Genomic DNA, 72089 nt, shown 5'->3' with positions numbered 1-72089 from the left:
TTGCATAGTTATACTACTCAAAGACCAAATTGAATAAGATGTCCCAACTGTCTCCCCTCTCTGCGATAAATGCCACCTCCAAGAAGGTACCCTAACCCATTCTTTTGTATCCTGTATGAAAATACAAAATTTCTGGATGGGAATATTCAATACCATATCTAAAACACTCGAAACTCAATTGGAGTCAGATTCAAAATTAATAATATTAGGAATGTCAGAGGGCTGCCCTAAGTTAATGCTATTCCAAAGACGCTTCCTTGACTACTGTTTAATAACTGCAAAAAAATATATACTTAAATTCTGGAAAAAGATAACAGTTCCCACAGTGAAGATGTGGATCACAGAAATGACCGAAACACTACATTTGGAAAAAATAAGGCTTGTTTTGTCTGACAAATCAGATCAATTTTCCAAAATATGGTCTCCTTTCATTGAATTTCTTCAACAACAGAATGGTTGAACACAAATTCAAAACCGATGTTAGGGTTGGGTGAGCGGGTGTAGGGAAGGGCAGTGGGATAAATCTCCGCTTTTTTTTTAATCACTTCTTTGTTAGTTCAGGGGTTTTTCTTCTTTTTTTTTTCGTATCTTTTTCAAAATTCTTTATTTTCTTTTTCCTTTCGTCTTCCTTTCCCTTCTCTCCTTTTTTCTTTTTTCCGATTCACTTATTAGTTTATAAAATGTTAAAACTGAAGCTGTACGAAAATTGTATAATTGTTATGTCGATTACTTTTTCCTGGCACAATTGCTTCTAATAAAATTAATATTTTTTTAAAAACTATGTTTCAAGCTAACTCTTCATCTATACTACATGACAATAACAATTTCACCCCATTTAGCCACTTAATTCACTATAGTTGTCTTCTGATTTAGTATGATGTAAAGGACAGCCACTGCCCTAAGTATTAACTGATTCCTTTGATGACAGTGTTGTAGAACTTGTGGGAAAAATATCTTGCCTTTTAATTTCTGAACAGTATTTAAAAGAGACTTAAATCTTCCAATGCTCAAAGTATCTGCCTTTTTATTTAAACTTACACCAAACTATCAGAAAAAAATAAAAATAAAAAATAAATTTCCCAAATATACAACAAAAGAGGAGAAAGGTGAATCTAATTTTTTTGGCTATTGTCAATTCAATCTTGAGAAAAGTGGACAGCAGACTTATTTCAGCTGTAATCACTGACTTCAAAATAAGCCCGACAGTTACTTGGTAGTCAGTTCAACCTTTAGATTTTGACCATTGGGAGATGGCTTATATTTTATTTACTATGCTTGACTGCTTTCCTATTAAGAAAAATGCCATGTTACCAGTCAAACAAACTGAAGTGATTTAATTCTAGGGGCTGGTGGATCAAAGGATTTTTCTTTGGTGTATATATTCCTGCATTTCAAGGATTTGAGTGTTAATTCACAACAAATCATCTCCAGTGACAGGATTAGGATAACGGGGCCCCACTAAGATGGGGCACTCTTCTCATCCCTATACAACATATCATAGCCCAATGAACCTCCCGAAACCCATGATCAAAAGTACTGAAGAAATCCCCGTGGCATTACCCTAGGTTTATACAACACATACAGATAAAAATCATAGTGTACAGATTCAGTAAAAAGGAATGCTCAATGGAAATCTTCATTTGAACAGAATTTTGACACATTTTCACAACAAATGGGTGGCACGGTAGCGCAGCAGTAGGGTTGCTGCCTGACAGTGCCAGGGTCCTGTGTTCAATCCTGACTATGGGTGCTGTCTGTATGGAGTTTGTACATTCTCCCTGTGACCTGCATGGGTTTTTTTTCTGGGCCTCAAGTTTCCTCCCACACTCCAAAGACATACAGGTTAGTAAATTAATTGGTCAGTCTGAAGAAGGGTTTCGGCCCGAAACGTTGCCTATTTCCTTCGCTCCATAGATGCTGCTGCTGAGTTTCTCCACCACTTTTGTCTACCTTTGATTTTCCAGCATCTGCAACTCCTTCTTAAACATAGTAAATTAATTGGTTCAGTTTAATTGTAAATTGTCCCCAGTGTAATAATGTTAGTGTGCGGGGATCGCTGGTCGGCACGGACTGGGTGGGCCAAACGGCCCATTTCTGCGTTGTATCTCTAAACTAAATTTTAATTATTAGTGCAAAAGAAGGGCCTATATAAATTGAAAAGGCATAGGTATCTTGTGTTCTACAGAAAATTCTACCTACTTAGTAATACAATTGTAATTTGCCCTGTAATTTGCTTCTCTGAAAAATATAAGACTACAACTGATTGGTGCTGACGTTAGGATCATCTCTAATCCTAAGGACATTCTAACAGCTATTGTTGTCGGTCCATTGTGTTAAATTTAGACATTTCAGCAACTGCTACTGCACTTAGTGAATGGAGAATTCAATCAGAATAGACAATGGTCTCAAGTAACTGTTTCAGTATCTCATTCAGAAAAAAAAACAAAAGACGTGCTCCGAAAATAGCTATATGTTGCACATTAAGCAGTTATTGTCATTCAGCAACCAAGAATCTATTTCAAGAAATCGCAAAGAAGTTGATGGTTCAGATTTAGAATACAGCTCATTGATTTGACTCAGTGAACTTCCTGAAACATATAATTGTTGCCAAGTCTTCAGCTGTCTCCAATTACAGGTAGTGCTTTCTTTGTAAATGTTGATCCAGCTCAGGCAGTTCCTCCTGCTTCTATTTTAATTTACTCTCATGCATCATTTGCAACTCAGTCAGCTGCTTAACAGTGAAATATTGTTCTGGCAAACTAGACTGCATCATGAAAAATAAATATACTCTGCGATTTTTGTTTGTTGAGGATTTATTTATACACCTTCATTACTTTCTTGCTGCCTTTTTTTACCCTGACAAAACTTTCTTTGCCAATTTCCTGCTCTTCCCAAGGTGCTCATTCATCGGCAGGGACAGTTCAATTGTTATAATGGTTCCTCATTCAACTTGACATTGTTCGTGTGGAATTATTGATATGAAGCGCCAGTGAACTATTTAATCATAGCAAGTTTAACAACTGATCTTTCAGCTTGTTCATTCAACACAATTCCAAACAGTACAACTAGATGCTAAGCAGAGGTAAATATGTACGTGTTTCCTTCTAAACCTATAAGAGTTCTTGCCAACACGGTTGTAGCAGCTCATTAAAACAAAATCATGCCCAGACCAGCAATCATATAATAAACTATCCTTATCTCTATTCCATCAATGCACATAGCCAGTCACAAAATAAGTTTCTTCCTGAAATCAGTTAGATATTACAAATGGCATAATTGCCTCTGAATGTGGAGAGAAAAAGCCATGTAATATTTTGGCAGAATCACAAAAATGTAATTCAATGATATTCATTGAAGGAAATGCATCTTCCTCACTTTACTGCTTTCTTTAGAGCTTCTGGCATATGAACTGCCAACTTTGATTTCTATTACTGTCAAGTGTGTGTATAATTGAGGAATTTGCCTTCACACATGATATCACCCGACCGGCCCTTTGAATGAACATGTCCCCATTCACGTGAGAAAGAACATGCATGGAGATTGGATGAGGACAGGTGCGGTGTCCCTCTACCCCAATTGGAAATAATGTGCTCTGAATAGTTACAGTTAGCCAATAAACAAGAAATGGAAATGGTAAGGAAAGCAATTATCTCACTGAGGTATGAAAAGGCTGGTTGGGGACAAACAAATCCTGTTTTACTCGTTATATCTGCAGGGACCTCCTGTACTGTATCTATTGGCCTCAGAAGGGAAAGTTCTTCACAGATTATAGTCAGACTGATAGATTCACACAGCATGACATCTGGCCCTTCAGCCCAAGTCATCCATGCTGACTGTCACACCATCTAAGCCAGTCCCATTTGCCTGTATTTGACCAATAGACAATAGGTGCAGGAGTAGGCCATGTAGGCCATGGAGGTGGCTGATCTAGCACTCTGGTGCCAGGAGAACAGCCTACTCTTGAACATCAAAAAAACGAAGGAGCTGATCATGGACTTTAGGAGGGCACATCATCCGAGGACGTACACTCCATTGAGTATAAATGGGGATCCTGTGGATAGGGTGAACTGTTTTAAATATCTGGGAGTCCACATCTCTGAGGATATGACATGGTCATCACACGCCTCAGCACTGGTGAGTAAGGCAAGGCAGCGCCTTTACCACCTCAGGCAATTGAGGAAATTCAGAGTGTCTCCGAGGATCCTACAGTGCTTCTACGCAGCGGCGGTGGAAAGCATCTTGTCCGGGAACATTACCATCTGGTTCGGGAATTGCTCTGCCAAGGACAAGAAGGCTCTGCAGAGAGTAGTGCGTTCGGCCGAACGCACTATGGGAACTTCACTCACCCCCCTGCAGGAACTATACAACAGGAGGTGCAACTCCAGAGCAAACAAAATCATGAGAGACCTCTTCCACCCCTGCAACGGACTGTTCCAGCCGCTACGGTCAGGCAAACGCCTCCGTTGCCATGCAGTGAGAACGGAGAGGTTGAGAAGGAGTTTCTTCCCAGAGGCAATTCGGACTGTAAACGCCTTTCTCACCAGGGACTAACTCTACAGAACGTTTTTCCTTCTATTATTTATTATGTAAAAGAATATATGTGTTATGATTGTGTTTATAATTTGTTTGGTTGTTTTGTTGTTTGTCTTTTGCACAAAAGTCCGCGAGCATTGCCACTTTCATTTCACTGCACATCTCGTATGTGTATGTGACAAATAAACTTGACTTGACTTGACTTGACTTGACTTGTAATGGATATATTTAATGGATATATGTTCCTGGTAAATTCATTAACCTTAATAAACTGAAGGACTTCAGCACCTCCTCAACTATAATATGGACTGTCCACAAGACAGTCTCCTTCAACTTACCAAAATTCCCCAATCTTCATGTAGAAACAAGAAACTTCAGAAGAAAGGTGCAGATCCGAAAGCAGAAACCTCCAGAGATGTTCCCTATCATGCTGAGTTACTCCAGCACTTGTGTTATTTCTATCCCTAGTCTTCATGTCTTTATCAGTGGTAAAACAGGAGAAATATTAATTGAGGGCCTTGTCCGTTTCGTTGATTGGCCTCTCCAGCCTCCAGACCTGCGTCAGTGAAGCTTGGAAACAGCTTCCTTTTGAGCATGAGGAGTATGAATCCACAATTCCCCTTTCTGCTTCAGACTGACATCTCATTGATCTGTAAAACCCTGCAGACAGCAATGAAAAATTGTGCAAAATGGTCAAGTATCGAATGAATAAGTCTTCCACTCAATTTTTAATTACCCTCAAATCTGTTTCATCGATGTTGTGCTAAGTTCAACCTCTTGATGAAACAAGACTTGCTTTGCTTCACAAGTAACAGACACTACACCAGTTGTCATCGGATTTGCTCGTGTTCATGGTTTAACTTGTCATCACCTCACAATACAAAATAATTACTATGTGATGCTTCCCCACATCACTAACATGTCTTGCGATATCTTTGTTACAAACAAAATAACCCCGACTCCTGACACTGCATATTTAGCAGAGTCGCAACCCACAAGGTCACCTATTTCTTCACTCCAGAGATGCTACCTGTCCTTCTGAGTTACTCCAGCATTTTGTGTCTACTGCATCTTTAGTCCAGCCCATGTCACTTCACCTGCCTTTGTTGTCTCGGCCACAAAATGTAAAGCGGCAACAAGAGATCAGAGAGTGACGCACTCCCTAACTCCCCAAACCCATTTCACAATCTGCAAAGCAAAATAATATTTGCCCCGATAACAGTAAAGCCCCTGTCCCACTTAGGAGACCTAAACAGCAACCTCTGGTGACCTTGCCCGCCACCCAAGGTTTCCATAAGGTCACCGGGGGTTTTGGTCACTCTTCCTAATGGTAGAAAGTGGTTTCCGCGTGGTCGAGGCTTCATCTAGGTTGCTGCTATTTTTTCATCATGTTTAAAACCGGCCTCGACTAAAAATAGGTTGTCGTTTTAAAAATCAATAACATTTTAGTCGCAGGTGTAGTTGAAGCCGGTTTTCTTCATGAGGAAGGTTTTCAACATATGCGTGGGAGGTGGTAGGAGGTTGCAGGTCACCTCGACTTTGATTTTTTTTTTGGGTGGTGGGCAAGGTCACCAGAGGTTGCTGTTTAAGTCTCCGAAGTGGGACAGGGGCTTAACTCACTGTAAACAGTTAGTAACAGTAAAACAGCACTCAGGAAGCTTGACCTAATTTAGGATAAAGCAGCTGTTTGATTAGCACTCAATCTTCCTAAAGATTCTCTCTTGAACCATGGAACATCTTTGCTTTAGTGTTTGCAGTCTGCACAATGCTCAGCTGAACCGAACATGGCATCTTTGACAGCACCTTCCGAACTTGCAACCTCTGCTGCCTAAAAGAACAAGGGGAGGAGGTAGACAACTAAATGTTTCCCATCAATCTCAATTCAGTGAGAGGGATCTGAAGAGTTGATGGATCGCATAGTCTGCAGAAGGGTTGTCCTTTGTTCAAAGGCCGCAGGAATCCACTTCAATCTAGGATTGTCATCTTTATTTCATAACCCTGAATAATGTTTACTGCATTTATATTTTGGCTTCATTTTTATGTGGATTTTCTACATAATGTTTTCCTTCACTACTTACTGGTAAGTAGAATGTTGGTGAGGCCACAGTTGGAGTATTGTGTTCAATTTTGATCATCCTGCTATAGGAAAGATCTTGTTAAACTGGAAAGAATCAGAGAAGATTTACAGGGATGTTTCCCAGACCTGAGGGTCTGATGAACAGGGAGAGGTGGGGCAGGCTAGGAAGTTATACCTTGGAGCGCAGGAGGAAGAGGGATGATTCTATTGAGGTATACAAGATCATGAGGGGAATTGATAGGGTAGATGTCACTGGGTCTTTTATCCAGAGTATGGGAAATCAAGAACCAGAGGATATAGGTTGAAGGCAAGGTGGGAAAAGATTTAACAAGAACCTGCGGGACAGTTTTTTCGACACAGAGTGTGGTAGGTATATGGAATGAGTTGCCAGAGAAGGTAGTTGTGGCAGTACCCGGACGTGACTCCGTCGGACGAGAAGCCAAAGCAAAGGTGTCTACGACAAAGAACCGAATGGAAACGAGGCAGAAATGCCAAATAACAGAAAGAGTACGAAGACGAAATGCCAACTAACCGAAAGGATGGGATGCCTAAATGCAAACTAACCGAAAGGGCGGGACACCTAAGAGCCAACTAACCGAAAAGCTGTGTCACCTAAAAGCAAACTCACAGAATGGCTGCTCTGTCGAAACGCCACCTACCCGAAAGGCATTTCAGGTAGGTGGCAGGTACTATAACAACTTTTCAAAGACATTGGACAGTACATGGATGGGAACGGTTTAGAGGGCTAGTGGGCCAAACACAGGCAGGTGGGACTAATATACAGTGGCTTGCAAAAGTATTCATACCCCTTGAACTTTTCCACATTTTGTCACGTTACAATCACAAACGTAAATGTATTTTATTGGGATTTTATGTGATAGACCAACACAAAGTGGCATATAATTGTGAAGTGGAAGGATTTTACAAATAAAAAACTGAAAAGTGTGGCGTGCAAAAGTATTTAGCCCCCTTTACTCTGATACCCCTAAATAAAATCCAGTGCAACCAATTGCCTTCAGAAGTCACCTAATTAGTAAATAGAGTCCACGTGTGTGTAATCTAATCTCAGTATAAATACAGCTGTTCTGTGAAGACCTCAGAGGTTTGTTAGAGAACATTAGTGAACAAACAGCATCATGAAGCCCAAGGAACACACCAGACAGGTCAGGGATAAAGTTGTGGAGAAGTTTAAAGCAGGGTTAGGTTATAAAAAAATATCCCAAGCTTTGAACATCTCACGGAGCACTGTTCAATCCATCATCCGAAAATGGAAAGAGTATGGCACAACTGCAAACCTACCAAGACATGGCCATCCACCTAAACTGACAGGCCGGGCAAGGAGAGCATTGATCAGAGAAGCAGCCAAGAGGCCCATGGTAACTTCTCCAGCTGCAGAGATCCACAGCTCAGGTGGGAGAATTTGTCCACAGGACAACTATTAGTTGTGCACTACACAAATCAGGCCTTTATGGAAGAGTGGCAAGAGGAAAGCCATTGTTGAAAAAAAGCCATAAGAAGTCCCGTTTGCAGTTTGCCACAAGCCATGTGGGGGACACAGCAAACATGTGGAGGAAGGTGCTCTGGTCAGATGAGACCAAAATTGAAGTTTTTGGCCTAAATGCAAATCGCTATGTGTGGAGGAAAACTAACACTGCACATCACCCTGAACACACCATCCCCACTGTGAAACATGGTGGTGGCAGCATCATGCTGTGGGGATGCTTTTCTTCAGCAGGGACAGGGAAGCAGGTCAGAGTTGATGGGAAGATGGATGGAGCCAAATACAGGGCAATCTGGGAAGAAAACCTGTTAGAGTCTGCAAAAGACTTGAGACTGGGGTGGAGGTTCACCTTCCAGCAGGACAACGACCCTAAACATACAGCCAGAGCTACAATGGAATGGTTTAGATCAAAGCATATTCATGTGTTAGAATGGCCCATTCAAAGTCCAGACCTAAATCCAATTGAGAATCTCTGGCAAGACTTGAAAATTGCTGTTCACAGACGCTCTCCATCCAATCTGACTGAGCTTGAGCTATTTTGCAAAGAAGAATGGGCAAAAATTTCAGTCTCTAGATGTGCAACGCTAGTAGAGACATACCCCAAAAGACTTGCAGCTGTAATTGCAGAGAAAGGTGGTTCTACAAAGTATTGACTCAGGGGGGCTGAATACCTTTGCACGCCACACTTTTCGGTTTTTTATTTGTAAAAAAATTTGAAAACCATGTATCATTTTCCTTCCACTTCACAATTATGCATCACTTTGTGTTGGTCTATCGCATAAAATCCCAATAAATTACATTTACGTTTGTGGTTGTAACGTGACAAAATGTGGAAAAGTTCAAGGGGTATTAAAACTTTTGCAAGCCACTGTAGATGGGGCCGAACTTGGGCTGAAGTTGTCAATGAAAAACCAGGTCTTGTAAATATAATGCAGAATGCAAAATATTGGCAGTCATCATGATTCAAAATAATATTTAAAAGTCTGTGCCCTGAGAACCCCTCAAGCGATCCGGAAGCATTCCGTGTCAAGGGATGATACTGCTAATGAATTAGAAATTATATAATCAAAATTCAGTAGGAGTTGCCAAATCGCCACAAAATGTGTTATGCCTTGCTCTGCCACGTAATCTTTAAAAGTTGACATGTTGTTACTCTGCAAATAGGATTGGAGGCAATGGTTATAAAATTCTTGCAGGTATTTTTAACCTATTGGCAATTTTACAATCATTCAGTGTGCCACAATGATGTATTAGAAAAACCTTCCAACAATATAACAACATCTCCACGTAGTCTGATTTGGAGGAGACAAACTGTTAAAATTGAGGAAGGATTTATTTACTCCTCTGCGTTCATGACTGGATCACCAGTAATTTATCACTTTCGGCAGCAAATCTCTCATATTCCCTTTCTCCTGACTAGTCTGAAGAAGGGTTTCGACCCGAAATTTCACCCATTCCTTCTCTCCAGACATGCTGCCTGTCCTGCTGAGTTACTCCAACGTTTTGTGTCTATCTTCGGTAATCTCAGCCAGACTGCTGGCACAGTGGATAAGAACGGCAACTTCAGGAAACCTTCTGCACAGAGGGCTGGAACTGATTAGTATGGACATGACTGATCCTCAGACACCAGAAGGGACAGCGTGTGTGTAACAGCTGTCTGGCATAATATAATTGCACCTTAACCCAAATTCACTCATTGGTACAGGTGTGTTTACCTGTAAAATCTGGATTTATAACCCTGGAGGCTCATTTTCAAGCATTCTCAGGTTCAATATGATTGTCTCTGTTTGCTTCTGAGATTTCACCACCAGTAAATCTGGTTCCACTTAATTTTCAGACAAAGGTTATTAAAAATCTCACTGATTAATTTTAGATGCCACGCTACTGCTAGTTTCATTTAGGCCTATTAATCCATGCGTTCCAGTGTCGGGCAAACATGAAAATATGGACTGGATGTTAGTTACTGACTCAAATTCATCTGAAAAGACAAGAACTCATTGTATGTTTTAACACAAAATCCAATACATTTTGCATTATCCAAACCAATTGCTCATCCAAATTCACTATTGGAACTGGCAGAGCAGGACAGGTTTGACTCCTGTAACAGACCAGATTATCAGGAATTGCTTTGTAAACCGCTCTTCTTTCAACAAAGGGACTGTATGGCATGAAGGGGGTCACCTCTTTTGTTTAGCTTAGTTTAGAGATTGAGCGAGGAAACAGGCCCTTTGGCCCACCGAGTCATCACCGACCAGCGATCCCTGCACATTAACATTATCCTACACATACTGGAGATAATTTACAACTACACCAAGCCGATTAACCTACAAACCTGTACGTCTTTGGAGTGTGGGAGGAAACTGAATAAAACCCACACGGTCATAGGGAGATTGTACAAACTCCGTCCAGACAATACCCAGAGACACAATCGAACCCGGGTCTCTGGCGCTGTATGTAGCATCTATACTGCTGCGCTATCGTGCCGCCCATGTTAGGTTTTGATTTACTTGTCAAGTTTTGTGGCAAAGGCATACAGGCATGTTACCAAGGGAATGATATTGATGCAAGTGTTATCTAAAACACAGATGGCTTTAAAAACAAAGAACAAAAAGAAAATGGTAAAGGAACCCAGGTCATGGAGATTTGGAAGATAAGAGTCTGTTATCACAAAGGGTCGGTGTCATAAAGGAGTATGAGGATTAGAGTGCAGAAAATTACGCTTTCAATGAAAAGGAGCACATTTTTTAAAAAAGGGGAGTGATGATTTTTGTGGTCCTATGAGATCTATTGCATCATCTTTAGTGCTACTGAACCATCCTACCAACAGAGTGATCTTGAGCTACTATCTTCCTCATTTAGAACCCTCAGACTATCTTTAATTCGACTTTACCTTGCACTGAACATTATTCCCTTTACCATGCATTTGTAAACTGTGGACGGCTTGATTATAATCATGTATATATAGCCTTTTAGCTGACTGTTAGCATACACCAAAAAGCTTTTCACTGTACCTCATACACATGATAATAAACTAAACCAAACTAAACTACTTTCAGACATCCAGACATAAGCAACATGATTGACAAATGACCAAACTTGTACATTTTGTTCAGTCCAGGAGCAATACCAAGAAGAGATTACACTCATGATTCTTCCACATACACATTCGCAGCTCAATGCATTCAAGGCATGCTGCACTTTCAAATGATTCAAAAAAGGAAATGTTGATGAACACTGCTTCTAGGAACAATTGGTGAAAATGTCGAGCAATAGTATTTTACAATAAGCAGAGCAGGGTATTTCTCCTCGTCACGAAGTTGGCTCGTCATTGTTGGTGGCTTGCTTTGCATTTAAAATTGAGATGCTACAGCTAAGTCCATTAGCTAAGTGCCAGACCATCGGATGTGATGCCAGGAGATGAGGTGCTAGTGAGGAGTGAGAGTCCAAGCAAAATGGATACCACCCTTCTTCCCACAACCAAACACAGTGGTGTCCAGACAAGGGATTACAGTGATGGTCCAATTACCTGAAGGAGTAAAATATGATAGAAACACATTGTATATGAAAAAGTAGCACCGTTGCGATAGTCCAGAGACACTGCAAACTGAAGTTGAGACTGTGGAGGATTCAAGACTATCAAATTGAGGAACCAAGAATGCCGAGTCTGAGGAGGAGACTATGCAAAACAATAATTGAGATGATGAACTGGTGGAACAGGACATGGCAAAATCAGAATCCAGTACTGATACAGACAGCAACAGTGGTTAGACCAAATTGTCAGAGAAGACCACCCAAGAGTTACGAGGACTATGAGATGTATTGACATGTAGGACTGATGTGTTATCAATATAACAGATACCATATCCTAAATGGTTTCGGAATGTTCAGTTTACGATGTGATGATGCGGATATCCTTTTTACTTTGACAACTTGGGGATGCCATGGTAACCAACATCATATTTAAACATATTACATGTTACTATGAGTCAGCAAGGTCCGAGGTTACATGTTGCCAGGATGTAAAGGAATGGCAGACAAATAAACCAAAGTGTTTATGTTCAGTGTCCTTGAACTGTGTTTATTACACTCGGATCCAGGCAAGGATCTGACACCAGTGTTTTGCATGTGCCGATTAACGTTACGTTGTGAAACATCTGGTTCCCTAATAAAATACATGACCTAGTATTGTGCATGGACCAATTGACGTCACTTTGTGTAATATCTGTTTCCACACATAATGCTATTTATTAAAGCACAGTGCCTACATCATTGTTCTTTTCCGAGCTCGGAACACATAGGTTGTGGCCTTCTTTCATAGTTGAAAGGAATACAGCTGACAATGAACATTGGACCAGGTAACTTCAGAACAAACCAGTCTGCTGAAGCACCTTCTACACTGCTACAACTGAGTGTTTTCACCAGTATTCAATGCTCATCCAATGAATACCTTACTTGTGACTGCACAGACAACACCTCCATTGCCCTATTCCTGCATGTCACTATATACATTTTGTGCCATGAGATTTGACCTCTAGAGGGGTGGAGCGGAATTGGGCAAGTGCACACTCAGTGCATCAGTATTACTGGAAGAAACACACAAAAAACTGGAGTAACTCTGTGGGTCAGACAGCATCTCTGTAGTAAAGGAATAGGTGACATTTAGGGACGAGACCCTTCTTCAGAAACAACTGGAATCATCTCCTGCCAGGGATTTCCTAGGGCGACCCAGTCTTACCACTGGCATCCTTGGCACACTGACCTCACCCATGACATCTCATTAATGTGCTTTCATGCTATCAATGAAGCTGGTAACCTCCCATCTCCACGGCAACCATCTTTTATTTTTCTCGACAGCTGCAATGTGTGACATTGATTCCCAGGTCAACCTGCTCTAAGTACAATAATGAACAAATCCTTGTTATGTAGCAAATTGGCTCCATACATCATTTCCTATCATGACACTCAATCTCAGCCTTGCCTGTAGTTTCATTTTGCATTCTGTTTGTCTTCCTTTAGCATTTTAACCTTGCAGTCATGAACCTTGGTGAACTAATTATCTGCTGCAGGCTGCTTGCTAACAGCCCATGTCCACTCTACAGATGAGAAATTGGAATATTGACGGCAATTTCTACATTGTGGATGAATGCAGGGCATTTATAACAACTGTGGGAAACTCAGCTACGTAAGAAAGTTAAAAGTGATCTTAATGCTCTCATGAAAGTGATTCCAGATTAGCAAGTGCTTACTGTCACATTTAAATGGTTTTCTGCACTCTGAACTCAGGCCAAGAACACCTTCCAAGCCATGTTTACCACACATTGTAGTTCATTATGTGTATTAATGGTAATAAAAATGAACAGAATTCATCAACATGAATAATAAATATACTTTATCTATTTTAACAAAATGCCGAGTGAGTCCGTTCAAAAAGATGCCACAAGATTGGGAATCTGACTTTAACTAATTTCAAAATGTTCAATTCAAGTTAATTTAGATCAGGCCCAAACTAGCTTTAAAACTATTTGTAAGCCATTTACACACTGCACAAATGCAAATTCATAATAAGATCAAAGTCATAGGGGAAGGATTAAGTCATTCAGCCCAGAGTTTTCTCTGCCATTCAATTGTGGCATATCAAAGTCATATCAAACTATCCTTCCATCTCAACCTCATTGCTATGCCTTCTCCCCATACCATTTGACACCCTTACTAATCAAGTACATATCAATCTCTGTTTTAAAAATACCCACAGACTTGGCCTACACAGCCGTCTGAATTCCACAGATTCATCACCCTCTGGCTAAAGAAATTCCTCCTTATCTCCATTGTAAGACTGTGCTCCCTTGTCCTAGACTCTCCCATTACTGGGAAACATTCTTTCCACATCCACTATATCTAAGCATTTAATTAATCAGTAGGTTTCAATGAAATCCAGCCTCACCATTCTAAACAGAAGGTGCATACATAGAAACATAGAAACATAGAAAATAGGTGCAGGAGTAGGCCATTCGGCCCTTCGAGCCTGCACCGCCATTCGATATGATCATGGCTGATCATCCAACTAAGTATCCCATCCCTACCTTCTCTCCATACCCCCCTGATCCCTTTAGCCATAAGGGCCACATCTAACTCCCTCTTAAATATAGTCAATGAACTGGCCTCAACTACATTCTGTGGCAGAGAATTCCAGAGATTCACCAGTCTCTGTGTGAAAAATGATTTTCTCATCTCGGTCCTAAAAGACTTCCCTCTTATCCTTAAACTGTGACCCCTAGTTCTGGACTTCCCCAACATCGGGAATAATCTTCCTGCATCTAGCCTGCCCAACCCCTTAAGAATTTTGTAAGTTTCTATAAGATCCCCCATCAATCTTCTGAATTCTAGCGTGTACAAGCAGAGTCTATCCAGTCTTTCTTCATATGATAATCCTGCCATCCCAAGAATCAGTCTGGTGAACCTTCTCTGTACTCCCTCTATGGCAAGAATGTCTTTCCTCAGATTAGGAGACCAAAACTGTACGCAATACTCCAGTTGTGGTCTCACCAAGACCCTGTACAACTGCAGTAGAACCTCCCTGCTCTTATACTCAAATCCTTTTGCTATGAATACTAACATACCATTTGCTTTCTTCACTGCCTGCTGCACCTGCATTCCAACTTTCAATGACTGGTGTACCATGACACCCAGGTCTCGTTGCATCTCTCCTTTTCCTAATCGGTCACCATTCAGATAATAGTCTTATCCTTTCCTGTTTTTGCCACCAAAGTGGATAACCTCACATTTATCCACATTATACTGCATCTGCCATGCATTTTCCCACTCACCCAACCTATCCAAGTCACCTTGCAGCCTCCAAGCATCCTCCTCACAGCTAACACTGCCCCCCAGCTTCGTGTCATCCGCAAATTTGGAGATGTTGAATTCAATTCCCTCATCCAGATCATTAATATATATTGTAAATAGCTGGGGTCCCAGCACTGAGCCTTGCAGTACCCCACTAGTCACTGCCTGCCATTCTGAAAAGGACCCGTTTACTCCTACTCTTTGCTTCCTGTCTGCCAGCCAGTTCGCTATCCACATCAGTACTGATACCATGTGCTTTAAGTTTGTATACTAATCTCTTATGTGGGACCTTGTCAAAAGCCTTCTGAAAGCCCAGATATAACACATCCACTGGTTCTCCCCGAACCATCAAATACAGTCCCAGGGCCATCAAATGCTCCTCATACGTTTACCCAATCATCCCGGAACATTCTCGTAAACCTCCTCAGGACCTTCACCAATGCCTGCCCAAAACTGCTCACAATATTCCAAATATGCCTCAGCATTACATATTCCAGAACTCTTGAAATGAATGCCAACATTGCATTTGCCTTCCAAACTAATGACAACTGCAAATTAACCTTCTGGGAATCATGCAACAGCACTTAAGTCCCTTTGCACCTCTGATTTCTGAATCCTCTCCCCATTTAGAAAATAGACTATGCCTTTATTCCTTCGACTAAAGTGCATGACTGTACACTTTGCAATGGTGTATTGCATTTGCCACTTCTTTGCCCACTCTCCCAACCTGTCCAAGTCCATCTGCAGACTCCTTGCATCCTCCTCACTGCCTGCCCCTCTACCTTTATTCATATCATCCACAAACAACCAGAAAACCATCAATTCCTTCAAGTTAGCCATCTCTCAGGCTTGGGAAGAGAGGGGAGGTCAATTAAATACACACAGATTATTATTATTTTTTAATTAGTTCCCGAATGTGTGCATGGACAGTATTTCATGACATACATTGGGGGATTTGACTAACTTTATTGACCATAAAATTAGTCAAATCCCCTAATTTTAAGTTATTTTTACTGTCAGTTAACTAATGATTAGTTAGTTAGGTTGGGAAGCATTGAATCTTAATTTGTGAAAAGTGATGAATAAGCAAATTGTTTCTCTCTCCCACCTGACAGAGTATAGTTAACAATGGGAATTTTCAAACTGCAATGTCAATTTCACAGCCAATTTCTAAAATTCATTCCTCAGAACAAATATCTTATCAGAGCAGCAAATACCAAATATTCTGGCAATGAAGTGCAAAGGTTCATAGAAACTACTTGGCCGCCAGTCCTGGCTGCTGTGGCATAATAAAAGTTTCTCACTCATTGTCCTTCTTGCAAGATGGGAACTAATGATAGGTATAGACAATGAAAGCAATGTGCTGAAAGAATGAACAGTTTGGATCAATATAACTTTTGGCTCCTGTTCCCAGAAAATAGTGCCAAAGTGCAATTAGTTTACAACATCACTTCACATTTGACTATTTTATTGCTTTCTGGAATAGGTTGATGTGAAATTGCCAGAACAGCTCATGACACTTGGGTTTGACCCCAGAACTATACCATTAGAATAAAATAAAATGGTGGCAGTATAACAGAGACAGTAGCCCAAGCAGAGTGGCTGGACAAAGATACGTACAGCAGCCAGCTTTTAATGCAGAACAAAGAGCTTTTACATCCAACAAGGCATGGTCAAGTGGCAGCTCAACAGCAAGGCATCACTCCAAGTTGAGCTCAACACATTCTACAATAGGAAATTGTACACATTCCACACTCTTCAATAGGAAGAACACTGGTGTGTCCTTTTGGGCCCCCAGAGCCCTCCTGAGGGTATTGTAATCTCAGTCACAGAGGCTGACACCAGGAGGATGAACTCTCAGAAACTGTCTAGACCCAAAAATGTACCTGGTTGCATTATTAAAACCTGCACGAACAACTGGCTGGAGATTTTGTGGACATCTTCAACGTCTCATTACTGAGGACCTGGGTGAAATCTGGACCCACTACAATTTGCCTATGGCCACAATAGATCAACTGGAGATGTGATCATGCTGGGTCTTCACTGGACCACTTGGACAATAAACACATGTCAGGGTATTGTGCACAGCTCACTATCATTCCCTCAAAATCTTGTTATCCAAGCTCAAAGAACTGGGTCTCTATGCATCCCTTTGCAACTGGATCTGAACTTCCTCATCAACAGAACACAAACGGTATGAATTTGCAACAATGCTTCCTCCTTGAAAATCCTCAGCACTGAAGCATCTTAGGACTGTGTGCTCAGCCTCCTACTCTACTTACTCTACACGTGACTGTGTAGCCAGACACAGTGTGTTGAAGGAACTGCAGATGCTGGTTTAGACCGAAGATAGACACAAAATGCGAAAGTAACTCAGCGGGACAGGCAGCATCTCTGGAGAGTAGGAATGGGTGACAATTCGGGTTGAGACCTGATCGTGATCTGAAGAAGGGTCACAACCCAAAATATTACCCATTCATTCTCTTCAGAGATGCAGCCTGACCCGTTGAGTTACTCCAGCATTTTGCGTCTAGGCTATTGAACACTATGGACTCCAGCTAAACTCTGAAGTTTTCCTTCTGCACTTTATTGCATTTTAAGATTTTATTGAACTCCTTTTCTTGTATCTATTGAGTACTGTGTTTATAAAGCTGTTGTACTACTGCTGCAAGAATTTCATTTTTCCAGTACGGGACATATGACAATAAAACGCTCTTAACTAATGCCATTATACAGTTTCTGCTGGGATTTTGAATGGATAAATAACAGGTCTAATTACAAAAAACGAAAAGTTGGAAGTGTCCAACAATTGCACTAAGGAGTCTTTGAAACATTGTTTTTGTTTCTGTATTGTATAAGACAACTAATGTGGATGTTTTAATGCCTTCTGAACACAATTTTGGTTTGATTTTAACCTGTTGATATACCCACTTTCAGCTCCCTCCCTGTTTCTCCAAATCAAGGTTAAAGTTATTCCTCTCCTTTCCTACCTCCCACAGTGGGAGACCATCAGTTATATCTGTAAAGAGAAAGATTGTGTCAACACAAAATAATTCAGAACACCTTGTGTATTGGCTCCTGGTTGACCATAAAACAGAAGTGTAATATGTCGTGCAATGCACATTCTTGGCTCAGAGAAAACTGAAATAATACTTGGACTTTTTAGCCTCGTATACGTTGTAGTGAGAATAATTCAATATTCTCAGTATTGAATTGTTCTGAACTAGTATGAAGAAGGGTCTCGACCCGAAACATCACCCATTCCTTTTCTCCAGAGATGCTGCCTGTCCCACTAAGTTACTCCAGCTTTTTGTGTCCATCTTCTTCAATATTTTAGCTTGCATAAGTGCCAAGTTTGTTATCTTGGTCATAGGAAGTCCTATTAAAGTTTAATTAGAAATTTTAAATGGGACAATATATTTTTAGTGTATATTTACAGACTCTAGCACCAATAAAAAAAAATGGCTGAATATTGCACTGCAATTGGCAATAGAATATTTAGAAGTTGCCACTTTTCATTCCAGCATGGTGATGGGGAATGTTATTGTATATTAATGCGGATCTGTGAAATGCTGGAGGTTGCAAATGCATTTCCCTCCTCTCTTTTATCAAACACCTCAGCTCACTGACAGACTGGAGCAACCTCTCCAAAGCATCTTCAGACAGACTCATTCACGCTGCTGCTTGGTGACCTTTCACTAATCTGCAGAAAGATGGGTTTGTGAAATTATCTCTCAAATAAGGGTTTTGAAGAATGGACGTGATGAATACAATTTTTTCCCCCCTCATAATGATGGATGGGTATGGCAAAGAAAAACAAATAAACCAATGTATTTTCACATACTCAGAACATCTATGTGTCATTTCCAATTCTCACCCCATTTATCCTCATTATGCGGGAAACTGACCAGTTTCCAGTGTTCCGTAATGGAGAAATGATCATTCAATGAACATTTTGATTGCAATTCAAGGTAACACAATTGAAGATGATTTGTCCGAGGCTAGTGCAGATTGCTCATTTACTTCCAATTACTGCCACATCCTGGAGGCTCTCCTTTGCCGACGCAAGTCTGCTAAGAGCTGAAGGAATATCTTCCAAGCTCATCTACAATACCACTGAGCTGCCAAATAATGTTGAGATTTCCCCATCTGCTACAAATAGATCTAATTCAACTGCCAGAGGTGAAAGCATATTCCAAATCAATGCTCCACTTGATATCTCTTACAAGCACTGCAAAGTTTCCAGCTATTGGCATTTCTCCCTCTTCATCACAAGTCAAGTATTTTCAAGCATCAAATGGAGCAGACAGGTTGGGAGGCCTGGACTGAGGTGGTCTTTCAATGTGTGGGCTAAGGAAAGAATGTTTGATGAAAATACAATGTTTTGAGCATTATAAATTTGAGTACAGACACAAATAAAATTAAATGAATTTCAAAAAGCATTCTCAACATTTTATTTGTCAAACAAAATGCAAAACCTGGTCCATCATGGGTACCGACCTCCCCACCACTGAAGGAATCCTGCAAAAGGCATCAAGAACCCACACCATACTGGGCATGCTCTCATTTCACCCCAGCCATCGGGAAGAAGGTATAAGAGTCTGAAAACCATGAACACCAGGTTCATGAACAGCTCCTTCCCAACACCAATCAGGCTATTGAACACAACAAAAGCACTGAGTCCATAGTGCAACCAAGACAATTGGTTGTCAGCGGTTTAGTTGGGGTTTGTAGTGTTCAATAGCCTGAATAGTTTTGCAGCAATATTGCTTTATTAATTAATTTATTGAACAACTTAAGTGTGTTTGTTTTATTATGTTATATCTCTGTTTCATCTCTGAATGGTCTCCAATCCAAGAATTGAGAACAATATTCTCCAGAAGTTGCTTCATTCTAGCCCTTCCATAATGCATTATTGTGTGGTTTATCCTATACCTGCAACTTATTTCAATTTGTGTACAAAGTAGCCACACATGTCTCCTCAAGTATGACAATCTGTAACCTCTCTTCAATAAAAACACCATTTTGTATTCTTCCATCAAGTTAGAGAACCTGACATTTTCAATTATCGGCAAATATTTGCCACACACTTAACTGATCCAGATCTCTTTGTAAGATCTTACCCAGGATTTATTTTCCACCTGTTTTTCATTCATTTTAATTGTAGCTGGAGTTAGCACAGTCAAATAAATAACAAAATAAATCAGACTAAAATATACCAAAATTCATGAACTTTAACTTGCAATTGTTGGTTGGATGGTTCACATCCTTTCGCTTCATTAAAACATTGCCTATACAAATTCCTGTGAGTTTGTCCTTTCCTTCGAAACCTGTCCACTGGGAAGAGCATTTGAGCTTCAATGTACATACACAATGGCAACTGAGTGCAGTAACATGAGTGCCATGAAATTGACATAAATGAGACATGGCAGAGTGAAGAACTCTTGTGTGGCCTTGTTAATATTGACTAAATTAGAATTATTCTAAAATGGAGGATCATTGCATTTGCAGGGCCTGCATGACCTCTGTCTGGGAAAAGCTACAGACTGTGGGTTGGCACCAGCTAGTCTGAACCCTAGATTGATATGCAGGATGGGGAAAGATCCATATATCCTCTCTATTTTTAAATTGTATGAGGACTTTGCAGAAGTGCTCAAAGATGTTGCAGATGCATGATCAGGATTGGCCCACTGCAGAAGGGTTGTAAATACTTTTAACATGTTGCAAGGTGTTTGTGTAACTGTTTGATGATTGGCTGAAGTGTGAAGCCTTGTTTGAATTGTTTATACTCCCTGGCAGAATGTTGCATTACTTGATTAATTGACTTCTTTCCATTAGCTTCTGTAGAAACATTGTAATGGGGTGCTTTGTAATTAGGTTAGGGAACTGTCAATAACACTTTGATGTAATTGATATCTGTAATTGGTTTGTTGGGGCTACCACCTCCTTGTAGTTCTGCCCCGCAGGGTCCGATGACCTATAAAAGGTGACTCCCCACTATGATCGTTGTTGATCTTCTGGAGGGGGCGCTTGGGACTGTGTAACCGTTTGGAGGTATCTGCTTGCACGAAGCTGAAGGGCTTGGACAAGCAGAGACAAGGATCGATCCCGCTGTGGTTAGGTATTATATAGGGAGTTTGTTATTGTTTCATAAAATAAAGTTAATGGTCCAGTGCTTGATAGTGTTTTACTGAACTAGACTAAAGGGGGTAAGCTCTAGGAGCATAATTACAGCTTTGGCCACAGACTCACCCCTTCCTGTGCCTCCACACATTAATTTTACTTCGGAGTCACGTGAGTGATTCCGTGAAAAACCCGCCCAGTGCGCTGTTGCGGCCATTATCGCACAGCTGTGCACACGCGGCCAGCGGGAATTGGGCGCTCCCGCAAACCAAGGAACGTGAGGTAAGTACCTACCTTAATCGGGCCTTGTGGTTTTTTGCTCCAGGGGGAGCAAAGCAGCAGAGGAAGCGGCCCCCGTTCGACTCCAGCGAAGGAGCCGACAGTGGAGGGGGATAGGTGCAAACGGGACCGCACACGCTGCGGACCGCTGACAGGGAGCTGCGCTGATGCCGGTCCGCTGAACAGCTGTTTGGTTAACAGCAGCGGACCGGAGGGAAATTTAAAAAACCCGACCGGCAGCCCTGCAGACTCCTGACAAGGAGAATCGCCGCCCGGGAACCGCTACAATGCCGCCTGAAAAACGGCAGGCAGCCTCTAACTACAGGTAAGACAAAACCTTACCAAAAATTTAGGTTCTACAGGAACCAACTTCCTCCAATACTGGAACAGGCTGGAGACAGCAAAAACAAGTATGTCTGTCTCCCCAAGCCAGAGGAGGTCATGGAGTTACAAAACCTCCAGGAAAACGAGGGGTCACTGGCTGAATGCCAAGGGAGCTGACACTCCTACCCCAGTGCTATTGCACTAGCCATCTCCCTTGTCGAGGGATTGATGCAACAACGGAGTTTGAGCTATGCCTCCTCCAATTTATAGCACACCCTTTTGCTCCCTCTTTTGAGGCTAGCTAAGGAGGCCAGGGCTGGGCTGGCTTAAACGCTGGGCAGGCGGACGAGAACAGGAGTATGCCAGGGGAGCAGGATCAGGAAGAGCTGCTGGGTGTCGTGGGCCACTACATGGCTCCTCCACGCGACCATCTTCCCAAACAAAGCCCTGCAGAAGTAGGCCTTTCTAGAGGCAATCTGCAGGCAGCTGGGTCAGCAGACTCGCAGACAAGAGCTAAAAGCAGCGAATTCTGAAGCTCCTAACAGAAGGGTCGAGATGTCACCGCCTTTGCTCGTTTTTTCCACGGATCATACTCACCTGGAAGGCGAGACGCCATGATCACCAAGGTGGTTCTCCCAGGATGAGACTATCCCGTTGCACTACGAGTGTGCTGACGCCTAAGATGTTCCCAAATTTGGGATACTCGACTGACATTTGTGCATATAAGACCTGCCCTCAACCCCAAATATACGGGGCTATGCAAACCGCTGCTGCGGGAAGAGAGGCAGCTAAACCTGTGCTCCTCATGAGGGCAGGCCATGGAACGAGCAGGACATCGCATCCAACACCCAGCTGGCAGCACCCCTCGGCATCCACCAGCAAATATCGAACAAGGACTGGTGAAAGCCTGGCGACCGCCTCACATTACCCCCAAGCATAACAGCATACCAGAATATAGAAGGCATGAATATAGAAGGCATGAATACAGAACAGATCAGTGTGTCCATATACCATTCCCTGCTCGACTCTAGGAAACTGGACTATGTACATCCCACAAGCTCATTTTCTTTGCTGCCTTTGATAATTTCAGTTGTCCAATCAATGTGTGTTGTATTGTATATCTTTATTGTCATTTTCCTGAGTATTCACATACCCAGAGGAAACAAAAAAACGTTGCTCAACCAGTGTCCATTCAGTGTGCATTAAAAATAAATAGAAATAAAAATACATATATCATGAACAAATTAACACTCTACTAAACATCAACAGGCGTTCCGATCGGCATGAATCCTAAAGTTACTAATAATTGGTTATCACAGTAGTTTTAAAATCCCCCTTAAATTTACAAATTATGTTGGCTTATGGTATAACTATTGCCAAGTGACAACTTCCCTGGCTTCTTCTTCTTGCATTTGAGGCAGCAGAAGTCTGCAGCAGGGTGATGCCATCCGTAGGTGCCCACCCTACAAAGGGCGCATGCTCCGGGTTGGCGCCAAGCTGTGGCGCTGCTGCAGTCTCTGTTTGTTGTCGTTGGCCTGACTGAGGTCAGAATAGCAGGGCTCACCATGGGGAGATCGACAACATGAACCCCTGGCTATTTGCTTTCATCACCTCAATGGAATTGCACACATTCATATCCCAAGCCAAAGTAATTTCTTACAACCCCACTACCTGGCACCTTTTATTGACATTTTCCGCCTCTTGCTTTTCTGCCCATCATTTCATATTACTTTCGGGTGGCACAGTAGCACAGCGGTAGAGTTCCTGCCTTACAAGCACCAGTGACCCAGGTTCGATCCTAACTATGGGTGCTAGTCTATACATAGTTTGTACGTTCTCTCGTTGAACTCCGGTTTCCTCCCACACTTCAAAGATGTACAGGTTTGTGAGTTAATTAGCTTCAGTAAAAAATGGTAAAATGTCCCCAGTGTGTTGGATAATACTAGAGTAATGGGTGATTGCTGGTCAGCTCAGACTTGGTGGGCCAAAGGGCCTGTGTCTTCGTGGTATCACTAAGCTAAACTATGCCAAAACATTCTATTCCCATTCTTGATCAGTTCACGCATTTCTATAAAGCCTATTAGAAATTATTCACATTAATTTGTGTAATCAATTCCGTTATCAAGTTACAAGTATTTGTCAATTCTTCTGATCCACTTTGCAGTGTACTCTAATGCTTCACACTTATTTTCTGAACAATGTGATTCTTGGCCAGAAACAAACTCCATGTACAGGCATAAAATCATTGCATTAAACAGAGCACCATCTATCTGTGCTGAGTCTTTCCATCACCCTTGATTCACATCAACCTGGGCCCAGAGCACATGTTGTAATTCATATCAATCTCCAGGAGTTAATGCTCTCATCACAAATAACCTCTTCCTTGAAGCAGATTTCAATCAACATTGATTCTCAAAGTGGTTTGGAGTCAACCATCTCAATTGATTTGTGGACTGGATCAATTTCAACGCTAATTTGTGAACTAACTTTTCTATCAATTCTCTGTTAGAATTAATACGATGCTGGAGTATCTTAGACACAGGCTGACGCTGCTTATGCAATTATTTCACGTCAAAGGAATCAGTTAATTCCAGGGACTTGGTTTTAATACTTATTTATTAAGAATAGTTTGGTCATGCACCCAAAATGTTGCATTTGACATGCTTAGCTCAAGGACTTCATGGAATTGCCAAGAACATATGTAGCTTGTTTACAAATGTCGATCGCTTAGTTTCCAATGTCAAGAAAATCGTCCTCAAAGCACCATAAGGTGTGCAGTTGTTCAAGGAAATGGTACCCGAGATTTCGCTACCTCATCAGCCCGTTTTGACTAGGTGGGGTACATGGCTCTCTGCTGTACTCCACTATGATGCAAATTTTGAAAAGATAAAATAAATCATCAACTGTTTTGAAGAAGAAGAATCTGCTCCAGTCAGGATCGTCAGTGAAATCATGCATAAAAAGTCCCTCCACCGCAATCTTGTGTTTATTGCTTCCAATTTTGCAAACTTCCCTCAAGCTATCACTTCCCTTGAGAAACGTGGCGAAACATTAGTGAATAACTTGCAGGTTTTTCAACAAAGTAACTGATGACGTTCATAAAATTCCTGGCGATGTAGGTAAATGTGGGAGAGTGATTTTATCTAACAAAGATCATAAATAAATACAAAACATAGCTAAAGTCCTCAAAGGTAGTTGTAATGCACAAGATATAGTCTGTAGCTTGTTTCGGGTATGCACCAGCTGAGGTAGAAATACGTTTTTCACAACTGAAGCATATTCTGTCTGACAGACGGCATAGTTTAACACCAGATAATTTGAAAAAAATGCTAGTAACTATGTGCAACCAGGCAACTTTGGTCATTTAATGTAGTATACCTTATATATTATCATTTTTAACCATATTTTGGTGGTGGATATACTTGCCATTGTTTGCATTTTTGCCTGCCGATTTCAGAGTTTTTCAGTGCACAAATATCCTGGCGCTATTGGTTAGTAAGGGTGTTAGGGATTACGGGGAGAAGGCAGGAGAATGGGGTTAAGAGGAAAAGATAGATCAGACATGATTGAATGGCGGAGTTGACTTTATGGGCCGAATGGCTAATTCTGCTCCTAGAGCGTAAGAACTTCATGGAAGTATATGCATATAACGCAGAGTGCCCTTCCATTATTACAACAGGCTCATTATCAGCCTTCCTTTACCTCTGGTAGGAGCTGCAACAATGAGATAAGCAACAGGGCAATATCCCTTTGTAGAGAGTGTCCAACATTTATTTGCACAGAGAATATTTCAATAGTGATGCGCGCAGAGCAAAAGATGTTTGAATATCCTAGACATTCATTTGTGTAGGAATGAACTGCAGATGCTGGTTTAAAGATTAAAGATCAGCAGCATCTCTGGAGAGAAGGAATGGGTCGAGACCCTTCTTCAGTCTGAAGAACTACCTGTCCTGCTGAGTTACTCCAGCATTTTGTATCTATCTGAGACATTCAGTTACTCCTTTCACCGCTTGCTGCCTGGGACTTGGCTGCTTCAGTACCCACCAGGAAGACAATTCCTTCTCCACACATACCAATCATTCTGCTCCTCCCTCCTCTTTGGGAAGATAACCGTGAATTCCATGTTCTTCAAGGCAAAGAGGATAATTAATCACTTACATTGATCTCTGTTGGCTTCTTCTCTTCTTCTTCTTCTTCTTCTTCTGTGGTGTGCACAGCCTAAAGTTGTAGGCCAACTTGTTCTATTTGATCTTATTTGATTGTGCACACCGGGTTGATTGCATTCGTCGAAACAGGGCGGACCACCTGAAGGTTGCAATCTCCCACCCCCTCTGTTGGCTGTAAGGTTGATAAAGCTCTGATTAGATATCTGGCAATACACACAGGGGAGTAGGGAGAACAAACATTCAGAGTGTGGCAGCTAATAATGGCACCTCGCATTAGGAATTGTAAACATTGGACCTCTTACCTTCACCCATCTTGCGAGCTCATAACAACTGATGTTGCACCATTGCTACTGGTCTCTGTGAACCCTGCAATCTCCTTTATCTCTGAAACATCCTAGGTTTTGTCCTCCTCTAAACATAACCACTCCAACCTTGATTGACTTTAGTTCTCCGGTCTTTGGAGGGTGGTGGAGCCATAAGCATGTGAAGCAATGGTTAATTTACTGGATTCATAATTCCAAATCACTCCCTGATTCCTCAGCAAAAATATCTCTCTTCTGCTGTGGATTTTCTCCACCAGGATGCCAAAGTCTTTGTCCATGAAGTGAGGATCTCACTCCCTTCCACTCACCCTTCTAACTTTTTAATTTAGTTTCGTTTGGAGATACAGTGTGGAGACAGGCCCTTTGGCCCACTGAGTCCATGCTGACCACCGATCCCCATGCACTAATACTATCCGACACACTAGGGACAATTTACAAATTTTACCAAAGCCAATCTAGCTACAGACCTGTAGGTCTTTGGAGAGTGGTAGGAAACTGGAGCACCCGGAGTACCCGGAGCACCCGGGGATAACTCATGCGGTCACGGGGAACATACAAACTCCGTACAGACGGCACCTGTAGTCATGATGAAACACTGATTTCTGGGGCTGTAAGACTGCCACTCTACTGCTGCGCCACCATGCCAGCCCCTCTCTCAGCCGTTTAGTCTATATCACCACTTCAGGCAGCAGCTTGCATGTTATGTAGATCCCTTTAAGGGCCGAGTCCAAACATTCCAACTGTGTGGTTAATTTCCAGCAGTGGAAAAAAAATTATATTCAATCTTTCATCAGATAATTTATTTGCCATAAGAGACATCACTTGAAAGCAGCACATGGCAAGGCTGAACATTTTTAATGCCCTTGTTTGTGAGCAAAATATTTTCCAGTTGACTTCTTAAAGCGCCCTTGTTTTCCACTGTATCCATCAAATGTTTCTTGGAAAAGTACAGAACAGTTTGCTAAAACATTTTTCAACGAGCATTATATTTATCTATTTAAGAGCCTTGTTTGGTGAGTTTCAATTTATTTTACAGTGCTTCAGAACATTTTATTGTACTACCCTAAGGTAATAAGACGCAATTATGAAATTCAGAGTACTCATTTAAACCCTGAAATAAAATATTAGATCTCAGAAAATAATGATAGTTCAGTGGCTGGGGGGCATACTGGTGAAATGTAAAACTGGAAGATGAGGAGAGCAGGGACCCATCCATTCATCCTTCTTAGCTCACGTCCCTTGCAGCTGAGTAATAAAATATGGAGGAGCTTTCCTCTCACCTGTAACTGGCCATATTGCTGGCTCTGACCAGCAGTAAATTATGCAGTGTGGGACTTAAATTGGGAAAAGTTGGGAAAAGGGAAGTACAACGGGATCTGGGGATCCTTGTTCATCAGTCACTGAAAGTAAGCATGCAGGTACAGCAGGCATTGAAGAAAGCTAATGGCATGTTGGCCATCATACCAAGAGGAGTTGAGTATATGAGCAAAGAGGTTCTTCTGCAGTTGTACAGGGCCCTAGTGAGATCACACCTGGAGTATTGTGTGCAGTTTTGATCTCCAAATTTTAGGAAGGACATTCTTGCTATTGAGGGAGTGCAGCGTAGGTTCACAAGATTAATTCCTGGGATGGAGGGACTGTCATAAGTTGATAGAATGGAGTGGCTTGGCTTGTATACTCTGGAATTTAGAAGGATGAGAGGATATCTTATTGAAACATATAAGATTATTAACGGATTGGACATGCTATAGGCAGGAAACATGTTCCCAATGTTGGGGGAATCCAGAACCAGGGCTAAAGATTAAAAATTCGGGGTAGGCCATTTAGAACAGAGATGAGGAAAAACGTTTTTAACCAGAGTGTTATGAATCTGTGGAATTCTCTGCCAGTGGAGGCTAATTCTCTGGATGCTTTCAAGAGAGATTTAAATAGAGCTCTTAAAGATAGCGGAGTCAGGGGATATGGCGAGAAGGCAGGAATGGGGTACTGATTGTGGATGATCAGCCATGATCACATTGAATGGCGCTGCTGGCTTGAAGGGCTGAATGGCCTACTCCTGCACCTATTGTCTATTAAATAGTTTTTCCTTCTCTTTTTCTTTACTTCCTCATTTTACCCCAGAGTAAATCCTGCACATGTCCACAGCATCAGGAAGGCACAGAGGCAAATTTGGTAAAGCTGCTTTCTCACGGCACCAGATATCCAGGTTTGATTCTGATCTCGGGGGTTGTCTGTGTGGAAGTTGCACGTTCTGCATGTGGTGGGTTTCCTCCGGGTGCCACGATTTCCTCCCACATCCTAAAGATGTGCATTAGTAAATTGCAGTGGAATAGTAAGTTATTAAGCGATAGTAAGTGAATTGCCCTTCTTGTGTAGGAATTGGATGCAAAAGTGGACATAGAACCAATGTGAACGAGTGATCTATGGTTGGTGTGGATTCGATAGGCTGAAGGGTCAGTTTCCATGCTGTATGTTGCAATCAATTTAATTAATCAATCTTTGTCCACTAGTGGAGTGAAGCAATCAAGCTTCTTGTGCCCAGACCAGAAACACCATGATTTTATAGATCTCATTTGTGTCTTCAAATCACTCCCTAGACCTCGAGACCACGAGACTCGTGATCCCTACAAACTCCTCAATCGCTGAAACATTCAAGGTTTTGTCTTCCTCTAACGTTAACCACTCCACCATTGATTGACTTCAGTTCTCTGCTCTTTGGAGGGTAGAGGAGCCTAAAGCAGGGACAACATGGTGAAGTGATGGTTAATTTACTGGACTCTTAATTCCAAAGCCTGGACTCGCAATCCAGGGTTCAAACTCCATGACAGAAGCTATGTAATTTAACTTAAATCAAATATCTGAAATTTGAAGAAACAACTATTAATATCACCAGTGAAGACTACAAGAATTAGCAGATTGTTATTAAAATAAACATTTGGTTCACTATTACCCTTAAGGTGAGAGGGGAAAGATTTAATAGGAACCTGAGGAGCAACTTCTTTGCTCAGAGGGTGGTTAGTTTTTGGAACGAGCTGCTAGATGAGGTAGTTGATGCAGATACTATAATAACATTTAAAAGACACTTGCAGAGATACATCAATAGGAAACATTTATAGAGGTATATAGGCCAAATGTGGGCAATTGAAATTAATTAGATGGAGCATCTTGGTCAGCATCAGCAAGTTGAGCTGAAGGGTCTGTTCCTATGCTGCATGCCTCTGACTGACTGCAATACTTTTCCAGGGGATCACATCTGTTACCATTACCCAGTCTGACCTACTTGTGGTTTCTGATCCATCCACGTTGGTCACTATTCAATGCCCTCTGAAATGGTTAATCAGCAAACTTGAATGTACCATTATTGATATACTCAAATAGAGAAAATATTAAACTGAACAGAGCATCCAGTGATGAACTAGTCAGCAAACCTTGACACAGCAATATGGATCTCAGCCAGACAACCATGCAAGTCCTCCTCACAAACATCTGGAACCAGTGTCTCAATTATCAAAAACTGTCAAACGGACAATTCAAGCAAGAATTTGACATAGTTGTACATTCAGAAACATATCTACAGGGAGTGATTAGTACAGGTATCAGAGGTTATGGGGAGAAGGCAGGAGAATGGGGTGAAGAGGGAGAGATGGATCAGCCATGATTGAATGGCGGAGTAGACTTGATGGGCCGAATGGCCTAATTCTACCCCTATCACATGACTTATGCGTGCAATCCTACCAGAAGAAATGGTGTAGTCAATGTTGTTCTAACTTTATAGTTGCATGTACCTCGATACAGTGAAATATTTTGTTTTGCATGCAATCTGTTAAAATCATACTATACATAAGCACAATCATACCTAAGTAAAAGAGTCCAATGATTCAGTGGACTTCTTCTGAGGCAGTATTCAGAGAGCTTCTTGTGCCCGGACCAGAAGCACCAGAAGCCACATTTCCCATGCCAACATAGCTGTCCAGTATGAAGATCATAAAAATATCAAGGAAGGAGGAAGTTGTCCTTGGAACACTTAATATTGATTTCATACCCTATGAAGTCCCATAGCATCTGACAACATCCTTGTTATAAAGGGGCTGTCCCACTGCGGCGACCTAATAGGCAAGTTTAGAAGATTTTAGGATAGTTTTGAAAAATGTTATATTAATGACCTCCTTCGACTATGCAGAAGACCTCCTTCAATCTCCTTCGACTATGTTGAAGACTAGCTTTAACTAGCTTCGGGAAAATTGGACACCAAATAGTGGAGAGTGAAGACGACCTCCTTCGATCTCCTTCGACCTCCCTTTGACTATGTTGAAGACTAACTACCTTTGATTACCTTAATCTACCCTCGATTACCTACGAATAACATGCCGACCTACTACGACCTACTTCAACTAAATCTACGAGTAAAAATAACATTGATTTTTTTTCCATGGTGACCTTTTTTTACTCGCGGGCACTTTTAAGCATGTTGAAAAATACGCCACGACCTAGCTGAGGCCTCGAGTACACGGGGACTAGCCTCGAGCATGAAGGAGAGTTACAAAGACCTCCTAGGACCTCGTGTCGACCATGCTGCGAGTATGAGTCGAGGGCAAACTCTTCTAAACTCGACAATTAGGTCGCTGCGGTGGGACAGCCCCTTAACTTACTATCTTTCCACAGCTAATGAATGATGGCTCTTCCATTTTGAAAAACACTTGGAAGAAATACTGAAAGTATCAATAGCACAGAATGTAGTCTGGTTGGAGGACTTGAATGTGCATCATTCAGAACAGTTTCTTAACAACACTGCAGTCCGAGCACAGTGAGTTCTGAAAGACATGGCTGCCATACTGGGTCCATGGCAGGTATTTAACCAGCATGAAGGATATTAGACTTCAACCTAACTACACCAGGTTCATTTGTCGAAAATAGTATTGGTAAAAGTAACTATCATATAGCTCTTGCAAAATCCCATCTTCATACCAAGGATATCTTCCATCATGTTGCGTCCACATTTAAGGAATCATTGTCACTTTCTTGTGCCTATGCGCTTGGAGTCAATGTTTTATTGAAGATGCTCCAGTATCCTTGCAGTCAATATTTTATTGAAGATGCGCCTGTATAATACCAAGAGGTGTTCCCATATTATGGGTTAATAAACATGGAAGTTATGGCTTATGGTCCTCCCTGTTGACTCAGATTGGGCATTTTAGAACAAAAGACCGTATCTCTCTCAGAAAATGCAGCAAAACAACAAAGCAATATATCTGGACTATGTAAACATTTGAAAATCAGGACTGCTATAGCTTCAACCTTGTGGTGGGAAGCTAGCACCATCACTGGGGCTCATGTTGCCGACCACCCCGTGGTGAGCCCTGTCAACTGACCTCAGTCGTGCGAACAACAACAAACAGAGACAGCAGCAGCGCAACAGCGTGGCTCCAACACAGAGCATGCGCCCTTTTTAGGGCGGGTACCTACGGATGTCGAACTGGTTGGCTTCAACCTGCTGCAGATTTCTACTGCCTCAAACGCATGAAGAAGAAGCACCATCACAGCTGCCTCAAATGTTCTTATAACAAATGGATAGGCACCAAGCTGAAAACAATGTAGAAGGAGCAACAAATTTCTAACCCAATTTAATCACAACTTGCTCCTTACTAATACTCAATTCTTATGAGAAATAGGTATTTGCTGGCCATGAGATTTTATTAGGTTTTATCTTTCAGTGACCCACATCCCCGTTAATTTGTTTTTAATTTCAAATCCTTGGTATCCTTTGAATTTCTCTTTTTTTTCCCCATTTAAATATAAAAAGTTTAAAAACACATTTCATGAGTGATGCTCTTGATTACATCATTGTTTCATAGCTGTTCTTCATTTTAATTTGGAGACAATTCAACTCTCCACTTTATTGTGGATTTGGGAATAATGACAGTGCTCTGTTTTATCTTTGCCAGCAGCAAATATCCCTCTTCTCTTTTTAATTTTATCACACTGTACTGACTCAGCCACACTGATATATTGGGATGTTTTTTTTCTTCCTTTCCTTATGCGGTAAAATAAAAGCATGCACTATTTTATGTTTAGTTGAAACCTTATGCAAATCATCTGTCACAAAAAATCAATTTGGGACATATTCCATCATTTTGGGCTAGCTTTCATCTGAGTAGTTTTGTACATCTCCCTGCAATCTCCTTTTGGAAATCGCCTCATAGCCTTTCATTAGTTTGAAGGCAATCTTCAGAATTACCATCTGGTTAACCTATTCTGGGTACAGAACAGTGTTTGCAGTATGTATATAGGTCATCAAGCAGCTGCTTAGCATTTAAATGTGCTCACATTTTTACAAAATTCTTGCTGCTTAATAATGGGGAAAACAGATCAGGAGAAGCCAAAGGTAAAAATATATCTGAAGCTATTCTGTTCACTGACAGTCTGAATCAACAGTACTATCATTAGGGAAGTATAGGTGGGGCAACACAATTAACAACATGAAGGATACTAATAGTTTTCCATATTAACAGGCAAATGCTATTAAATAAGAATTAGACAGCTTTTAACTGAAAAATTGAAAGTAGTTAGAAACAAGAACAAAGAATTATGCTTAAACTTAGACTATGGTGTTGGGCCTACCCCCCAGCAGCAGGCCTGCTCCACTCAAATGCAGAGCTGGAAAGCCCGTCCTTGAGGGAGGGAAGCCGTCAAACCTGTCTCTGTTTGTCCCTGAGAACTAGAGAACCAGAGAGGAGGGGGAGAGAGTCAAGATAGCGGGAGCAGGGGCAGCAAACGCAAAGAATAAAGAACAGAAGCCAGGAAACAGGAACCAGGGTCTTACCTTCCATGCCCTCAAGGTGGGCAGTGGGAAGCGTCCCCGAGGCACAAAGGCTGAAAGGTGGCCAGGCGAGGAGAGGTACGATGGTTCGCTGGCCGATGTGAGGATCCCGACCAAGGCGACGGATGGAGGCCCTGCAGCAGCCTGGAGTTCGACTGGATTAGGGTGTACTCCAAGAGGCCGAGCCCGCAGACCGGACGCAGCCTGCAATGGCACAGAGTGGAGCGGTGGAGGATGCCTGCAATTTCGCTTGGCCAGGCCAACCCTGCATTATGGCCAGCTGCACTTAAAACAACTTGAACTTTGAAAATAGCACCTAAAACCTGGCGAGTCTTGTATACTTCCTCAGTGGATTATTTCTACATACTTTGTACTTAATGTAAGATTGTGCTTATGTATAGTGATACTTTACTGAACTGTATGCAAAAAAACAATTTTACTGTACCTCAGTACATGTAACAATAAAGATCCATTGAACCATGAAAAAAACTTTCTTTTCTCATCATACATCGGTCCTACGTATTGGCTTCTACCCACTCGTCCGATCTTTGCCCTGGCCAGAAATACATCTAATAAGCGAGTTCGGTATTCCGAAAAAGGCATGGGATTTGTCAAAGGTTATGGGATTTGTCAAAGGTCACTCGTGATAAACATTCTCGGCAACTGTGCTGCTGCATGTATACAGACCTGCGTTTCATCTGTAGTCAAGATCAAACCCGGATCTCCGTCGCTGCAAGCGCTGTTGAATTGCTACTGGACCATCCTTATCCCCTTCCGAGTGTCCTATCCCTGTCCGGGGGTGGCCGGAGATGTCCGGGGTGACCCTGAACTAACAGGATACCGGCCCGGAGCACCCAAGGTGACCCCAAGGATTACAGCCAGCGCAGAGAAGAAGCGCTAACTCCAGCTCAAATCTGCCTGTCCCGCCGAGTTAACTGACAGCCCTGGCCTGACGGGACACCGGCCTGGAGTGTGGAGTTAGCGCTTAAAATCCCATGCCTTTAAGTATAGTCACATTTAAGGTAGGAGAATGTTGTCAGCCAATTTTAATTCAGTGAAGTCTTAGAAAATTCAAAAGACAAATGAAACACTGTCCTGATTAATGATGTTGATCAGGGATAAATGTTGTGCAACGCACCTGCCGCAAGATCATAATTTGCTTGCATGTATGATAGTGTCATATAGTACAGAAAAAGGCCCTTTGGTCCAACTCATCCATGCTGACCAAAATGCCCATCCACACTAGTCCCACTTGCCTGCGTTTGGTTCGTATACCTCCAAACCTTTCCTATCCTTGTACCTGTCCAATGTCTTTTGCATGTTATTATTGTACCTGCCTCTGACATTTTTAGCAGCCCAATGTAATAAACTCTGTTTTTGTGGAATTCCAACAAGAAATTAAAATTTCCATCTTATTATTTTTGTGCTGAATGCTGAAATAAATAATTTTTGCAATCACAGCACTTTGTTTCTGACTTGCTGACTGTTCCTTGGAAACCATTCTGTCTCCTGGTGTGTGTCAATAATTACAGGCCAGGGATTGTGCAGGGGGTGGGAGAGGGGGATGGGTCCCTGTCGTATGATGATATCTGCAGAGAGGTTACGCACACAGCAATGGTTGTAAAACTGCTTAGATAAATGAGGACTTGGTTCAGTGGAATGTTTGTTCAGAGAGATCTTTGCAAAACCACTCATAAATAAAAATGATAAATGGAAGGAAACGATTTGTTTCAACAGACATTTAAACTACACTTCCATCATCTTGCTAGACGATTCCCACTGGAAATGAGCTGTTCATTCAAATCACATTTTTCCTTCCTTTAACTTAGAAATTGAACAGTATGATCTGCAAATTTTCCAGCCGTCCCATTAATCCCATCCTGGCTGTTTTTGGAGTGACTTTTATTAAAGGGCCAGGGGGTTTGAGAGGGTAAGGGAGTATCAATCCTCTGTGTTTGACTGACATTCTCCTTCTGTAAATCAATACAGGTTGACCAAGTTGAAAAAAATCACAGCTTTCCTCAATCTCCTAACCCAGTGTGCACCAATTCTATTTCCTATCAACAAATTAATATGATGTGAGTAAATGTTTGGAGAAGCAAACAAAATGAGAAGTCAGTAAGGACACCAAAGTCTGTAGTCGCTATTGCCAACTGGCGGTGCTAACATTACTGGGTATAACATTAGTAATATTGAATGTATGGACACACTAAGATTGTATTAAGTGTTCGACAGTTTTTATTTTTGTTATATTTTTATTACAAATAAAGATTATTTTTGAAATAAAATATCTGAGTTCCAATGACCAACATTCATGTTGAAATTACAACACGACATGTACAAGCTGTGGTCTCGACAATATAAATGTGATTGCTGTATCCTAGAAACAGTTTCTGGAAGGAATAAGATTGATCAGTGTCAGAATTCTATAGATTAGTTTCATAAACAACAGGGTTTTTCATCCTTGAGACACGAGAAATTGTAGATACTGGAAACCTGAACAGAATACAGAATGCTGGAGGACCTCAGCAGGTCAGGCGGCATCTGTGGAGGGAAACGGTCAAACGTTTCAGATTAGGACCCAGAAGTTTCCAGGTATTATGGATCATGCAAGTCAACAGTACACATTTTTATAAGACAAACTAAAAATAGCAGTTTAAAAACAACAATATGTTGATAAATCAAGCTATGTGTGGCACGTGGAGGAGTAAAAAAAGCAGTATGTTTATTCTATTCAGTATATTCATTCAGAATGGGAAAAGATTGATTATCTAAGCAAAATAAAAGTTTGTGTGCTGAATCTTAGCTTAGTTTAATTTAGAGATAAAGCACGGAAACAGGCCCTTTGGCCCACCGTCCACACCAACCATCGATCCCCACACATTAACACAAGCCTACTCACACTATGGAAATGTTTTATTTTACACTTATACCAAGTATAATACAACCCCAAGCCGATTAATCCACAAACCTGTACATCTTTGGAGTGTGGGAGGAAACCGAAGATCTCGGAGAAAATCCACGCGGTCACAGGGAGAATGTAGAAACTCCAACAAGATAGCACCCGTAGTCGGGATCGAACCCGGGTCTCTGGCATTGTAAGCACTGTAAGGCAGCAAATCTACCGCTCCGACACTGTGCTGTTCCGCTCCGAACCGTAGTTAACTCATTTGTGTAAACTCTTCTTTTTACTGAGAAAAGCTTAAGAAATAAGGAATAGAAAGAGAAGTAAACCATATGGTCCCTTGAAATCCTAATGGCTTTATCCCAGAAGATCGACACAAAATGCTGGACTAACTCAGCAGGTCAGGTAGCATCTCTGGAAAGAAGGAATGGTTGACGTTTTGGGTTGAGACCCTTCTTCAGCCTAAGAGTCAGGGGAGAGGGAAACGGGAGATATGGAAGCCGCAGGCATTGCTCCTAGATGATTGCTTAATGCCTCGATTATCCTGGCACCATATAGTTGGGAATAATCAATGTCCAAATATTCAAATAGTCCGCAATAACCTACCTGAACTCCCGGTGGCTCAGCACTTCAACTCCCCCTCCCATTCCCAATCTGACCTCTCTGTCCTGGGTCTCCTCCATTGCCCGAGTGAGCAACACCGGAAATTGGAGGAACAGCACCTCATATTCCACCTGGGTTGCTTGCGTCCGGGTGGCATGAACATTGAATTCTCCCAATTTTGCTAGCCCTTGCTGTCTCCTCCCCTTCCTTAACCCTCGAGCTGTCTCCTCCCATCCCCCCGCCATCGGGCCTCCTCCGCCTTCCCTTTTTCCTTCCTTCTCTCCCCCCCACCCCCCATCAGTCTGAAGAAGGGTTTTGGCCCCGAAACGTCGCCTATTTCCTTCGCTCCATAGATGCTGCTGCACCCGCTGAGTTTCTCCAGCATTTTTGTGTACCTTCCAAATATTCAAAGCTCCCTGGAGATGTGAATTCCCATGATTGGAATGTCTCAGAAGGAAATGAACACTGGAGGAATGTGGAGGGCAAGTCAAATCCATAGATGTATCAGGTTGGCAGCACAAATGGATAGTGGTCACCAAGGTTGTGGCAGGGTTTGTTCTGTGGGAATGATGGAAACCTGACCACATGGATTCAATGAAGAAACAATGGCCCAAATATGTAAAGAGACATCTTAGAGAATAAAGGATAATAATGAGGGTCAGGTTTAGAGGAGATCTAAATAGGAGTATGTTTTTCAACTGAAGGGTATTTTGCATCAGGTATGAGATGCCTGAAGAGATGGCAGAGATAAGTCCACTCACAACATGTAGGAAGTATCTGGAAAAATACTTGAGTCACCAAGGCATAGAAAGCTACAAATCTAATGGTACAGAGTAGGCCAGAGGGCCCTGTTTCCGTGTTGTCCAACTCTATGACTCCATGGCAGTTTGTCAAGAGTCAAGAGAGCCGAGAGCCGAGAGCCAAGAGTCAAGAGTGTTTAATTGTCATATGTATGGAAACAGCACAACAAAATTCTTACTTGCAGCAGCACAATGTGTTTTTAAACACAGTATTCAATAGATAACATTATGAACAAACAAAAACAGAGTTTGGGATGAGTAATAAATGCAGGTCCAGGCAGCAGTGCCCAGATCCGAAAAATAAGTCAAGTCAAGTCAAGTTTATTCGTCACATACACATACGAGATGTGCGGTGAAATGAAAAGTGGCAATGCTCACGAATTGTGCAAAAAAACAAAACAAACAAACTACAAACACGATGGAACAGAACCACATATTCACATATTACATACAGTAGTTGTGGGAGGGAAGAAAAAGGAAAAAACAGCAATTTAAAAAAGACACCACACAACAGTAAAATGGTACAGTAAAGTTAGTCCTTGGAGAGATAGGAGTTTACAGTCATTAATGGCCTCTGGGAAGAAACAAAAGGAGGCTTTTGCCTGACCGTAGCAGCTGGAACAGTTGCTGGGGTGGAAGAGGTCTCCCATGATTTTGTTGGCTCTGGAGTTGCACCTTCTGATGTATAGTTCCTGCAGGGGGGGCGAGTGTGGTTCCCATAGTGCGTCTCTGGAGGGAAAGAATGGGTAACGTTTCGGGTCGAGACCCTTCTTCAAACTTAATGTTTACTACTTTGTTGGTCTTTCAAAAGTCAGATGACAAGGTTAAACCACTCCTGTCCTCGTGTTAGTCACTGTCGGAATCAATGGAACTGAATTACTAGTAAACCTACAGAGTAGTGCAAGCTCTGGACAATCTTTATCCCAATCTGAGGCATCTCTGGGATCTGAGGGATCGGACTTATGTGGGAACCCCAGTCTCTTCACAGCAGGGTTAAATCTCTGATCACCCAGCGAGGGAAGAAAAAAAGCAACTACACAGGCCTAAGGGAAGGCAATAAATACACTTGAAATTCTTTGACATTGATTTCTTTGCAAGGAACTTTTTGGAGAGAATGTATATTGAAGGGAATAGACACAATGAACAGCATTCATAGGCTCTGTATAAGAAGCAAGAACAGATTTAAATGCTTTTGGCAGGCAGCGGCTTTTTGAAGGAAAATTGATTTGATGGACTCTTTGCCCAGTCAGTGATGAATTGGATAATAGCCCTAAAATAGACAACAAAGAAATTAAAGTTAGACTTCATAACAAAACTCTGGTTGGTAGGAATGCACAAATCTGCTATCGTGCCTGTGGGTAATTTTGGAAGAGAGGGGGATGGCAAGAAATGCTGAATTATTTGGAAAACTGGAGGGTATTTTCTTTGAATAGTTTGTGGCATTGGCTTGACTCACAATATCAGTGAGTCAGACGGTTGTCATTCATGCACCACTGATAGATAAAATGCTTAATCTAGACTGATGCTTCAGTGCTGTGTTGAGAGGTGTTGCATTCTCAGAGGTGCTGTCTTCCATATGAAAATTTAAAATATGATCCCATCTGCTTTAACGACAAAACAGATGAATAGAGACATTAAAAAACTCCACAGAAAAACATGTTAAGCAATGGATTACCTCGTTTCAGAGAATCAAAGAGATCTCAAGCTACAGATACATAAATCTAATTAATAAGACCATAAAGTATGCAAATACCATTGTTCATTTAAAGAAAGATTAAACACAAAAGAGGATGGTTGTTTGGAATTTTGGCCAGACTATGCTTGGATTACTATAAAGCAGATATTAAAGCACAAGACAATAGAGATGAAATGCTTACAATCATGTTATCAAGCTTTCTAAGGTGATTTTCTGGGAGCATGTTTGAGCTCTTGTTTTAGTGGAAGGCAAACAGGACATCAAATAAAGGTCATAGCGTCATAATCATACAGCATGGGAAGAGGCCCTTCCGCCCAACTTGCCCATGCTGACCAAGTCTATAAAATTCAGAACAGGTTGGTAGGATAGGTGTGGGCAAAAGATTTTCACTTGGTGGCAAATCCAGTGTAAGATTTGAATCCAGTAAAGAATTTAGGAGCAAGTACACATAAATATAAGTTGAACTTGATGCTCTTAAAGTGAGGCAAATTAACTACTGCACAGGAATACCTTCTGTAGAAAAATTGTATTATTTTAGGATACATTTTAAGCGTACATGAAAAGGGAAGAAGGTAATATGGAGATAAGGTGTTAACACGTTAATTAGTGCGAGGAGATGAGGAGATGAAAAACATATGGAGTATAAAACATGTGCTGCTGAATTCCTGCAGGAATATAATGCTAGGGAAATGACATGAAAATAATGGTATGCTATATATCATGCCACAGCTCCTGGAAGAATTGATGCATGGCTTATTGCTACCCACCCCAGTTTTCAAGAAGAGAAACAACGCTGGGGCTACTCTTTTCAATTTTCCCAGCAGAATAATATGTGTGATATTGAATTGGGTTCCTATACATCTTACTTGATTTTTCTTTCCATTGAATTACAAAGATTTTAGGGAGATGAATAAATGGTGACTGGTTTCATATTGCATGCATCACATTGCTTATCAACAAAAGGTAGACCTACTATGATTAATTAATAAAATTAAAATGTCTTAGACTCTAATTCAGCACATTTAGTGGCCATCAATAAATAAAATAGCTGAATATTCTTCAACTAGCCACATTAAGTATTTCTCATCCAATATCAGAAAGATGGATGTGTGGGCAGTGTCATATATAACCACCCACAGTACAATCCAGAATTATAGTGCCCAATGATACAGAAATAGTTCACCACAATCATTCCTTTAAAAACAGATGCAGATATTTACCATGGGGCTTGACAGGACTAGCAGCAGCTGGAACATTAACATTCAGATGAGGCTTCTTGGACAACTATTCAAAGAGGAGTCATAGTTGGGTACAGCACAGTAGACAGGCTCGTTGGTCTATTGAGTCCACATCCACAATCAACCTCCCATTCCCAGTAACCCTACATGAATTCTATTTTTATTCTCCCAATATTCTCACTATCTCCTCCCAGATTCCATCACTCCCCTTCACACTGAGTGTGAATTTACAATGGCCAATTAACCTTCCAACTGGATATCAAGGGAAATGTAGCATAGATCACTGTGAGCTAGGGGAAGGTAACAACAAAGCAAACAGATAAAATGTAAACAAGGACAGTCAGACCAGTCGGAGAACTGGGAAGGGGGAAGGATGGAGAAAGAGGGAAGGCAAGGGCTACTTGAAGTTGGAGAAGTCGATATTCACTGGGAAGTAAGCTGCCCAAGCACAATATGAGGTGTTGTTCCTCCAATTTGGAGGAATCCTAAAGAGGCCCAGAGCAAATTGGAGGAACAACACTTCATATTTTGCTTGGGCAGCTTACATCCCAGCAGTATGAATATTGACCTCTCTAACTTCTAGTAACCCTTGCCTTCCACCTTTTTGCCTTCCCCCTCTCTCCATCCCACCCCCATTCCTAGTTCTCTGACAAGAATTTCATTGTTCCCGTTGAGGTCATATGACAATAAAACACTCTTGACTCTTGACTCTCTTACACTAAAGAAACTAAACGTCAGCAAAGCACACAAGGATAGCAAGACAAAATTAAGTATATTTAAATAAATTAAAAAGGAAGGCATTTCTTGCATCCTACATCCATGTGAATCAGCATTCCTAACACATTTCAAGCGACATGCAGAATTTGATAGAAACATTGAAACAAAGAAAAATAGGTGCAAGAGTAGGCCATTTGGCCCTTTAAGCCAGCACCGCCATTCAATGTGATCATGGCTGATCATCCCCAATCAGTACCCCATTCCTGCCTTCTCTCCATATCCCTTCACTCCGCTATTTTTAAGAGCCCTATCTAGCTCTCTCTTGAAAGCATCCAGAGAACCTGCCTCCACCGCCCTTTGAGGCAGAGAATTCCACAGACCCACCACTCTCTGTGAGAATTCCACAGACCCACCACTCTCTGTGAAACTTCCAGTGAGTGGCCTCCATTGCCTCCTGTGGCAGACAATTCCACAGATTTTCACAACTCTCTGGATAAAGAAGTTAATCCTCATCTTAGTCATAAATGGCTTACCCCTTATTCTTAAACTGTGACCCCTGGTTCTGGACTCCTCCAACATCGGGAGCATTTTTCCTGCATCGAGCCAGTCCAATCTTTTAAGAATTTTATATGTTTCCATAAGATCGCCTCTCATCCTTTTAAATTGCAATGAATACAAGCACAGTTGACCCATTCTTTCATCATATGTCAGTCCCGCCATCCTGGGACTTCCTGAGATGATTATGGTGAGTCGGTTTGTCAAGGAGGACTCTCTCTAACTTCTTCAGGTGCAGAGTAGAGAGCATGCTGACTGGTTGCATCGTGGCTTGGTTCGGCAAATTGAGCACCCCGGAGAGGAAAAGATTACAAAAAGTAGTAAACACTGCCCAGTCCATCATTGGCTTTAACCTCCCTTCCATCGAGGGGATCTATCGCAGTCGCTGCCTCAAAAATGCTGGCAGCATCATCAAGGACCCACACCATCCTGGACACATACTCATCTCCCCGCTACCTTCAGGTAGAAGGTACAGGAGCCTGAAAACTGTGACGACCAGGTTCAGGAATAGTTACTTCCCCACAGCCATCAGGCTATTAAACTTGGCTCGGACAAAACTCTGAACATTAATAGCCCATTATCTGTTATTTGCACTTCATCAGTTTATTTATTCATGTGTGTATATATTTATATAATGATATATGGACACACTGATCTGTTCTGTAGTCATGCTATGTTCTGTAGTCATGCTATGTTCTGTTGCGCTGAAGCAAAGCAAGAATTTCATTGTCCTAGCAAGGACACATGACAATAAACTCTCTTGAATCTTGAATCTTAATACATTTTTAAATCTTGAATCTTGAATTAACCTCGTGAACCTACGCTGCACTCCCTCAATAGCAATAATGTCTTTCCTCAAATTAGGAGACCAAATTTGCACATAATATTCCAGGTGCGGTCTCATCAGAGCCCTGTACAACTGCAGTGGCACCTCCCTGCGCCTAAACTCCTAAGCTCAGATCTCAAATACAAAAGCACCCTGTCCAACTTGGGCGACCTCCACCGTGAGTTTTGGCGAACTTGCCCATAACCCATAATCATAGGAAGGTTGCCACGAGGTCGCAGGAGGTCTTCGTCACTCTCCTTCATGGTCGAGTGGTCTCCGCATAGTCGAGGCTCCAGCTAGGTCACGGCATATTTTCATGTTAAAAATTGACCCCGACTAAAAATAGGTCGGAAAAAATGGGTGGGAAAATGCGATACTTTTTTTGTCGTAGGTTTAGTCGACGTCGGTCGTAGTAGGTTGTGATGCTAGTCGTAGGTACTCAAAGGTGGTCGAAGGTAGTCGAAGGTAATAGCTCCGGGGTGAAAAAGAGGTCAGTAGAAAAAAAAAGGTGATTTAAACAGCAGCACGTGACCTCTGTCACTCCAGGGCATGTTCATTCATAGCTGGAGAGTTTTTTGGAGAAGCGACGTGTTTTAGAAATGGCACCAAAAAGGCAGCAGCGCAGGGGGAGAGCACAACTAAAAAAAAACTGACATGCTGGTGTGGCCCACCCAGAAGGAGGAGTGGCAGGAGGTGATGCCACAGGAGGTGATAGTGCAGGAAGAGGTAGCCTTGCATGAGAGACCCCTGGAGGAGGAGACCAGGGTGGTAGTATATGTTCCCACCACCACCCCATCCTTCACTGCCTCATTTGAAGACAGCAAAGCAGCCCTTTCTCCTGTGTCTGACACAGCATCAGAGGCAGATGCCCCATTGGTGGTGAGGGAGGGCTGGGGGAAGGTTATGCCCTACACCTTCACCAGGCAGCAGGAGGGGAACCTTGAGGAATGGTTCTAGCATAAGGAAAATGAGGGGGACAGGGACAAGAATGGCATGCTTGCCATCCACTGCCCCACATGTGTGCTTAAAGTTCCATCTATTGTCAAAGCCCAGCAACACTCTCCTCCAGTCATCTGGTGTACTGGGACAGTCCATCACATCATCTCCATTCACCCATTGAGACCCATTCTTGTGCTTCCTCTTCACCCTTGCTCTTCCCCTTCTGCCTTTCTTAAAAGGCTGCTGAAGCAAATGGGCTACTGCAAACAGCAGTGGTTGTATTTTTACTAACATCCTCCAAACTAGTTCCTTCCTTACTTGCATGGTTCAGAATGATTTGAAAAAACCTGAGAGGCACTTTTTAGTGAGAAAAAAATGCAGACATGACATCATTTTATCAGGTGATCATTTGAGCTGTAGACACTCGTCACTGGTCATTGTTGGTTTTCAGTGTGGTCCTCTGAGGTCGAAGGGGGCCGTGCTCATTTGCAGACCAATTTGCCAGAGACCATCCTTGAGTAAAACGTACATGGTCAAAGCCAGTCTTCAACATAGTCGAAGGAGGTCGAAGGAGATCTTCTTCATAGTCGAGGTAGGTCTTCAACAGTAGGAGGTCGTACATATAGTCGAGGAAGGTCGTAGGTCACCACGACCTTGATTTTTTTTTAGTCGCTTAAGGTTACCAGAACTAGCGGTGGAGGTCTCCCAAGTGGGACAGGCCCTTAACACACTAACCAAAAATCTCAATCCATTAACACCATGTGTTCAGGCAGATACTTAGCCCATGACTGGTGCTCCCTTGTTTTGTTTTCCAGTCAAATTATGGGGTTCCAATCTGAATAATTACCTTGCACCATTCTCATATTTGATTGCACAAGATATTAAATAAAATGAAATTTAAACAATAAACTTAAACTATGAAAAAGCTTGCGATGTAATAAATCTATTCTGAAATTTACAGTGCGATAGAGCTTAAGCACAGATCAGACTACATAATTATGAAAACCTGATAATTAGGCAATGTGTTACAGCAGAGCAAGCAATTAAAGGAGCAAAACAGCTCCATAGCTGTAAATTTTGCTGAAGTGCAGGAGTATTGCAATACAAATAATACAAAGGAAGGTACAATTCCCTCTGCTGCATCATGAGAAAGGAATAAATCAAATGATTTTAATATTTGCAAGATCATTAAATCAGCATAACATTAATCATTGCAATGGAATATTAATGCCGAATAAAACAAGCTGCATCTCTTTCCATTAATTTACATGTATACAGGAGAAGATTCCCAACAGTTTGCAAGCAGCCTATCCATTATATTTACCCATTGCTTGCCAGATCTCATCCCATCCCACCCCCTCACCTCTTTATATTGATGATCATCCCTCTATTCTTTCAATCCAGATTAAGGGCCTCAACCTGAAACATTGACTGCCCATTTTCCCCCTTGGATGCTGCTTGATCCATTGGGTTCCTCCAGCAGTTTGTTTTTTTTATTGCTTCAGATCCAGACATCTGCAGTCTCTTTTGCATCAATCATATCAGCTGTATTGCATCTTTTCATACTGACTACCGATCTTTGGTTACGATGGATTGTTACTAATTTTATGAAAATGAAGCAAGAGATTGCTTTGCTGAGATATGATTAGAAGATAGGGACATAGATCTTAGGAACACACGGCTTCCAGATATGACACAGTATATAAGCAGAAATTGGCAGAAGATTCTATCTAAACCAGGTACTGATCCATCAGTGCAGGTCCAGCATTTTGGAACAGCAGTTTTTATTCCATTGACACTACTGAATCTGATCTATTGGTGATTCACCTTATATCCCATTTGTAGAATCCATCTTTGTGTAAAATTGTCTGCTGATGTAATATTAGTAGGGGTAATTCATGAAACAATAAATGAGATGTTAATCCCTTTTCGGCCTTGATCTATCTGTGGATTGATTAATTGATTCTGGGAGGAGAGGCCAGTCCTTTGCAGAAAGATTATGAAATTAGATCCATTATCTCTGTAGTAAATGAGAAGTGTTCCTAATGAAATTCTGAGGTGATTTGTCAAGGTGGATATCCTGAGGATATTCCCTGTAGTACAGGAGTTTAGAACTGAAAGTGTATTCATCGGATGAGAAGAATGTAGTTTTTTGTGAAAATTGTGATTTTTTGGAATTCTCTAGCTCAGGCAGTAGTGGAAGCTAAACCATTAAGTATATTCAAACTCAGATAGATTTTGGACTACAGTGGGATTAAGGTTATGGGGATCATATGGAGAAGTGGAATTGACTGCATTCTATTATTGAATACAATCCACAGTTTGGCACCTTGTGGCCTATTCAGGCCACTATTTTCAATGCTCTAACGACTGTTTATTTATTCTTTCTTTCCTCTCATTCAATTTCACCATTATCATTAACATCTTGTTGGTTAAATAAATCAGTTCCTACTGCAGGTAGAATTAAATGACTTCACATGGGTAAAGCTTTTACAAACTAACATATCCAGTGTGAACTCACAGTTAATTGATGAATAGATTCATAACTCAATTGTGACTATATTTTTCATAAGGTCATGAGGTCATAAGTAATAGGAGCCATTCGGCCCATCAAGTCTACTCCGCCATTCAATCAAAGCTTATCTATCTCTCCCTCCTAACCATATTCTCTTGCCTTCTCCCCATAACCCCTGACACCCGTACTAATCAAGAGTTAGTAGAATCATAAACCCGTAATCAAGAATCATAAATTAGAAAGACTAGGATTGATTGCCTTAAAGCACATTAATGTGGATAAATCCCCAAGCCCTGACCTAGTGCATTCTTGGATGTTGTGGAAAGCTGAGCAAGAAATCTCGGAAGCACTTGCAGAGGTAATTGCATCATCGTTAGCTACAGGTGCAGTTCTGAAAGACTACAGTGTGGGTAATGTCATACCATTATTGAAGGAGAGCAGCATTGTCAAGCCAGGAAACTACAGGCTGGTGAACCTGATATCAGTGGTGAATAAATTACTGGAGGGGATTTCTAGGGACAGGATCTAGCATTGAACATTACAGCAGGAACAGGTCCTTTGCCCACAATAGCCTTCCCAAATATGATGCCAAGTTAAACTAATCACTTTACCCTGCATATGATCCAGATCCCTCCGTTCCCTGCATATCCATGTGCCTATATTAAAGCCTCTTATAAGCCACTTATTGTATCAGCTTGTATAATCACTGGTAACGCATTCTGGGCACTCACCACTGTCAGCCTCACATTCGTTTAAACTTTCCCCTCTCTGCAGTCTTTGATATTTCCACCCTGGGAAAAAGATTCTATCTTTCTACCATAACTACGCCTTGCAAAATTTGATATACTTCTATCAAATCATTCCTTACCCTCCAACCAATAGCATTTGGATGAGGCACTAATTAAGGATAGACTGCACGGCCTTGTGGATGGGAAATTGTATCTCACAAATTTGTTAGTGTTTTGAAGTCATAACCAAATGCGGATTGATGTTAGTCCAGATGTCTATATGAACTTCAGCAAGATTATTAATAAAGTCCTGAACATTTGGCTAGTCGGGAAGGTTAGGTCATGTAGGATCCAGGCAGAGCTAGCAAATTGCATACTTTATTTGCTTGATGGTAGGGTGAAGGTAGAAGGTTATTTTTCCTACTGGATGCCTGTGACTAGTGGTGTGTCACAGGTATCAGTGCTGGGCCCATTGTTGTTCATCATTTATAGTTTAGTTTAGTTTAGTTTAGTTTAGAGTTACAGTGTGAAAACAGGCCCTTCGGCCCACCAAGTCAGTGCTGACCAACGATCCATGCACATTAACATTATCCTGCACACGCTAGGGACAATTTACACTTATACCGAGCCAATTAACCTACAAGCTTCTAGGTTGTATTGTATTGTATTCCTTTATTGTCATTCAGACTTTTCAGTCTGAACGAAATTTCATTTTGCCTTGCAGTCATAACAAAATAAAATAACAAAACACACAATAAACACAGATTTAACATCTACCACAGTGAGTCTACCAGGCACCTCCTCACTGTGATGGAAGGCAAAAGTCTTAAAGTCCTTGTCTCTTCCCTCCTTGTTCTCCCTCTGCGCTGAGGCAACCCAGGCTTCCGATGTTGGGACCCCGCCGGGTGATGGTAAGTAAGTCCCGTGGCTGAATACGAGCACCGCGAACGGGCCGATTCAAACACCATGGCCCGGGGCGGGCGAAGCTGCCACCCTCTAGTCCAGCGGATGAAGCCGCTGTTGCGGGAGCTCCGGAAAATCGGTCACCAACCTGTGACCTGCGAGCTCCCGACGATGTCGTCCACTGGGCCGCGGCCAAGTCTACTGTGCCCACGGCCGAGCCTCCGAGGCTCCAAAGATGGGCCACCGCCGCCGCAACGCCACCACAGCCCCGAAGTCGGCCAGTCTCACGTTGGTAAGTAAGTCCTGGCTCTGCCTCCGGAGCCTCGAGGTCGGTCTCAGTTGGAGGCTGCCAGCTCCGCCATTAGGCCTCAGCGCAGATGGAGACGGAGACGGGGGATATGACGAGAAAAGGTTGCATCCCACCCCGAGGGAAGAGACTAAAAAGAAGTTTCTCCCATCCCCCCACACATACACTATTAAAATAAACTGAAATAAACTAAAACAACAGGACAAAAGAAAACAAAAAAAAGAAAAGACAAACGGACTGCAGGCGAGCCGCAGCTGCAGGTTAATTGGAGTATGGGAGGAAACTTTGGAGTGTGGGAGGAAACCAAAAATCTTGGAGAAATCCCACGTGGTCATGGGGAGAAGGTACAAACTCCGTACAGACAATACCCGTAGTCGGGATCGTAACTCAATGGGACAGGCAGCATCTCAGGAGAGAAGGAATGGGGTGATGTTTTGGGTTGAGACTCTTCTTCAGACTGACGTGAAGGGTCAATATGACAGTATGCTAGTGCCACCCAGCATTTCCTCACTATCACTTTTTTGAATCTTCCCATTGTCTAACAATCAAAATTAGGCAGTTTACAACCCAGCGGTATGAATATCTACCTCTAGCTTCAAGTAACTCTTGCTTTCCCTTTCTCTCCATCCCTCCCCCATCCTAGTTCTCCAACCAGTCTGACTGTCCCCTTGATTATATTTTCATCTTTGTATGCTTTGTTGTCACCTTCCCTGAGCTAACAATGATCTATTCTACATTTTCCTTGTGCTTTGGCCCCTTTGATGTCTCATTTTCACGCCTTACATCCTTTATCTCCCTCTTCCATGACTCTCAGTCTGAAGAAGGGTCTTGACCCGAAACATCATCCATTCCTTCTCTCCAGAGATGCTGCCTGTCCCGCTGAGTTACTTCAGCATTTTGAGTATATCTTTGGTTTAAACCAGCATCTGCAGTTCCTTCATACACAGTCCAAATACATAGTTCTTTGAATGTAGACACAAGTAGACAAGAGTCATAAAGTGGCTATTCATTAGCTGTATTATTTGCAGATTTTTGGTTTGACTGGCTATGTAATGGTTTCAGTAGAAACGTCATGATTGTATTGAATAGGCAGTTTTAACCCATGCCTTCTATCAATGAAAGAAGCTGAAACATTTCTATGTATTTCACTGTACATTTGCCCAAGGCACATTGCAATTTTCCCAGCTTCTTGGACTCTGCTCTTTCTGTTAATCAAAGAAAGCTTGCAGACAAGTGCTTGGAAGTTAGCTAGCTTTAAATCACTGATGTTAAAATTCAATTTTATTTTGACTTTCCTTGGGAAATACGTTAGAACAGAGTAGATGACTTCACCTTGCAATTTAATTATTTCTAATGCTGTGATCAAAGGGTTTCATTGAAAGGAGAAATGAGAAATAAAGGAGGTGGGGTGCTGGAAATCTGAAATAGAAACAGAAAACGCTGTAAGTAAACAACAAGTCTGTCAGCATCTGTCAGCTTTGCACCCAAAATGCTAACCTGTTATTTTCTCTTCTCAGATGGCGACAGGTCTTCCGCCTTATATCTCAGCTTTTTGTTCTACTCTTACTTCATTAAATTAGGCTGGAGAGAAAATAAAAATGTAAGAGCTTCTTGAAAATTAGAATGAAAATTAGAATGAAAGGCCCTTATGTAAATAATTGGAAAAAGATGAGAAATATGATCATTATAATTGCCCAATTGCAAATTGACAATTTATTTCGACATTGTTAACTTTTATTTGCTTAACGGTGTTGACAGTTTATTTCGTTTTCTTTGGTATTGGTCCATTAGTTACATGTGAGCTCGGACAGTGACCATTCAGGAGGCTTTTCTAGCACTTGGTGCACCACAGATGGTTGTCAGTCCTATTATCATCTAACTATCATCCTAACAAATGGTCAGAGTTTGTAATCATGGACTTTTGTCCATGGGTTTGAGCTGCATTGAGCTCAGCTGATTCAATGTAACATGGGGATCAGACCTGCAGCCATTCTTATCCATAGGTTTAGTTTAGTTTAGTTTAGCCCTTTGAGCCGCCGATTCTGCGCCGACCAGCGATCCCTGCACATTAACACTATCCTACACACACTCGGAACAATTTACAATTTTACCAAGCCAATTAACCTACAAACCTGTACATCTTCGGAGTGTGGGAGGAAACCGGAAGTCCCGGAGATAACACATGCAGGTCACGGGGAGAACGTACAAACTCCGTACAGACAGCACCGGTGGTCAGGAAATTGCACATTTAGACCAGCAGTTATTGTCCAGAGAATTGTGCATTTACACAGCCCTTACAAACCTCCATCGTACTAACCCAAATCATAGGCATTTGAGGAAAAAATATTCAGTCCAAGACTTCAATCTCAGCATTAGGATCATGATCCTCCCGCGGGACTGATTTCCATCCTCCTGCATGCTTTGGACCCAGGAAACATCCAAAGCCAAGTACCTCAAAGCACTGGAGAGGTATAACTATCACCAAAAAGGTCCATTGGCAGGATAAAGAACGTTGATCTGTCCCAGGTCCCAGCACTGAGACTTCAATTACCCTTGCAGATATTGGACTTTTTCTCTGGAACTGTTGGGCTACAATGTTAGGAAATCATATTCAGCAGTCGGGTATCTTTGTCTTCACTCTGCCTTTTGTTCTCGTGTTTGCTTGATTATATTATCTGGCTTCATTGGATAGTACATGAATAAAACCTTTTCACTGCACCTGAGTACACGTGACAACAACAAACCTAAGCCATTCAGCTCAGATGAGTAGGCCACATTATCTGCAAATCTGACACCAGACTCCTGCAAAAAGCTTAATGAAAACAGAAAAGGCCAGAAACACTCTGCTGGTTAAGGTGCATATGTGGAAAGAGAAACAGATTTAACTTTTCAGGTCGGAGATCCTTCATCAGAACATACTGACACTCGTTCTTCGACTTGAAACATTAACTCTATTTCTCATCCCGCAGATGCTGTCAGACCTACAGAGTGTTTCTGTCATTTTCTGTTTTCACTTCAGGTTTTCAGCGTCTACAGTTTTTATTTTGGATTTTCATCTATATGTGTTTTCCCCTTTATTTTGTTTTATGAGTGAAGCAAAAACTTGTCACTGAGTTCCACCGTGGCAAGTGGTTATTGAAAGGTCAGAGGAAAAGTTTTAAGATGTTCTGAAAACATCTTGGAAGACAATCTAACATCCTTGTTAACTCACATGAATCCCTGGCTCATGCCACTCAAAGTAGAGGAGCCTTTAGTGAATAATCTCAACTCTCTTTGATAAGAACATATGGAGCCTAAGGAAGAGACTGCCTTCCTCCACTGGTCTCATCTGCCACTTCTTAACTCACAGAAGTGGAAGCAAGTCATCCATGGTCTCTGAGGACATCTGACATGAAGAGCCTGCTTCATCATAAATATGTACGGAATAGAATGGTAATGGGCAGCTGGGATTCCCAACTCTGTCAATCACTCAATAACACTTTGATGCCCAGGGACTGAATGAAGTACATTTGAAACTTTTCACCAGATTACCAACTGGTCCACATAATCATAGTACTTCAGTAGTATAGATGATAGTGTTCTTCGACTGTTTAGAATGAGAGAAACTAATGTGTTGTTATTCCTGACCAACTTACGCCACCTCCTCGACTGCTCGGCATTCCTCTGATGGTGAAAATATATCACCACTTCTCAAATATGTTTGCAGCATGGAAGTTGTTGAACCATCTTCACACATATTTCCTCCAGCATTTCCTCCAGCATTTTCATTGAATTCCTGGCTCATACCCAAAGTACAATGCTACATGCACTCACCTTTCATTCCCAGACCACCTGAATAGCCTTCAGCTAAAGTTTTTACAGCCATTTGTAAATTAATGCGTGATTGTTAATCCTGGCTAAATTGGAGCGGCTAGGACTTCAAAATGGGATAAAAGCTTCAGGACTGCTGAGAGATTTGGTCAATTTGGAATTGCTCTCTGCAGAGCTGGGACAAGCTGCGGAGTAGTGCCAGTGTGTCTAGAACCTAGATACAATTTGCAAGAAAAGAATAATTGCATCTGCAGACCCTGCCAATTAGGTGCAAAATGCATAGAATGGATTGGATGGCTGCAAACCAGTCATACACCTTGTAAATAATGTTGCAGTAGGTCCCGGTAGGCGGCGCGACTTTCGTCAGCAGCGGCCTCTGCAGCCCATCCGCGTTTTTATTATTTTTTGTCTATGTTTATATGTAGTTTTTGTTATTTTTTTTTGTTGGGGTGTGTGTGTGGGGGGGGGTGGGGGTGGGGTGGGAGGGAGGGGGCAACTTTTAAATCTCTCCCTGCACGGGAGACACGACCTTTTCTTGTCGGGTCTCCGTTGTCGTTGGGGCTGCAATGAGGAGCGGCCTCCAACAGAAGAAGACCGGGGACTCTGGTGCCGACTCACCTCACCGTCGCGGAGCTGGCCGAGTCCAGAGCGGGTGGAGCGGTGGTGGAGCGCTGCTGCTGCTGCTGCTGCTGCTGCTGCTGTTTCGGAGGCTGCAACTGCGGGTCTGCGGACGGCGGCACCGGGAGCCTGCGGGTCCCTGGAGGGAGACCGCTTCTCAGGGCTCCTGCAACAGCGACTTCTCCCGCCCGAGTTGCGGGGTCGAAGAGCTCCTGGAGCGGGGCCTAACATCACCGCCCCGCGCGGCTTGGAATGGCCGCGGGACTCTGCGAGCGCACGCCGGGGACTCCAACATCAAGACCCGGTGTGCGACCTTGCACCACCCGGCGTGGCTTTAATGGCCGCGGGACAATCGCCATTGCCAGCCGGGGACTTTGACTTTGACTCTGATATTGGGGGGGGGGGGGGAGAGTGCAGTGGAGAGATATTTTTTTTTTTTGGCCTTCCATCACAGCAATGTGATGGATGTTTATGTAAAATGTAAATTATGTTGTGTCTGGGGTCTATTTGTTTGTAATGTATGGCTGCAGAAACGGCATTTCGTTTGGACCTCAAGGGGTCCAAATGACAATTAAATTGACTCTTGACTCTTGACTCTAATGTTGCAGAGTTCAACTTTGCCAAGTGTTGATTGGATGAGGTATTGAGCCTTGTCTGGGTTTCTTGCAGATCAGGGTAAATGTTTCTAAGTTGGCTTCCTTGCGAAGTCCGGTTTGAATACAATGTATTAAGCTGCTGTATTATTGGGTTAGGGAAATGTCTGTTATGTATGGGGTTAATTGATATCCCTAATTGGGTTATTAAGAGGCCATCCCCTTGTGGTTCGGCCCCTCAAGGTCCCGGGAGATATAAAAGTCCGCTACCACGAGGTCCAGGGTCGATCTTCTGGGAGAGCGCTTGGGACAGCATGAACATCTGGAATATCTCTGTCTGAGCGAGGCCTAGAGGGCTTGAACAGGCAGACACGAGGATCGAACCTGTGGTGGGATAGGTACAGTAGTTGAGCTGTAATGAGCTTTTGTTAAAATAAAATTTAGTTGTTTCAAGTGCATCATTCAGTGTTTTTACTGAAACTAGACCGGGGGAAGTTAAGAAATGAGTAATTTCCAGGACCTGTGGGAAGGTCACATAGATAGCAGTTCTCTGATGATCTGCTGACCAAATCAAACATGTCCCTTGGCCCACCGAGTTCATTTTGACCAGTTATGTCCCTGTACACGAGCCAATTTACAGAAGCCACTTAACCTGCAAGCCTGTATGTCTTGGGAATGTGGGAGGAAACAAGCACCTAGAGAAAATCCATGCGGTCACAGGGAGAACATACAAACTCCATACAGACAGGACCTGTAGTCAGGATCAAAGGTGGGTCTCTGGTATCAACTCTACTGCTGCGCCACCATGCTGTCCATAAATACAATCCATTCCCTCCTATCTCTGTTTCTTCAGAGAGGAATTTGTTTCAAACGACATTACAGTTCACTTAATTTACAACTATTAATGGTAATTTGGAAGCATGCATGTAATTGTTAATAGTTTTCATCAAAAACCATACTCATCAGGACATTACCAATTAAATGACACTTAAAATGTCAGTACTAGGTCAATGTGATCTCTGGGTCAGATTTCAAGAGACCATGCTCACTTCAGGCCTTGTATACAGAATCAAGGTTGCTAGTTCAGTAAGTAGTGAAGGAGTGCCATACTTCCCAGCTGTTATCATGCAACTGAACAGTCCTCTCATCAGCTAGAGTGCGGTCTTGACCTCCCATCTACACCATTGGAGACCTTTCAAACATATTTAATTGGACTTTATCAGACTTCAGTACTGATCAGACGACGGTACACAAGATAATTAAGGAACCATTGATGAGAATGTGATCCAATTTCCTCCCACAACCCACAACCTTATGGATCAGTAGGTTAATTAGCTAATGTAAATTGGACCTGGTGCATGGGTGAATGATAGAATCTAGGGTAGACGATGAAAAGGTAGTTGATGAAAATGTGGGGAGAAGTAAAACAGTTTGAAATTAATATAGAATTTGTTTCAGTGGGTGGCATTCTGAATATCAAGCCGAACACCACACCACGCGATCTAACTACATTTAAGTGCTAAATTGTTCAATCCTTCCTGAAATAAGATTTCAAAGATGCTACTAGTTTAAATTCATCATATTCCGAGCAGTAATCAATAATCCATATAACCTCCAATATTCTCTTTTTTAAATATTTAACCATGTTTTAATCCATTGATAGTAAAAGATCATTTGAGAATACCCTCAAATGGAAATCATGGGCTTATACTGGACATCAAAACAATGTTCTGCCAAGAGACCTGTAACAAGGGCAAATTCTCATGCTTCATATCTATATTACTAAAAGTCTGTTCTTGACCGGTTTTGGCCATCTGTGCTGCAATTTCCGAGTGAACGCCGCCACCTACGGCCGTCATTTTTGGCCATCTTGCTCAGAGCCCCCCTCCGCCGCATGTGTGCCGAGGATTTTTCCCGTCGATGAAAAATGACAGAGATATTAATTTTTTTACAAAATTCCCATTTCTCTCTGCTGCCCCCGCTGGCGGCAGGGGGGGAGGGACAATAAAACCAGGAAGTGGTGTGCCTCACAGTATCTTCAAGATGGAGGAAGGCAGAGGGTCACGTTTCTCTGAGCTGCGAATAACACTAAATACATGTCAACGCAAATATAAGTGCCCTTAGTGGTTCTAAAATGCTTGCAGAATGAATCTATTGGTTCTAAAGCTTGCAAAAAAAGTGTTTATTGGTTCTAAAGTTTGCAAAAAAATGTCTATTGATTCTAAAGCTTGCAAAAAAAATGTCTATTGGTTCTAAAGCTTGCAAAAAATGTCTATTGGTTCTAAAGCTTGCAAAAAAATGTCTCTATTGGTTCTAAAGCTTGCAAAAAAATGTCTATTGGTTCTAAAGCTTGCAAAAAATGTCTATTGGTTCTAAAGCTTGCAAAAAATGTCTATTGGTTCTAAAGCTTGCAAAAAAAGTGTCTATTGGTTCTAAAGCTTGCAAAAAATGTCTATTGGTTCTAAAGCTTGCAAAAAAAATGTCTATTGGTTCTAAAGCTTGCAAAAAAATGTCTATTGTTTCTAAAGCTTGCAAAAAATGTCTATTGGTTCTAAAGCTTGCAAAAAAATGTCTATTGGTTCTAAAGCTTGCAAAAAAAAATGTCTATTGGTTCTAAAGCTTGCAAAAAATGTCTATTGGTTCTAAAGCTTGCAAAAAAAATGTCTATTGGTTCTAAAGCTTGCAAAAAAAATGTCTATTGGTTCTAAAGCTTGCAAAAAAAATGTCTATTGGTTCTAAAGCTTGCAAAAAGTGTCTATTGGTTCTAAAGCTTGCAAAAAATGTCTCAATTGGTTCTAAAGCTTGCAAAAAATGTATATTGGTTCTAAAGCTTGCAAAAAAATGTCTATTGGTTCTAAAGCTTGCAAAAAAAAAAAAATCTTTGGTTCTAAAGCTTGCAAAAAAAAAGTCTATTGGTTCTAAAGCTTGCAAAAAACGTCTATTGGTTCTAAAGCTTGCAAAAAAATGTCTATTGGTTCTAGAGCTTGCAAAAAGTGTCTCTATGTTCTATTTGGTTCTAAAGCTTGCAAAAAAATGTCTATTGGTTCTAAAGCTTGCAAAAAATGTCTATTGGTTCTAAAGCTTGCAAAAAAGCTGTCTATTGGTTCTAAAACTTGCAAAAAGTGTCTCTATTGGTTCTAAAGCTTGCAAAAACATGTCTATTGGTTCTAAAGCTTGCAAAAAAATGTCTATTGGTTCTAAAGCTTGCAAAAAAATGTCTATTGGTTCTAAAGCTTCCAAAAAAAATGTCTATTGGTTCTAAAGATTGCAAAAAATGTGGTTCTAAAGCTTGCAAAAAAATGTCTATTGGTTCTAAAGCTTGCAAAAAATGTGTCTATTGGTTCTAAAGCTTGCAAACAAAATGTCTATTGGTTCTAAAATGGTTCATACTAGTGCTCCAGAAAGCCCCCCCTCCACCGGTCAGCAATATTGGAAGTGGTGCAGAGGTGGAATATTGTGTTGGGGGACCAGCCCTCCCGTGTGAAGCTAGGACCCAACGGGTCCCACTTAGTCTAGTATTTATTATATCCTCACGACGGGCAGGGCAGCCATTTTGAAGAAACAAAGGACTGCAGGTGTAGGTTTATACCAAAGATAGACACCAAGTACTGGAGTAGCTCAGCAGGTCAGGCAGAATCTCAAGAGAAAAAGGATAGGTGATGTTTCGGGTCGTGACCCTTCTACAGACATCCATTTTGACAGCCATTTTGTCCATCAGGTTTACACTAGCTCTCAGCTATTAATTACATTCATCCATTATTGCTCACATGCCAATTATCTCCTACCCCACTGCACTTGGGGAAATTTACAGTAATCCATTAACCTACCAAACAGCACGTCTCTGGGATCTGGGAGGATGCCAGAGCACTCAGGGGAAATGTATATGGTATCAAGGAGAATGTGCCAAGTCCCTACAGATGAAACCAGAGATTAGAATCAAATCTGGATCGCTGGAGCAATGAAACCAGCACTATCTGTTGCACTACTGTGCCGTTCAAATGGTCAATTTTTAAACAAAACACTTTGTGTATTTACTTTCAAAGTACTGACTAGTTAATATGATATTTATGTCTCTTATTTCAAAGAGCAATGCTGAATTCAGATTGCTGAAGATTACTGTAGAATACTTAAAATAGAGTATTTCCTAGGTCTAAAGAGAAATTGACCATCTGGGCACATTTTCCATCAATGTGATTGCTTTCCAATTCTGACCTGCTTATTAATTCATCTGAGACTAACTTTTCTTACATGTATTAATGTTACGTTTATTCTAAGATTTCCATCTATCATAACAGTGAGGACACCAGGAGGCAAATATTATGTGTAGGAAGGAACTGCAGATGCAGGTTTACACCAAAGATAAAACAAAAATGTTGGAGTAAGTCAGCAGGTCAAGCAGCATCACTAGGGAAAAAGTATAGGGGATGTTTTGGGACGACCCCAGAGGCGGGTCTACTATGAAACTAATGGAGCTTAATAATGGGCTCCTAATCCCGGAGGGGCCCCAGAAGCAACTTTAGTCCAGATAGTCTTCCGATTTAAATTGTAATTCCGATTTTTTTTGATTTCCGAGAAATGAATCTGACTTTTCACCTTGACTAAACCCCTCGCCTCGACTAAACTTCACCTCACTAAACCTCACCTCGCCTTTTTTTGTTTATTTGTTTTAGAGCTCCATTTCCATCTCCATCTCCATCTCCGTCTCCATCTCCGTCTCCAGCTCCATCTCCAGCTCCATCTCCAGCTCCATCTCCATCTCCAGCTCCATCTCCATCTCCAGCTCCATCTCCGTCTCCGTCTCCGTCTCCGTCTCCGTCTCCATCCATCTCAATCTTCATCTCCATCTTCATCTCCATCTTCATCTCCAGCTCCATCTCCAGCTCCATCTCCAGCTCCATCTCCAGCTCCATCTCCAGCTCCATCTCCATCTCCATCTCCAGCTCCAGCCCCAGCTCCAGCTCCAGCTCATCTTTTTTTTGTGTATTTGTTTTATAGATCCATCTCCAGCTCCATCTCCAGCTATATCTCTATCACGATCCCTATCCCTATGTCTATCTCTATATCTATCTCCATCTCCAACCTGAATGACATGGTGGTGCAGCGATAGATTTGCTGCCTTACAGCGCTTGCAGCGCCAGACACCCGGGTTGAATCCCGACTACGGGTGCTTGTCTGTATGGAATTTGTACGTTCTCCCCATAACCGTGAGGGTTTTCTCCGAGATTTTCGGTTTCCTCCCACACTCCAGAGATGTGTAGTTTTTCCAAAGACGTGTAGGTTTGTAGGTAAATTGGCTTGGTAAATGTTAAAATTGCACCTAGTGTGTAGGATAGTGTAAATGTGCGGGGATCGCTGGTCGTCGCGGACCCTGTAGGCCGAAGGGCCTATTTCCGCATTGTATCTCTAAATTAAACTAAACTGATGATTAATAGGAGGTCATAGATTGAACACACAAAGGGAGACAGTTTTTTTTCTTAGAAATTACCTGAAAGATCGTTATCAAAAGAACAGGGTCATCTAATCAATGTATGGTTTGATAGACCATCTGCATAGGGTTATAAATGGGCTTGAAGCACCCAAATTCTTACTGTATCAACCCCAGAATTTGGTTCTCTGAGCTGCTACTTTGGGTTTAATAATTTCTGTAAAAGTAATTATTAATCTACCAAGCAGCCAAATATGATCTTAAAGTCATCATGTATATTTCATATCTGCTTACAAGTTAGAGGAAGGCCATTTGGCCATTCAAGTCTAAAGTGATTCATGGAAAATTCACATCAGAAACACTGGCCCATTTAATTTTAAGTAACCCATTCTCTCTCAAATGTCCATCAACTCCACACTGATGCTCCTACCATCTACTTATAAAAGGTGTATTTCCATCAGTCATTTTTTATATCAACCAGCACGTATTTGGCATGTACAGGGGGATTGTAGGTCTTGGGGAAATCTCAGATGTTCACAGGAAGAATGTGCACTTTCCAAAGAATATTTCTTTAATTTTTCCAAATAAATATTATAGCACAATTAGCAGCTGAAGGAGCCAAATGCTGGGGTTGAAACAGTATGAATTTGGGCATTTCAAGTCCATTTATCATTTTATGATACTTCCACTATTCCCAAACAATTTCTGTAAAAGCATAGAAGATTCAAATAAAAAGTAATTATGGTGTGAATCCTCCACTGCATAGGGAGGGGTGGGAAGAAGGAGAAAACCAACGGGAGGGCAAGTGAAATGGTAGACCTCAGGATAGACTGCTGACAAAATATTACTAACAAAGAGTGGACAATTAGACAATTACATAAATGAAAATAGTTCTTAGGGATGCACAAGTACATGTAGCACAATCATTATCCAAAATTACATTGGAGAAAAAGAAACCACTCATGCCTATATTTGAAACAATGGATGTGGAAGTGTTCATTGTTGGAAACTGCTGTTTAGCTGTGGGTCTAGAATGTACCTGACTGCTTCCTCTCAAGCCTGACTGGAATGGTGCAGGAGATGGCAGAATGGAAATATTATTAACATGGCAGGTGACAGGCATCTTAGAGCTGAGTTTATAATCCAAATGGAAGTGCTTTGTGAAGCAATAATCCAATCTATACTTGGCCCGCCCCATGCAAAGAAGACAAAGTGAGCAAAAACTGCAATAGACTTAAGTGCAAGTTATTAACTGATTGGAAAGAGTATTTGGCTCCTTTGACACTGAGAAGGAAAGAAATAAAAGCTCAGGCTTGTCAATCCTTGCTTTTATAGAAGAAGGTCCAAGAGAGGTAGAAAAGTGATCCCAATTGTCCCGGGGAAAGCAGACCCTTCAGGATACCGACAAAGATGAGGAAAGCTGGTACACTGGAGGTTAGCATTGGCGCTGGTGGTCTCAAAAGTGATGACAATCTGTTGAATGTGGAAACTGACAGCAAGGAATGTGAGGATAAGTGATGCACTAATGTGGCTGTGGGAGAGAATGAGGAGAGGTGAAAACAGGAGTGCAGGGAGTGGTATGCAAATGGTTGAGGGGTCTGCCAATTATAGTCTTTATATATCAGTAAGTGATGTTCTTTTCCCAATTACCAGTCACCACTGATGCTGAACCAAAACAGGGTTCCAATTTTATTTTATTTCACTGTGCTCAGTCCATTTTAAGGTGCTTTAAGTCAGGTCAGTATAGCTCGCAGACCACCACAGCTCAGGGTTGTTTCTCGAAGCTACGCTTACAAACACAATTATCCTTCACTCAGAAAGAATGTGTTATGGGCATGGTGAAAAATTGCCCAATGAGTGGAAATAAGCCCCGTTGAGAAAAATAATTTTGTTCTTTGATCTTGTCTACATAATGTGTAACATTTAAAATAAAATACCAATTCCATTTGGAATGGAACCAAAATGCTGCCTTTTTAAATGTAAAAACAACATCATGGGCAAAATATTAATAGCATAATTTGGAAGTATGCAGATCACACAAATGCAAAGGAACAAAAACTATAATTAAATTCAAGGGTCAAGAGTCAAGAGTGTTTTATTTTCATGTCCCAGATTGAAATTCAGATTGTAGATGCATGCCAGATCAAAGCAGGCTATAGTGGGTGTATTAAAAAATAGACAATGTGCTAATTTTACAACCACTGGTTACAAATGCCACTCACATTTGGAAAACGGCGATTTACGTTTTGACTTCTTTGCAATCATTGAAGTCCAACCTATTCGCCAATCCATGATTATCTGGAATGGATGTGGTAAGCATTTCTTATGGATGTGGTGAGTGCATCTTATGGAGCTCCACTGCTTGCGGCTGGGCAGCAAGGCCTCAGCTTGGCATTGGAAGTGCAGTTGCCCTGCACCTAGAAAGCACATTGAAAGTTTCAACAGTAAGGACTGAGTATAAAGCTTTAATTCAAGTCTGAGCTATTATTGCATTTAATAGCTTTAAACATCTTTGTTTAGTGGAGTCAGTTAAAAAGTATTAAAAGTGATGACTCTAATTTTACATTTTAAATGTTAATTAAAAGCAAATTAAAACACTAAGAAGTAATTAGCAATGTTCAGCGACAAAACAATTTAACAATTTACTTCCTTTCTTTTTCTTTAATCCCTATTGAAGTCACATCTAACTGCCATAGATTTGTGCTGCTGTATTCCCCAAAATAATGCCAGATAACTGGACTAAATGGAGCCCAGGACAGGAGTGCAGTCCTGACCACATTAGACCAGGACTTCTATTGGAATTGCTGGATGCATATGGATCCCTTTAGAAATGCCAGTGACAGCCAGAAAAAAATCACCTCAGCATATTTATCTTTGATTATTCACATTAACATAGCTGTATTATGTACTAAAATTAGTTACTGGCTAACTTATGCATTACTAAATTATAGGCATTGGGGAGAGTAAAAAATATCCCTGATTCATTATCCTAACCCTAAGTTGTCCTTGTCTCTTTCATGTTGTGATTGTTCCCATTATTTTTCATTTATAGCCTTTAGTAGGGCATACATAAGATAAAGCAGTCATGCACTAAGCATACTGCAGCATTCACTTCAAAGCACACTGCAGAACCACTAGATTAAATCCAGCCACTGATTTAATACTTTAATTAATGGTAATTAGAAAACATTTGACAAAAGATCAGGGGCATTTATTTTTAGATAATGGTGTGTAATCAGTGCAAGTTCTGGCCTTGACAAAGGTTAAGATAAAACAATATTAATAGAATAGAAGGGGTGGAGCAACAAAAGAGTTACGGATGGTTTGTTTTCAGATATATGAGCCACATCCAGATTCCACAGAATACCCATTCCACATTTAATGTTTTAGAGATTCCTTGAAACTCTGGACGGATATTATCGAAGGTCAGTCAGTTTTCTTCTTCAGTTCACATGCCTTGCAATTTTATTTCGAAATCACGTGAGTGACTACGTGAAGAGCCCGCCAGCCGCATGCGCGTCAATACATCGACGCATGGCGCGGGAGTCGGAGCAGTTCGAAACTGCTCTGGCAGGTAAGTTAATTTTGTCTTCTGGGACGGGCTGCTGTGGTACAGCGGGCCCGGAGTAGCTGACGGGGGCGGCCTGTGCAGTTGCCGCCATTCGAGTTCCGAACGGGAGCAGGCGGCCGGATTTGGAGGCCGCCGTGGGGCAGGCTTGCATTATGTTAAATTCCACCCTGAGGATCATGTGTTTAGTTACCCAGTTTAAGATGGATGATTGGCTTTCAGCAATTTAACTGATTCAGAGAATCGGTCTTGAAGAGGCATACTTTGCCATATCTATACACAAGAGGCACAGATTATCTGGTGTTTTGATAACAAAGCCAGTAGTGGAAGCTAATTCTGCCCTACTCAGATTAAAGTGCATTGTGTCATCGAGTTTTAGCTAACATGCAAAATTTGCAGCTGATAAAACTTAGGGATTTATCAGTAGATACCTCTTACGATATTAAGGATGAGGCAACATGAGATTTAATAATGCAAACTGTGTCTATTCATTCAGGCCTTGGTAAGGCGGCTGAAGCAGCTCCTATTTTGCTCGGTAACGAGTGATGGCTGGGGTAACCTGTTTCTCAGGCAGCTAGCTCTGCACGATTGTATGGGAAGTTTGTGAACAAAATATGTGAGTTACTTTTAAACGGAAGTAGCAGAGGTTTGTGTTGCTTTCAGTTTGGGCTTAGAGAAGTGTTTATGTGATAGCACAATTGACACTATTTGTGTACACTCATTGTAGTGTGCAATGTATATCAGTAATTTATTATGCAAATATTCTGCTGTATTCCTAATGGGAGCAGTATATTTTAAGTTGATTATGCTTTTAGCAATTGATTTCAGCACAAAGAACCAGTCTTTACTCAATCTCTGGCTCGATCTCTGGGTCATAACTGACATTAGGGTAGATTGTTATGGGAATTATCTCATAAGCAAAATGGGCATGATTGCATACATTTGGAGTTGACAGCATACCCACCAGAGTGGAGATTGGGGGTGTTATTAGGTTCACAAGTACACTAAGTTTGCTAGTACCTATGAGATGAAAGATTTATTGTTATTTAATAGTCTCTCAAGAGATTGCTGACGGCTCATTAGCAGCCAATATAATGGATATTTCCTTTACACCATACAGCAAGAGGCTTACATAGTGTGTGTTAAGAGGTTATAAAATTTGGTTGAATATGTCTGGATATTTGCAGATAGAATTCTGAACAGCGTTGCATGAGTTATTGTCTAACTCAAAGTCAATTGGGACTATGGACCGGTTAAGAACAATGGCCATGTATGCAAGTTAGCATCATGGTATTAATAACCCATGTTTTCTACCATTAATGGTTTATCTGTTTAAGTGTTTCACACACAGACCGGGTTACTGCATGAAACCACAGAGCTTTGAAGTCTTCACGTAGTCACTCACGTAGAAAGATTAAACGAGAACTTACCGTTTGAAGTTTGATCTTTATTTTATGAGAAGTTGTAGTGAGGGAATATGTGCCCTCCACTCCCAACCCTACTTCTCATAAAGATCATTCGGTAGTTCTAAGGTCGTTAATCTTTTTATAGCTTAAGTTCAACAACTAGTCTGTGGTTTCATACAGCTGCTCTGAAGATTGACGCGCATGCGGCTGGCGGGCTTCTCACGTATTCTCTCACTTCAACTTCTCATAAAATAAAGATCAAACTTCAAACGGTAAGTTCTCGTTTAATCTTCCTATTATATGGCAAAGCACCTTTCCTTTAAACAATGCAATCACAAATTCAGGAAATAATCTGAAAAAAAATCTTGGCTATTCCCCAAACATTCAGTGAGGGAGATTTGACTGGGCACTTCCTGTGAGTGGAACCTGGGAGGAGTACATGTGATATTTTTATTAGGTGTTGCCACAAGAAATTATGTCCACTTCCCATCCGATGACTCATTGGCCTCTTGCAGGGAAATGTGTTTCCAATCACTAGAGCTGTGTAATTTAAACAACCATGTGCACAATTTTTGTGATTTGTAACAGAACAGTGTGGTGGTTGTCTGGTGATTCAAATTATGTTCCTGCAAATTACAATGGTGCCCATGAGAGAAGAAATTATCCACTTATGCTTGCATCTATGATGCATCCTCACCCAGCAATGTGCAAGGGGAGCTCCAAGTGTCAGAGACAAAGCAGACATGCCCAGAACATTGAAGGTGGGGACCAAGAGCTCCACTAAAAATGCCAATGATGTCTTCAAGATTCATAAGTTCATAAGTTCTGGGTGCATTAGGCCATTCAGCCCATCAACTCCACTCCACAATTCAATCATTGCTGATCTATAGTTTCCTCTCAATCCCATTCTTCTACCTTTGCTCCATAAGCCCTGACTCCCTCACAAATCAAGAATCTGCCAATCCCAACTTGGCCTCCGCAGCCGTCCCTACAATTCAAGAGTTTGCACTATTTTCATAGGCATGCTGCAGTACGCTCCACAGAAGATGGACACTTGTCATTTGATACCTTCTCCATAATCTCACCCCAAGTAGCCATCTGTTTTTGATAAGAAAAGAGATTTCAGATACAGGAATACGGAACAGAAGAATGATGGATGTGCTCAGTGGCTCCAGCAGTGTCCATGGAGACAAAAATGTGTAAGAAGACATTCCTTCTACATCGGTTCTCCACCCACACTGAGGGGAAACAAGCGTGCATGTAGATGTCCGTGTGTACACTGCCGTTCTTCAATATTTAATTGTAATGTATCCTTGATGAGATATCACTGTCTGGGTACTACCTGATACTTCAAAATTATAGTAGACCACATGGAAGCTTCTGTCATTGGCTGGAGTAGAATCTACAAGTTTGCACAAAGTGAATCGTGAAGTATCACTTTCTGCTGACTAAAAAATACATTTTTTGACGAGTTTATGTTGTATGAACCATGAAACTGAGAATCATGTAAAATGTTCACATCTTCAAAAGCATTTTCTGCCTTCATCTACTCATTCCCATTAGTGAATAGATACCAGATACTTCATCAATGAGTGTGCGTATAAGAAACCATTCGTGCCAGTTAAGTGGATTATTTGAGGATTCATATGTAGAGGCGTTATACAAAAACTGGCCAGTCATATCATTCCATGATATCACATCTGGGTGACCATATCATTTGATCAGACGTCCCAAGTGGCTGTATTCAGTACGGAGAACTCATAAGAGTCATGAAGAATGACATGGCTTTGAAGGAAAAGCAGCTTCTAATTGGTTGTATGATTGTTGCCGGCTTTTGCCCAGATGCGACGATGTAATGGGATTCTGTGGGATTGAATGTGATAAATTGCTGGCTAGTTCAGCTGGTGAATTTAGTTGGGACAGATGTGACTTATTAAGGATGGGTTCCTGGGATTTTTATTTTTAAACGTATATGTCATTATGCGGATAAACAAAAGCAAAAGCCCAGCATTTATAACTGTGGCGCCCATCAGACTATAATTCAGACATTGTTTAACTATGTGATAATTCAGCACCAGTGGGGGGGGGTGAGCATACTTCACATTTCACTTCTTAAATCTGCTCATTGATTCATGGGCAAATGTCTTGCAGCTGGCACAGTGTACATTTAAAATATTGAACAGTAAAATATATGAAATCAAAAACAAGGATCTTAATTGGATTTTTGCCATAAATATATATAACTACCTATAAAGAATCGAGGCTATGACTTCACCTAATTTTCCCAGCAGAGTGAGAAAAATGAGGGCCACTGGAAGATTTTCTCTGACAGGAAATACCAGGGTGAAACCATTATGGGAGTCTGATGCCAGAGTATTGTTTTACTAGGAAGCTCTGTTAAGAAATGGATTTAATTAAAAGTGTTTTCATATGATTTAGGACATTTCCCATAGCAAAGCAATGCTGATTGCATTCTTCTTGTGGTGGATTATATGTTTTCCATTAATATGTTTACATAAAAATGAAGATATATATAACCTCAATATTTGTTTTATTTCTTCTCACCAGTGAGGTTATGCGTTTACTTAGTATTTCACCTGTGGAGAAATCACTGTAGATTTGCAGCACATTCTCGTCAATAATTTCAAATATTCCCAATTTAAAGGACCTTAAATCAATGCAGAATTCAGTGTCACTTCTTGACTCAAATATAAGTCAGAACCCGAGAACACACTGCCATACAGCAGCATAACATTCCTATTTTCCCACCATCCAGTTTAGTGGTCCCTCACTCATGAGCAAACAGATTGACATTGACCAAGCACACTTCATGTCCGATGTATAAACCCAACAGCAGGGAGAGATTTCTCCCAACAGCTGAACTGATTCTCAACTAACATGTGGAAAAGCCTTGTATCTCAGTCCACTCAGACCTTTTCTCCCCTGATGACCTGATATTTGATGGCCTTACAATTCATGATCTAAGTATATGGTTCAGCCCAATCCCAGGACATTCAATTCAGAATCTAAACAGAGGTCTTCTAGTCTTTTATGTGGTGGGTGGGGGGAGAGGAAGGGGGAAACTTTATTTCCTAGTCCCTACCTGGTCGGAGAGGCAGCTTCCCTCCGAGCTGCTTCTTCGCCCCTTCCTTGCAGCCTACCATCGGACTGGAGCGGCCTTTCTTGTTGGAACACGGCCGGGACTACAGCTTCAGCGGCGGCACAGCACATGGACACCATCACGGAGCAGTCGATGCCTTACCGGGTCACCGTGTGGTAAGCTCCGGGGTGCTGTGACCGCCGACTTCAACAACTGAGGAGCTGTGGTTGCGGGCGTCCAGCCACGGGCAGCGCTGGATTTAAAATACCGCGGAGCCTGGGATTCGAGATCACCAGAGTCGGAGCTCCAACCAGCGCGGTCTGAGGACTTCGGGTGCCGCGGTCTCCGGAGAGGAAGCGGCCACTCCAGACATTTGAGACAAGCCGCTGACGAGTGTTCACCCGACGCCGGAGTTCCAGCTTTCTGGCAAGAGGGCCTGAAAACATCGGACTGGCTGCAGAGGCCACAATAGGCCCGACTATGGGTGAACAGGGGATGGGACTGGCCTTTGCTGCCTTCCCCCACAGTGGGAACCATTGTGGGGGGATGTTTTTATTTTTATTGTTAAATTCTTTATTGTTGTGTCTTATCTTTATTCGTGTGCTGCATTGGCAAGTCAAATTTCACTATACCATTTGGTGTATGTGATAATAAATGTCCTTTGTATCCTTTGTAAACTAACTATCCCGTGTCATGAGGAGGGAACACTGCATTTTTGTGCTTTCATTCTTCAGAGGCTTTACAAGGCTCTGAGCAGACCACATTTGGATTATTGTTAGTTTTGGGCCCCATATCTGAGGTAGGATGTGTTGACATTGGAAAGGGTACAGAGGTTTACGAGAATGATCCCAGGGATGATTGGTTTAACGTATGATGGGTTTTTGACGGCAATGGACCCACTCACTGGAATTTAGAGGGATGAGGGATGACCTAATTGAAAATTACTGAATAGTGAAAGGCGTGGAAAGAGTGTATGTGAAGAGGATGCATTCACTATTGGGAGAATCTAAAACAAGAGGGCATAGCCTCAGAATGAAAAGACATAACATTAGAAAGGAGGTGAGGAGGAATTTATTTAGTCAGGTGAACGTGGAATTCATTGCCGCAGATGACTGTGGAGGACTAGTCATTACGTATTTGTAAGGCAGAGATTGACGGATAGTTGATTAGTAAGGGTGTCAAGGGTTATAGAGCGGCAGATGGCTCAATGGGCTAAGTGTTCAGCTGTGCAACCTGAAGGTGGCCGGTTCAAAGGCAGAGTGTGTACTGTCGTTGTGTCCTTGGGCAAGACACTTCACCTACCTTTGCCTGGGACTAGAGATGGAAATTAGCTGCTGATTAGCTATAATCTCACATATTTACATGTAAAATGTTAATTAATATGCACTGTCCCTATAAACAAAACATTTTTCTGAGCGCAGGTATATGGGACTAGGGGAGATTATGTGTTCGGCACGGACTAGAAGGGTCGAGATGGCCTGTTTCCGAATTGTAATTGTTATATGGTTATATGGTTATATGGTTATGGGGAGGCAGGAGAATGAGGTTGAGGGGGAAAAATAGACCAGCCATGATTGAATAGTGGAGTAATCTTAATGGGCCAAATGGACTACTTCTGCTCCTATAACCTTGCACTTATGAACACACAATGATGAAATCATTAATCTGTGTTTATGGGTCAAGTGTAGCTAAATCTTTATAACGAACTTGATGCATGAAAATTATTATTAACTACATTGAATTAGCATCATTATTAATTCTTTAAAACATTTCACAATAACAACCCTGTCAAGGAATAACTACGTATTTTAAAAGACTTTGCACATTATTATAAAGTGAATTCTTAAATGTTCCTGAATAAGTCTGCCTCATAAAGACATCAGGCACAATTTTAAAAGCCGCAACAAATGTGTGGGTGAGAAACCATCCTGAGCTCAACAGTGTAAAGCATGAGAGTTTTAGCCCAGGATTTCTTGGCTGCAGTGAGTTTGCCCATGTTTACTATTGGCGATGCGGTACATCTACACTTATAGTCATTCACCCAGTATGAGCCAAACTTGCAATGGTGAGATGCTGTGTTAAAGAAGGTCTTATGAACTCAATCATCACCATGAAGAGGGAGAGGCAGAGAAAGTCCCGTCCACCAAATTACTCAGTATGGTTTCTCGTACTTGATTACATATCTGGCTTATCCAGCTGTAAAAGGTTCAGAATATCTCTGACATTCAAAACCCCTGCAAAGGATTAAAAAGTAAATAATTAAAAATCCCAAACTAAGCGACAACAATGAAATTAATTCTCTATTTCTCTGTAATATTGAGCCGATTGGCTTCTGTGATTCATCAGTTTCAGTCTTCAGCCCAAACTGAAGCTGACCCATGGAATGGGCTAAAATAAAAAGCTGATAGTAGCGGATGAATCTTGGAGGAGCCCCCTGCGCCCCTTGGCGTCCTGATGATTTCTGGTGAGTTAACCTAGCAGAGAAGCCAAATCTATGCAGGACTCTGAACATCTCAATATCCAATGGGGTATTTACAAGCCAATCTGAAGACTGGAGGGAGAGCAATTGAAGATTATGGAATCAGAAACAGAAGTGTGGAATCTGCAATATGCCAACTGGTAAATGCCAATGCCTGCTGCTGCTTACCCTGTTTCTTATGGGTGGGCTGTGCAGTGTGTATGCAATTTCTCAATCCAATTTGAAATACTTCCAGCATGGTCGTGAGTCACTCAGAGATATGGAGAACTACTAAAACACTTTAGTGACATATTGACTGTTTGCCACATATTAACAGGATTTACAGACTTAACTATTCAAACATTTTCTGAGATTATCAAAGGAACTTACTTTATTGATTCTATTGTCTTAAGAAGTGTGATACCACATAATCATTTCAGTAGAATAGTACAATCCCTCACATTCCTCATGAAACTGATATCTAGAACACTCATAATCATATCTCATTAATATTCTTCTTTCTACTAAAATTAAATGGTTTTAATGTTTAAGTCTATCTTTTATTTTGGCTAGATGGCTCTTTATAGTGTGTTCTTCCACTGTCACACCAATGTCCTATTTCTAAATGTTGAGAGCTTGGAAATAAGGAATAAAGTGGAATAAAGAAGATGAAATATTTTTTGTAGCTCTCCATGCTATCTTAGTGACTCATTATATTCTTGGCACTGCATACAGTTTGAATAAGAACCCACACGTATACACTGCAAATTGGCAATGAGCATCAGACCCGACTCTATCTACCCACACTCTGCATGTGTATATTCTTCATGCAGATATCAAACATTAGTTACATGAGTAAAATATCTCAGTTAATTCACAAGGGGTCTGTTTCTCTTTCGAATGAAACTACCTGACCTACTGAGTGTTTCCAGCATTTTCTGATTTTATTTCAGATTTCCAGCATCTGCAGCTTTTGACCCTCTTCAACTGAAACTTTTATTTAAGAACCACACTGAGAAAAGATAAAGGGAGGCTGTGGCTAGATATTATATTTAAAGTAATTGAAGTTAATGTGATTTCTATCATTTAATTCTTTTGGGATCTTACAAATAATATTTTGGACGATAGACTTAAAGCAGCAGTTTCTGGGTGTAAAAGTGCATTGTGAAAAGAAGTCCCTGGCTTGACCTTCTTGAATGCTCTGAAATGAATCGCTATCCATTCTACTTCCTTTGTCATGGGCAATCACTGAAGTAACAACGCAGAGCTTAACTTAGTGTGACAGGATTCATTTCCAACTAGATACACATATTCGCAAGGGTGTGCAGGAAATGCATGAAAACTGCAAACAGTCCTAAAATAGGTAGACTGCGGTTGACACAAAATTAAGCCAATTGAATGGTGACCAAAATTTTCTGGTCTATTGTATTACATTTCTTAGCACTTTTGCAACTAACACGTGACTATTCAGATTACTATCTGAACAATGGCTTAAGGGAAGGGTGAGACATATTGTTTACCGGAGGTCTTCCTGCATCCATCTGCCAGAGTCAGGCATCTTTCCTGTAGCAGGTTTATTCAGTGAATGGTGAAAGGTGGATTGGAATCAAAAAGACTTTCTGGTTTATGAAACAACTGGCTCCTATTGTAGCCCCAGTCTACCTGTAGGGAGAACATTAAATCCAGACATGATGAATGTCGTTCAAATGTGACTGAGCTCATTATGAGGAATGTCTGCTCTATCTCAGAAGCCATTAGCCAGGGAAGGACCTGATGACAGGAACCTGTACAGACAGTGGCGCTGCGGTAAAGTTGCCCCCTTACAGCACCAGAGACATGGGTTTGATCCTGACTATGGGTGCTGTCTATACGGAGTTTGTATGTTCTCCCTGTGACCGTGTGGGTTTTCTCCGAGTGCTCCGGTTTCCTCCCACATTCCAAAGATGTGCAATTTTTAGGTTAATCGGCTTCTGTAAATCGTCCCTGATTTGTAGGATGGAAATAGTGTACAGGTTATCACTGGTCAGCATGGACTCGGTGGGCCAAAGGGGCTGTTTCCACACTGCATCTCTAAACCAAACTAAACAAAACTAAACAAGCATTCGCACTATCTCCACCCCTTCCACTCACCCTTCCTCCCCACTTCCCCAGTATTCTGGGGTATGTCAGAATAAAACAATATGTTGCAATCTTTGAATTATTTTCTGCCAGAAAACACATGAAGAGCGGATGCCATGAAGGAGTCACTAACTTAATGCAGCAAGTGTGCATTGCTATCTATTAAACCGTGACCTAATAATTTACTCTGTCACACCCTCAAATTTCACTCCCAGTGCATTAAAGGCTGAAAAATAAGTAGATGTTTTGAAATCTATGTGCAGTCATACAATTCGGACTGTTGTTCAGTGTGCAAATGAATAGTAAGATTAAACGAGAACTTACCAGAACTTACGTTGAGGGAATACATGAAGAACCCCTCCAGGACGCATGCGTGTCATTCTTCAAAGCAGCGGTGTGAAATCACAGATAACTGTAATGACTTTAACATAGTAAGATTAGAGAAAGAAATACCAGTTGAGTATATGATCATGGGTGGGAGCGGAGGGCACGTATTCCCTCAACGTACTCCTCATAAAATAATGATCAAACTTCGAACTGGTAAGTTCTCGTTTAATCTTACTATTTTACTTCAGAGTCACGTGAGTGACTACATGAAGATTTCAAAGCTCTGTGATTTCATGCCGTGGAAACGAGTCCATGCATCACATCTGCCTTAATGACTGTAGGAGGAATTGTGTCAACATAATTTAGACATGAATCCGACATTAAAATCCGTGAATTTATTAACACAAATTATAACCCCTATTTATGGGGTAAATTAAATTACAGAACTTAAAATTGTTTCTGCAAACATTCCAGGTTTCATGACTGGTTTATTATAAAATAGTTGGAATGTTTTTTCCCCTGACCATCCTGCGGCCTTGAGGATTTGGTCCATTGGTACATCCAACTGCATAGCTGCCGATGTAGCTGCAGCCCTGGTGGAATGAGATTTAAAAATAGTAGTATCCACCCCAGCCTGTGTTAGAACCTGTTTCAGCCATCTTGAGATGGTCCGGACCGTCACTCTCTTGTGTGGTTGCTTATGGTTGACTAAAAGTGCCTTCACATTGCCTCTGATGATTTTCGTTTCTCCATGTATAACGACAAATGTCTTACTATACAGAGACGATCATCTGTTGGGTAAGACCTAAATTCTATATTGAGGCCCGCTGATCCCTGTCTGTTCTGCTTTACTAATTCATAAATATGAAACGTAATATTTTCAGATGAAGAAGTCATGTTGTCCAGTCTTAATTTATGTAATGACTGTACCCTTTGTGCCGTGACCAA

Source organism: Leucoraja erinacea, chromosome 14 (genome assembly GCF_028641065.1).
Source record: "Leucoraja erinacea ecotype New England chromosome 14, Leri_hhj_1, whole genome shotgun sequence".
NCBI lineage: Eukaryota > Metazoa > Chordata > Chondrichthyes > Rajiformes > Rajidae > Leucoraja > Leucoraja erinaceus.
This window is presented reverse-complemented; position numbering follows the sequence as displayed.